The sequence below is a fragment of the Chenopodium album genome, chromosome 12 (assembly GCF_948465745.1).
Source record: "Chenopodium album chromosome 12, dcCheAlbu1.1, whole genome shotgun sequence".
Classification (NCBI taxonomy): domain Eukaryota; kingdom Viridiplantae; phylum Streptophyta; class Magnoliopsida; order Caryophyllales; family Amaranthaceae; genus Chenopodium; species Chenopodium album.
In genome coordinates, this window is record NC_137845.1 from 4,185,125 (window position 1) to 4,249,155 (window position 64,031).

The following is a 64,031-nucleotide window of genomic DNA, read 5'->3' on the forward strand; positions in this document are numbered from 1 at the left end:
TCGAGTCATTGCAAGTAATATAAATTTAACAAGTTTTTTCTACAAGTGAGTACTTAGTTGGGGATGATATAGTTTGGACAAGAGGCGACAACATATTTTTTTTGGGATTGGTAAGGAAAATGACCTTATTAAGTTGGAACTTCTCACAGGTTCTTCGTCCTGGCCCGATTTAGCGAGGTAGGCACTTCGAGAGTAAGGAAAAGGATAAGAGAATTCCCACCCTAAAGTGCCTTTAGTGGATTTTGATCTCACGACCTCTTGATTGTGATGAGATGCACAGTTTTCCATTAGACTAAATTTTACTTAAGAGACGACATCATATGGTGGGGTATAGTAGCATATGGAATAGATAAACTAGGTAAACAACCCAATCTAAAAAATGAAAGAGGAAGTATCTACGTAGAAGTGAAACAGATGAGTGATTAGTTAAAAGCAATAATAATCAACTCTTGTTTGTAAACATTATTCTAAGTAAAGGCGGTGTGCATGCTTCAACTTGATTTGGACTTGAGATAATTAGTGCAATTAAACTAATCAAACACAAACTAGACATTTACAAATGGGGTTGTTATCGTTTCATTCGTATTTTGGAATTAATCACCAGTTCACCATCCACTTTTTTAATTCTTTCTATATATTGTTTTTATTAATTATTAATTTGGATATATTTATGTAATTTCAGATAAATTTAAACTAGATGAAAACCCATACAATACACGGGTTTTTAATACATTATGATTAAGCTATTACATTTACGTAAATGAAACATGTCCTTAATCCAAATGTATTAAGAAATTTTATCATTTTGAAATTAAGTCTAAAACTATGAAAATTTCTTTATTAATATACTCGTATGATGATAATTAATATTCAAACATACCAAAACATATAAGTAGATTCGTATTTAATTAATAACAAACAAATCCTAACATAAGTTCTATATAATCCATTACATAAAATGATAAGATGGAATGGCTTGTTTGTGGTTGTTAATTTTGACTAAGTTTATTCATTATTCATTTAATTTGCTGTCAATTCATCTAAATTTATTTTATTAATTAATCTTTCATTCTCACACGAGGAGGATTTTAGAGGAGAATTTATTCAATTCATATATAGAAGGGTTTTTGTATTCTAGAGAATTTTTGGACAACATGACCCACCCCTCTCTGCATTGATGTTAATGTTTTTTCCGTGGCGCATGTCCATCGTTCCCTATCAATATCTACGAGAGCTTTACAAGTGGTTCCCCCACCTCCACTTTTTATTAATCAAATTATTTTCTCCATTCAAAAATAATAATCACATATAAATATATATATTATTATCGAAATTTTCTAAAATATAAATATATCATGATTAGATTTCCATTCTTATCGTTCTATTAGATGGAATATTGTACGTAAAAAGAGATAAGAGGATGATAATGAAACAACTTTTATGAAGGGTATTGTTTTGAAAACTTGATAAATAATACTGTAGTATTTAATTGTCAAAGGACAAGGACAACGTGAGTATGTGTCAACTAATTCCGAACTTAGAAATTAGGAAATTTAATGAGCTTTGAGTACAAAAGTGTTTAGTGTGCTTATTGTCTATTTAATTATAAGATAGTGTTTCTTTTTTCTTGAAAATCAATTATTATTTGACATTATCAAGTTTTCAATGAGTAGAACTAAGCTATAAATATAAGGTCAGAAAATACTCGAATATGTTTGTAGACCTGAAGTCCTTAACCCTCCAATCTCAGAACAATGTTTACATTGATATTATTAACGGTCATATGAAGCATGAAAGATACCATGTAATGACACAAATGTAATTGACTAATTTTAGAAAATAAAAACAAAATATAGATATTTTGTAACATTACTCCATATAATAATTTCTCATGGCACATATTTAAAATTTTGTAATTCTTGTAATCTTGTATACATATAATAATAATAATAATAATAATAATAATAATAATAATAATAATAAGATAAATGTTACAAGAAAACAAATTTTTTGATACGTCTTCCACTATATGACACTATTTTTTTTAGGAAAAAGATGGGTGAAGGGTTTTATCATTGCAATCCCAACACCAATTTTCTTTTATTGAAAAGGTCAAATTTAATCATTATCCTACCATAAAATTATTGCAATATAGGCCATGTACAAATTAATCAATGATAATATGAAGTTCTAAGGGTGTGTAAAGTGTGTTAGTGTGTCTCAAATAAAAGTCAGGAGATCTACTAGCAATTTACTTGAGTTTAATTCAATCAAAATGCAAATTGAGTGAGTTAGATGTTATTTGGTTAAGCTCATACATAGCCCGAAATGTATATAATAAGTCACATTTTAGAATACATAGGTTTTTATATTAGAATTTTTAATTTCAATTAGACTAGAGATGAGTTAGATTGAATTTCCTATTTTATTTAAGGTTTATTTTCTCTCGTAAAAAAAAAAAAAAAAAAAAAAAAAAAAAAAAAAAAAAACCGGGGCTCAAATATAAGTGATCAGACCGAGCCACCCCAAGGTACAAGAAGCAAGTGTTAAAATAAACCCATCCGTTACTGTTATATGCAGTACTTTCATAAGCTAATTTATCCATGAACACGCATATGTCATTATAGCTATGTTTGGTGCAAATGGAATGTTATTATTTTACTTTGTATATCTCATGAATACAAATAATCTGTAGATGGTGAGATTTATGAATGAGTTTGAATTTCATCATCTACTCGTGTTTGTGGGATTATACCTCAAGTGACTTATGAGAGGCTCGGAATTTTTTAACTATTCCCTTCCTCCAATTTTAAAGGAATTTTGCTCGTTAACTCAGCCTAGTATATACCCTTATTGAACTAATTGGGGGCTTTGCACAACCTTAGCTAAGAAATTCCTAATTGGCAGGATTAAAATTTAAAAACCGAGGACAAAATCAACCGTACATCCATCAATTACCATTTGATTGCACATACAATTTGATCACAACCGTTGATTAACTGATAAATCTTGATACCCTTTACTCCGTATTAAAATTAACCCAACTAAAGCTAGACGGTTAATATTTATCCACGTCATCACGCAAATTCACCGGAAATGCCAAAATGAGAAAAAGCATGATAGTGAGAGAATCCAAAAGCCGGAGACTTTATTAAAAAACTAACTGACACGTGTCTGTTTTTCACTTGTACAAACTTAGATATTCATTCACCTTATGGGTCCCATCTCGAATTTCCCTTTTTTCCTCTCAAAATTAAATTCCAATTCCAATTTCCATTTACATTTACATTTCATTTGCATTTCAATTTCAATTTCACTTACAATTTCATTTGCATTTCCACAACGTACTAATGGGAAAAAATAATTAAAATTTTAAAAAATAAAAAATACTACGTTTAAAAAAACTAATCTTTTTTGACATAGCAAAAGGAGGGAAGAAATTTAACAAAGAAAAACAAATTAAAGAAAGAAAAGTCTTCCTTTTTTCTCTCTCTCTCTCTCTCTCTTTTTTTTTTCTTTCAGAAATAAAATAAAATTGAATTATAAAATTTTAAAAATATAATTGGCGTTTATCTTTTCACTTTACCGTCGCTTTCAAATGTGGGTTTGGTCTTCGTCGTTGGGCGGACATAAAAGGGAGAGAGGGGTACTAATCTTTGAGATGGTGTATTTGTTATAAAGGTTTTTCTTTTTGCCCATTTATTTCATTTGCTCAAACTCTCCTAACTAAGTTAACCAACTTTAATTCCTTCCCATTTAACAATTTCTTGAGGTATGTTTCTCATTTTTCTGTAATTTTTGTTTCTTGTTGCCTTTTTAGTGTTTAATTCTTTGATGGGTTGTTGTGAATTTCATTCAAGTTTTAATCTTTATGCTTGTTTGTTCATAAAATCCTAAAAGTGGTAGTGATGTAGACGGGATTTAATCCGGGTTGGCGGGTCTTGGGTATAGCCCGAGACTTGCCAACAAAGCTAGCTGTTACTATATGGTACGGAATTTTAGGTTGTGAGTTTTTATGGGTGGTGTTTGTTTTCACAAGTTGTCAAGAATCTGAACATGATTTTAGAGTTGATGTTGATTATTAAGTAATGAATTTTTAAGTTTTTGAAGTAATTGAATAATTGCTAACTTTGATTAGTTATTGTTGCTGTTGCTGCTGTTTATATTGCAATTTGGTTGTTGAGAATGAATGATATGAGCAATAATTTAGTTACTTTTTTGCTGGATTTTGAGTACAATGAATGTTAATTTTCTTGCTGACAAGGTGGTGTTGTCAGAAATGCTGTATATGATTACATGTTTATAATATTTGGAAGAGAATCTGAAAAAGGGTTTTTGTCAAATTTTTTTTTAGGATAAAGAGAACTTTCCATGTGCAGTGGCTCAAAGAGTAAAGTTTTAACTGCTAAGGAGGTGATGGAAAGTGAGGATTATAAGAAAGATTCAATCGAGGATGAACAGAAATCTGTACTGTTGCTTGAATTATCAGCAACAAATGATCTAACTAGTTTTAAGGATGCTGTGGAGAAAGAGGGTTATGATGTGGATGAAGCTCGTCTTTGGTATGGGAGGAGAGTTGGGTCTAAGAAGATGGGTTTCGAGGAGAGGACACCGTTGATGGTTGCTGCCATGTTTGGGAGCAAGGATATCTTAAACTATATCCTTCAGACTGGTGGTGTCGATGTCAATCGAGCTAGTGGGTCTGATGGTGCCACCGCCCTTCACTGTGCAGCGGCTGGTGGGTCCCTATATTCACATGAGGTGATCAAGCTCTTGGTTGAATCTTGTGCTGATGTTGACCGAGTTGATATTAATGGAAATCGACCTTGTGATGTGATTGCTCCTTGCTTCAGTTTCTCCTCGAAACTGAAGAGGAGAACCCTTGATATTTTGTTGAATAAAGGTGATCAGGGTGAAGATGCTTGTGGTGATCAAATAGAAGAGGGGCAACAACAGCAACAGCTAGAGGGTTTGTCACCCAAATCCTCGAGTGATGGGAGTGGATCAGAGAGGAAAGAATATCCTATTGATCCTTCTCTCCCTGACATAAAGAATGGAATTTATGGAACAGATGAGTTCAGGATGTACACCTTCAAGGTGAAGCCTTGCTCAAGGGCTTACTCTCATGATTGGACGGAGTGCCCTTTTGTACATCCCGGGGAGAACGCAAGGAGGAGGGATCCTCGGAAGTACCATTACAGCTGTGTCCCATGCCCTGAATTCCGTAAAGGCTCATGTCCTAAGGGGGATGCTTGTGAGTATGCACATGGCATCTTTGAGTGTTGGTTACATCCAGCCCAATATCGAACCCGTCTTTGCAAAGATGAGACTAGTTGTGCACGGCGTGTGTGCTTCTTTGCACACAAACCAGAGGAGCTCCGCCCCCTGTATGCTTCTACTGGCTCAGCTGTTCCTTCTCCGAGGTCATATTCATCGAGTGGCCCTTCGTTTGATATGGGCTCACTGAGCCCCCTTGCCCTTGGTTCCCCTCCTGTGATGATGCCATCTACTTCCACTCCACCAATGACTCCAACCGGCGCTTCTTCTCCCATTGGAGGGGCTGCTGCTTGGCAGAATCACCTTAATATCACACCTCCTCCTGCCTTGCAGCTTCCTGGTAGCAGGTTAAAGGCTGCCCTGAGTGTGAGGGATATGGACATGGAGTCTGGTTTGCGCCGGCAGCAGTTGCTGGATGAGCTTTCTGGCCTTTCTCTATCCTCTCCGACCAGCTGGAATGGGGAGATGGGAAGGCTTGGTGGTTTCTCCCTCTCCTCACCAACTGGGGTGCAGATGCGCCAGAATATGAACCAGCAGCTCCTTTCAAGCTATTCTTCTGGCATGCCTTCCTCTCCTGTGAGGGTTTCATCTTTTGGGATCGAACCCAGTGGCTCACCTGTTTCAAACCCAAGATTGGCTGCTTTTGCTAAGAGGAGTCAGAGCTTTGTTGAAAGGAATGCTGTCAATCGGCTGTCATCTCCTGCTTCTAATGCTAGTGTGATGCCTTCTCATCTCTCAGATTGGGGTTCCCCTGACGGTAAAGTGGACTGGGGTGTTCAAGGGGACGAGCTCAATAAGCTGAGAAAATCTGCTTCTTTTGCTTACAGAAGCAATGGCAGTAATACAGCTGGTAATCCCAATTCAATGCGAGCTCCTGGCGATGAGCCTGATGTTTCTTGGGTTCACTCTCTTGTAAAGGATGCTTCTCCTGGGAGCTCAAATCAGCTTGGATTTGAAGAGCAGCTGAGAGATCAGTATCATCTTAACAGTGGTATGTCGGAGAGGTTCCCGCCTTGGGTGGAGCAATTGTACATGGAGCAGGAACCAATGGCTGCTTAAATACCTGATCTTAACATTCAATTTTAGTATTAAAATTACTGAAGATTTTAGTGCTCATCTCACCAATTAGTAGGTTCAAGAAATCGAAGAATGCACCCGAAGGGGAAGTATAAGCTGAAGCTCAAGCAGAGAATAAAAAGAATTCTGCTGATACATTCAATAGGAATTCCAGGATAATTACAAGTAAAAGTATTCTTTTTTCTACATTAATTTTATTGAAGTTATTTATTATTATTTTCTTCTTTTGATATATTGGGAGTCTTGGAGATGGATTATTATCAGAAAAGGTTTTGTGCTGAAGGTAGTGATCACTATCTGCATCCCTATCTCCCTATGAAGATGGTTGCTAAGAAAACAAAAACAGAGATGTACTGATAAATCAATTGATTCTTATAATTGTATTATTATTTCTTATTTGTATTATACACAATATATGTATCCTTTCAAGTTAAATTCTAATGAATAAATAAATTAAGTTAAGTATTGTCTTCTTTCATGTTTCTTCACTTAGTATTACTGCTAATCTTTTCCATTGCTTATGTTTTATTTGATGCTTTATATACTCATGCTGTATTATTCATCATTACAATTATCAGTCAGTAATTATCAGTCAGTATTATGCAAACAGTGTTGATCACAAGGCAGATTCTTGCGCGTTACTCATCCGTTGTCCACAGGAAACACCACTTCCCGTTCATTAAAAGCATGTCAAGTCGGAAGCGTTCATCATGAACCAGAATCGAATTTTCGAGCTGGAAAAGTAACACTCTTTAATCTATACAGTCTGTTGCTCAAAAAAAATGTTGTTTCAGACAGTAAATGCCTGTTTCCTAACTTATAAGTATGCCAGTACATGTTACTTGTTCCATTTGTCTTTCTTGAGTAGTAGTTGTTTTTGTTTGATCACTTTATTTATGCAAGTGTCATTAAACATTCCTTATGACAACCAAAAAAGTTCTAACTTTGATGTGTAACTTTGTTGTTAAAGGTAAAACATTAGATCATTTAGCACCTAAGGAGAACTTATAGACTTTAACTTCACATGCCCAATTTTTCCTTATAGTGGGATGATCACTAATTGCACAAATGTTTGGTTGAGATTTTTTTTTTTTTCCCTTTTTTTTTTTGGGTGATGATGTAGTTATGTGGACCAGTAGTTATCACATAAAAAAAATGAAAAATATTTTAGTGTAGACAAGTTGGACAAAATTCCTTGGCTAATGGTCATGGTTTTATGTGGATATATTCAAAGTTGTGATTTGTGACTTATAAAGCATAAAGCAATGCTTGGTATTTTATACTTTTTCCTTTGATAATTGGATTAACAATTCTACCCCTCCTTTAGATCTTACAAGTTATAGCAACTCAAAATTGAGTTCAATGGTACTTTGATGTGTATTTCGTACTTGATTTATTACTCCGAAGCTCAATTAGGTAATACTCTAACCATGCTTGATTTTAAGGAAGTGTGTGTACTCAAGTATTATGCTATAAGTGTTTTTAACAAAGTGTGCATACTTAAACATTGGGAGAATTGTGAGATTAACCATAATTTATGCTCTTACTCATAAGTTTTAACAATCTTGTTAGAATTCGTAAATCATTACTCGAAACAAAATATAAACATGGAGTATTTACTATTGAACATAATCACGCATGCAAACCTTAATGAACCATCATCACTGAGTAGCTATAAGTTTGATAGAAATGACGTACAAGAAATTAGGAATTAGATATTGAATGAATAGCACAGACAACTTTTAGTGCTTGTAATTTGATGCATCACCATCACAATAAATACTTGTTACAAATTGTGTTAGTCATAACCTAGATTTTCTACCATGATGTTGTCTCAATGTTAGTTTGTTCAAATTCTTTTTTGAAAAATACATTTTCTACCTAATTTTGAACAATGATTTATTCATATTTGATAACAACATAGATAATAATGTTGATAACTAACCTGTAACTAAATTTTTTTTGTGATTGGTGACTTAGATTTATAAGAAGAGGTTGATTTCATTTTTCATATCATTTTCAATAATCCAATTAATTATGAATTCTTGGTGATTTTGACGGGATATTATTTGAATGAAATACTTTGATTTAAATATTCAACGTTTAATTATCATATGTGAAGTCCATTCATATGATAATTAATACTTAAAAACCCGTATTTTGATTGTTTTAGGGCCTGTTTACTTCAACTTAATTTCAGTTCAGTTCAGTTCAGCTCCTAATTTCCTTCTCTCATGAAATATTTATTTTAGCTCTATTCAGTTCAGTTCAGCTCCAATCAATTTAGTTCAATTCAGTTCCGCTCCAATTAATTCAGTTCATTTCAGTTCAACTTAGTTCAATAAATGTGAACAGACCCTTAGTTCATGAAAATTGAAAACAACACATATGACTAACTTATAATTCAAAATTGGTATCTACAAAGTACAATATTAACAAATCAAATAATTTGAAGTTAATCAAACAACGATAAATTCAACATTTTCCTTCATCAATTTAACTATAACTAATTCTATAATATATTTATATACACGCGATAGTGAAGGAGCATTAGGGTGGGGGAGTAACGGGATGCTCCCCACCTTGAACCCTCGAGTTAGAGATCACTAGTACAACAACGAATTTCCCTTACAAATTCGTTCACCTAATTAAAAGCAAAAAAAAAAAAAAAAAAAAAAAAAAACAACAACGTATACAAGAGTCAAAATAGTTTAAAAAAAAAAAAATAAGAAAATCAAATGGCTTGGCATTCAATTTATATAAGTTGATCTATTAATTCACTAACCAACTCGTCAAAAATTCTTTGACTAAAGTCTAATTCAGTATCTTCCAACTCATCAGCCTTCAGTAATATCCTGTACTTCCAATTTGAATTATTTACCTCAGCTTCAGCTAACGTGCATATTCTTTTCAACATTTCTACATTTTCATGTTTCTTGTAATCTCTTCTTTTTAACCCAACATTTCTCTCTGCAAAATTTTCATTACTTTGAGATGAATTGTTTCCCCTAACAGATTCAGACTCTCCCAATTTTGCATCTTCTTCTATCAGAAAATGAAAAAGGAAAATAATTAGAAAAAATTGCTCAAAATATGAAATATTAAAATTAGAATGCAAATTATATAAATATAAAAATTAATACCTGATGTTGTAAATTCAGGATCACTGATGAAGTCAGAAATATGATCAAGAACAGAAACTGGGCTAGAATTATCTGAATCACACTCTACTTCATCTTTACTTTGTCCCAAAAAGGTTTCTTTCTTTTTCTTTTTTCTTGATTTTTTTCCATCCAGTTCCTCTTTTTTGCTACTATTCGTATCTCTAATAGGAGAAAGATGATAACTTTGCTTGTGATTGTCAAAAATGGCATCAATTTTGGGAGAATTTTGAGGTGACAATTTCAAAGTAAGCCTCTCTTCATTTGAAAATACTCTGTTTTTACTCTGTTCATCTCTGTTTCTTCTCTGTTTTTTCCCACATTTATCTCTTCTCCTTCTACGCTTGTGCCTTTTAACACCCTCTTCCGACACTTCAACATTGGGATCTTTCTTTTTAAATTTACCCCTTTTATCAAAATTCAAGATGAAGAAATCATCGTCTTCGAGCTCGAAGAAATCGGGCGTTTCCCTAAATGAAACACAAGTCTTATTTCTCCTGTGCTGCCCCTGCATCTTCTCTGTTTCTCCTCTGAAATTTTCTGAATCCATTGATTTACTTCTCGGAATCGAGTCCGTAAACTTCTGATGAAATTTTGAACTAAATTCTAATTCCGGCATCGAATCCAAACCCATTAGCCTTGCTACTACATTAGGAGTGACTGCACCATCTACAACGAGCGTCTCAATCGTCGAGTAATGTTGTTTCTTGTTAATCTCAATTGGGTCAGATGGATGAGTTGGGAGACTCTTGGAACATAGAATTCTGCTTAAAACACCTGAAAAACATCCAAAGACATTGCCTTTACTTTTGCAGAGGTTTTCATTGAAAGAAGAAGAAGAAACAGAGGAAGATGAAACAGAGGAAGAAGAAACAGAGGTTAAAGGAGTGAGCTTCATTTTCTAGGGAGAGAAGATGATTAGAGAGAGAGAAGAAGAAGTTTTTGCTTAATTAAGGCTTTTGGTGTTGAAATTCAAGTAAAAGGAATGGGAACGTGCAGAAAAAAGAAAGATTAATGAGGGGAAAAGGAGAAATTTGAATGAAATTGTCATCATAAAAAAAAAAAAAAAAATAAAAATAAAGGAGGTAAGGGTGAAAAAAAGCAAAAAGATTATGTTGGTCTGTTGGATCAGTAAAAGAATGGTCAAAGTGAATTGGGAAATATTTTTTAATTTTTGTAAAGTTTTTTACTAGGGTTGGCAAAAGAATAGTGTGACTAGGCTACTATTCTTAATTTCTTATGGTATGTAGATGGTAATTTTATGATTAGTAGGTAATTACTCTATTACTGTCTCTATCTTATAAGACATTGTTCATTTTCTTTTTGATAATCAGGCCTAAATTATAAAAATATTATCATTTAATACATAAAATAATGTTTAATTGATCTTAATGTGTAATTTTATAATATCACTCGTAATTTTTTCTATAATTTTAGTTGATAAATAATTTAAGATGATGATTAAAGAACCCTCTTAAAGTTTGTTCAAATAATAATAGACATTGTATCAGGTTGTAGACTTGTAGAGGGATTAGTAAATAAATTAATTAAAGTTGATTAAAATGGGAAAGAGAGTTAGGAAGAAAATTTGAATGTTGTAATCTTACTTTTACATGTTTGATACAGTATGAAAAACAAAGATGGCGGGTTGATGATTTGAAAAAAGTGATGTGTATAAAATATTAAGATTCTAAAAATGCCCTTTGAAGTGTCATTTACTTTGTGGAGAGTTTGACTTTAATGGTGGAAAAATAGGGATAATTTAGTAATTCAAAGTTGAATTGTATAGTTTGTACTACCAATTAGGAAGTATTTTGCAACAGGAAGTTGTCTCCTTTGGCTTTATTATTGGTAGGACCTGGACCAATTATATTCTTGGAATTTCCAACAAGCTTTTAAATGGTTTTTGTCTATGTATGGTGAGATTAGATGAGGGTTAAGTACTTAAGTTTGTCCAATAGTAATTTGGCATGCTTGTTTAAGCTCTATTCTGATTGACTGAACTGAACTTAATTTAACTTATTGGAGCTGAACTAAACTTAGCTTATTGGAATTGAATTGAACTGAACTGAATATTTTATGAGAGAAGGAAATTAAGAACTGAACTGAACTTATAGAAGCTGAACTGAAAATAAGCTGACGAGAACAGATCCTTACTCATAAAGTCATAATCATAATGATTTGTCTAAGTTTATGTCATATTCAATGTTTTATATTTATATATTTGGATTTGGTATTAGGGTTGGAATTTGGTATAATGAATGAGATATCCAATTTAAGTTAGACTTAAATATTGAAATGTTGGCCAATTTTACAAATGATATGTTACATCTGTTCATATTTTTTGCAATGATTTGACATAAAATAGAGAGGAAAATTGTCTAGTCGTTGCAAATAATATGAAACGGAGGTAGTATGTAGGTTGGTTTGAAAAAGGATGAATATAAGTTGCAGTTTTATTAATACGAGTTATATTAGTGGTTAACACTCTCTTAATTCTTTCATTAATAAATTGTCAAGTTAGGCGCGCGAGCATATTTCAAAAAAAAGTCTTAAACCATTTTAGACTTGACTCCCATTTTAGACTTGACTCAATTGAGTCATGCTAAAGCACTACAAGTCTATAACTATACAGATCAATTCTAAGTTTCTGATTCATTATAGATTATCAAATCAACTATTTTGTTTTACAGAGTACTAGAAGATGTAAGGGTAAGAATTCAGCTGGTGCATGCCCTTCAATTGTTAAGCCTCCTTGCTAGCGCCCACCAAAGAGTGGGTGGATTAAGCTAAACACAGATGTTGCATGGATTTCCCCAGAGGAAGATTGGGGTGGAGGAGTTTTTAGAAATGATAAAGGAGAATGGTACTTTAGCTACTCACACAAGTACAATGCTCCAAATGCTTTGGGTGTGAGTTGTATGCTCTAAGGGAAGGACTTAACTTTGCACAAGCAATGCCTTTGTAATATATGGAAGTGGAAAGTGATGCTCAAGCCATAAGAGGACTGCTTAACAGAGAAGAAGATCATATACATCACGAGTTAGATGCAGTCATTATTGATGTACCATGACTCTTAACAACAACATGGTAATAGTTTTTAACACTATACCAAGAGAGCTCAATGCTTTGGCTCACTATTTGGCAAAATATGCTATGACTATGAGTATGGGTCATACTCCACACCATGTGGTTCCAACCAATGTTGTTGCTGCTTATGAGGAAGATATTAAGGCTTTTCAAGATTCCCCAGCGCCCTAGTCTTTTCATGCATGTCTGTATTTTGTCAACTTGGTTTGTAAACAATTTCTATGGTTATGTTTTAAGATACTTTGGTTATTATGAGTTTCGATGAGTGAATTTTGCTTTACGCATCTCTTTGAATGTTAAGATGTAATTAATAGGACTATGCCCAAGTAATATATGTTTCATTTTGTGTCAAAAAAATAAAAATCTAAGGGCTTGTTTGGCATCGTTTTTTGTTTTTAATTTTCTGTTTTTTTGAAAACTAAAAACTAAAAACAGGATACAAGAAAAAGGTGTTTCCACTTTTTGGTTGTCAGTTTTCAAAATTATCATAATTTTAATAAATTTGACTAAGTTTTTTATTCTTTATATGATATATATCATATGATTTTAAAAAGCAAAAGACCAAAAAACAGAAAACCATAGTGATGCCAAACGAACCCTAAGTTTCTGATGTGAGTATATTAAGGCACTTCAAATTTGATCAAATTGTATTCAGGTCGAGTCAAATTTTGACTATTGTCTTTCATTTAATCATTAGGCCTACTAATATCACCGTGGGCTTTGCGACATTGTTTATGGGCCGGGCCAGCCTTGTCAAAATACACCTCAATTAACAAAGCCCAATAATGGCACCCGATTACTCTGAATTTTCCTCCTCTTCATGGTTCTGATTCTGCTTCTGTTTCACTCTGTTAAACCCTAAATTTGAGGGTTTAAGCCTATTTTCCCCTCTTTTCCTTTGAACAGCTTTCAAAGTTCAAATCTTTCATACTTTCTTCCGTTTAATCTTCAAGGTATATTACCCAATTCAGCTCTTTGAAATTTGAATGTCAATTTTTTCGAATTTAATTCATACCAAAAAAATAAAAATAAAAATTGAATTTGGATTTTACCCAGAAATCAATAAGTTTCTAATTTGTGCTTGAAATTATTATTCTTTTTCTCTTGCAGCTTATTGATTCGAATATCATGGGTTCAAAGAAAAAGGGTAAGTTTATCAATTTGTTTTGTTTAATGCAAATTTTTATCTTCCCCATGTGTTAATTCAGCTAAATATGATGATTCTAAAGCTGGAATTTGTTGTTTGAATGTAAATTACAGCGAAAAAATCACAAAATGATGTATCAGATGAAGTGGAGGCTATAAAGGAAGCTAAAGAACATAAGAAACAGTTGGAAAAGCTTAAGGAAACGGTTAGAACTGTTCCTGATCTTTGTTTTTGTTCATGAAATTAGTTTAATTGAATAATTAGGAACTAATTGATCATTAGTTTTGCTGCAGCAACCTGAATTTTATGAGTATCTGAAAGAGGTGGACAAAGAGCTTCTAGAGTTTGATGCTGATGATGTGAGTTTTACTATATGCTGAATACATTACCTTGTAAATAATTATTGGTTGTGGTTTTTAAAGTAGTGTTATTTGGGCAGGATGATGTTAAAATCGGCGATGATGATGCTGAAACTGATCTTGATGATACCGGAATTGATGATGAGGGGGATTTGGATGATAGTGATGTTGAGAAGGCGGTTGTTGGGTCCAAAAAGGGAGAACAATCGGTTCGAGCTATTATCACAATGGAAATGGTTGAATCCTGGTGTAAGGGTATTCAGGAAAATGAGAAAATTGCTCCTGTTCGGTCTTTGCTTAAAGCCTTTAGGGTAGCTTGTCATCTTGCAGAAGAAAGTGATGAAAAATCTTCAGAAAGATTAACCACAATGTCTAAGGCTGTTATGAACAAAGTTATGGTAGAAACTTTGACTAATATGGACGGGATTCTTCGTAACTTGATGAATCTTCCTGCTTATGGAGGAAAGAAAGAGAAGTTGATTGAGGTAAAGAGCACAAAAAATTGGAAGAAATACCAACATTTGGTGAAGTCATATCTTGGAAATACACTGCATGCTTTGAACCAAATGACGGATGCAAAGGATATCTCATTTACTTTGAAGCATTTAACTAGATCATCATTGTTCTTTGCTGCTTTTCCAGCCTTTCTGAGGAAGTATGTTAAGGTATACCCTAACTCTTTCAGAATGTTTATTACGTTACAAGGAGTTTATTGTTCTTTAGCTTCCCTCCTTTTGGCTTAGATATTTAAAATGCAAATGCAAATTGCTATCTGTGATCTCTTTGTATAGAGAACTTCATTAAATGATGTGATCATTTCCCTTTACACTTGGGCGATCTGATTGAACCTTTTCTGTATTTTAATATAGGAAATTTCATATTCTTCTATTAATTGTTCATTGACTATGTATTTGTGAAATCAATCTTTGCAATTTTTGACAGGTTGCTCTGCATTTTTGGGGCACAGGAAGCCGAGAGCTTTCTTTTGCATCCTTTTGGTTCCTTAGAACTCTATGTGTCCAGCTTGGGTCTGATTGTTTGGATGAGTGCTTTAAAGGGTTATACAAAGCTTATGTCATGAACTGCCAGTTTGTAAATGCAACGAAGTTGCAGCACATCCAATTTTTGAGGCAATTGTTTGTTGAATTTATGTTGGTGGACCTTCCTACAGCATACCAGCATGCTTTTATCTTCATTCGACAATTAGCGATGATTTTACGAGAGGCATTGAACATGAAGACAAAGGTTAGTCTTTTTGCCCAAATTACTCTTGATTCAGAAGTATTTTCAATTTTTCTTTGATGCTACATGCCTCATTGTTTGTGAATTTTAAACCGCTCTTCTTGAACTAATTTGAAAGATTTATTCTTGAGATGGATGCTTACACTTGTGTTACTTCTGCTGTTATTTTTTTTTTGTAGGAATCTTTCAGGAAGGTTTATGAGTGGAAGTATATCAATTGTCTTGAGCTCTGGACTGTAGCAATCCGCAAATATGGCCTGGAACCTGACTTCAAACCCCTTGCTTATCCATTGACTCAAATAATTTCTGGAGTGGCCCGTTTAGTTCCAACTGCCCGGTACTTCCCTCTTCGCATGCGTTGTGTTAAAATGCTCAACTGTATTGCTGCTGCAACTGACACTTTCATACCAGTTTCCATGCTACTCTTGGATATGTTAGAGATGAAAGAATTGAACTGTCCACCTACTGGAGGTGTTGGCAAACCTGCTGACTTGCGGACAGTACTTAAGGTACAGTATTCTTTTCTTGGGTGCTCCACACTGTGTCATGCAATTTTTTGGGTCTGTTTTAAATTGTAGATTCCGTTTTCATAGGTCAGCAAACAAGCGCTCAAGACTCGGTCATTTCAGGAGGCATGTGTGTCTTCTGTGATTGACGAATTGGGTGAACATTTGGCTCAATGGAGCTATTCTGTAGCTTTCTTTGAATTATCTTTTATACCAGCAGTTAGATTGCGTAATTTTTGCAAAGGCACCAAAGTTGAGAGGTTCCGCAAAGACATGAAAGAGCTTATTCGACAGGTATGTAGTCTGTGAAAAATAATAGTAGTTTGGAAGAGTTGGAACACGGCATATGGCTCATAAAACAGTGATATATGGAGTAGCATGTATTAGTTTCTTATTAATTTCTGTTTCTTGATTTTCCTTTTTTCCCTCTCATGCTTACACTGACGATGTGCTAACTGTATATGGTTTCACTTTATGCTGCAGATTGAGGCAAACTCAGAATTTACAAACAAAAAACGAGCAACAATCACTTTCTTGCCAAGTGATCTAGCTACATCATCTTTCCTCGACGTAAGCTATTGTGTATTCTTTATTTGCATGCAGCCGAATTCATGAATACATTAAATGTAACATATATCAAAGAGTAGACATTCCTATATGTTAATATATTTCACCCTTGGGTTGGCTCAAAGATTATGAATAGGGCACTGGGTTATTTATTTGTCTATTGTGTCACTTCATTTTCTACCATGAGCTTCCCATGTAATATATGTGGCTTTCTTGGTTCTTTTAGGAGGAGAAGCAGTCTGGTGCTAGCCCCTTGTCGAAATATGTTGCTACATTACGCCAAAAAGCTCAACAGAGGAATGTCTCTCTAACAGAATCCAGGTTCACCACTCTGCTTGTTAAATATGCTTCGTATATTTCTTCCATGAGAAAAACACTAATTTTATCGTATCATCCAGTGTCCTTTATGGTGCCGAGCCATCCTTATCTGATAAAATGCTAGCAGAAAGTGATGAAGAAGATGAAGGAGATGAAGGTGGAGCAGTCTTTAATTCCTTCTATTTACAACAGAAAGAAACAAGGTATGACCTTTTTTTTTCTTAAGTATGAGTATGACCTTGTATGAGCTTATTATTACATGACACATTCTCCAGGACTGTAGTGTTTTTTTTTTTTCACCATTCATGGTTTGTTTGCATTGACAGGGAGAAGCCTCCTGAGGTAGAGAAAAAGCAGAAAAACAAGAAGAAACCGAAGAGCTTGCAACAAGAAGCAATTGAGGAGGACATTGTGGAGGATTTGGTGCTAAGTTCAGATGAAGAAGATGAACCCGTGGATGACTCTCCTCTTCCTGAAGAAACTGATGAAATAGAAATGGAGACCCCGAAAAAGAAAAATAAGCAAAAAACTGCCGCTGATGGTTCAGTGAAGAAAGTACGAGTAAGCAAGAAGGGGGGAAAGAAGAGAAAGCGAGGTCATTAGTCATAATACTGAGGCAGAGCATATAACATCACTCAGGTTTTTGTCACTGGTTCTCTTTTTTTTTTTTTTTCTCCCTGGATGTTTAGCTGGTTGTTCTTCTGTCATTTATCATCTACCTAGCTTGATTTAATTGTGTAATAAAACATCTTTTAATTTCAACTGGTCCGGAGTAAGACTATATTTGGGCTTACTTTTTTAGATTCTATCGATGGCGCTAAAATTCATACTAGGCTGTCGTGGTGGTGGTTCTTGCGGTTTTAGTCAGCAACATTCATTTGAGTATTTTCCTAGGTGAAGGCTACGGCATGCACCATTATTATGGTAGATGGCTGACAATTTGACATGTTTTTGGTGCTTTTGTGCTGGGAGGATCACTTCCTTTTGGAAAGCAAGCCAATTTTTTTACTCTTCGACTAGACTTAGATGATTTTTTTTTTCTTTATTTGCAGAAGTTGGCATTTTTGTCAAGAGAAGAGAGGAAAGCTGACAGTGGATTACTGAGAAAGACATTGTTGAGGACCTGTTCCGAATTTGTGTGAAATCATAAGCCGAATTAAAAAACTCCGGACAACTGATCGAGGATGCTGCAGTCTGAATTTGGTCTTGGGGATTGGTAAAACAAGAACACGTGCTACAACTTTTTTAACAAGTAAACCAAACACCGGGCATAACAATTGCCTGCAGTACACTGGATATCTACACCTTTAGCCAAGTACCGGCTTTGAGTTTTAATGAACTAGTAAAGAGGGAAATTTGAACAGAAGTGATATTTAATGAAGTTCTGACTTCAAATTTTTGCTGGAAAACTATCTGGCTATGGTTTCATTGCATCAATGTTTCAATCTTTTTTTTTTTTTTTTTTTTTTTTTTTTTTTTTTTTTTTTTTTTTTTTTTTTTTTTTCCTGAAGGACGTTTTTAGGCAATTAGATTTGGCTCAAAAACAGGGGCCGTATAAGAGAACGAAAGCCACATTGATGTAAGAAGGAAACTACAACAAATTAACTGATTTCTAGTAATACAATTTACATTGTGTATAGACAACAATTAATTATACAAAGCTGTGGGCTTCACTAAAAAAACACCCACTAACTAATGTAAAAATACAACAGGAGACTACCTCCATGGACGCAAGGGTCCGGAAATCTTGCCACTTGCACCAGATAACTGTTTTAAGTTAGTAAGAGCGTCTTGAGCAATTTTTCGTGTGTTAGCATTTCCATGCTTTAAGGCTTCCCCTAATGCCCCGACTAAAGTCTGGTTAAGAGCAAATCTCTGGCTTGTGCTTTCCCCTCTTAAGAGCCTCTCAACCATTGATATTGCCTTTTCTTGAAGTTCTCCAGGCCGAACTTCAATGAAAAGAGCAACTACAGCATCTGCAACACCCACGCGATCAAGCTCATCAGCAGCACGCCTAAAACTATAAAATGTATCCGGGATGAGAGAGGAAAGGGCCTCTACAGACGCAATCTGGACATCTGTGTGCTCATCGATGAGGAGGTCAACCAAGGGCTTGATGCAGTTGCTCTTGAGCAAACACAGCTCACTGTCTTCTTCACAAGGTGCATTGTGTATTGGACATGAGGAGAGTTCGGGTGATAATCTCCTGCACATGAATACCATGAAAGAGCAGAATCCTTGTGGAGGTAGTGGGTCTGATTCTCCATCAGAAACAAGAACTTTGCCAGATTCTGACAGGTATTTTAATCCAAGAACTGCCAGATGTTTGCATCTTGGGTGTGAAAGGTAACTCAATTGCTCACGAAAGATCGCAATGAGGTGATGCTCCTTAACCCAAGCCAATGTCTGTGCGTTAATATTCTTGGCAAAGTGGAGTAAAAGACCAAGAAGCCCTTCTAGCATACTTGATGATGACCGTGAAGTTCTTCCATTGGGAGTGTGCTGAATTTCTTTAAGGGTTGTAACTGTCCACCTCAGGAAAGCAGCTCCTAAAACTGTCCTCACTTCATCACGTGACAGGGTAAAATTTGCAAGTATACAAGCAGCATCAGATCGCTCACTATTTGTTGACTGATTGTCTAGCACTTTCTCTTTTAAAAGGACGACTTTATTCAGAAGTCTGAGCTGATCAAAAAAGTCCCCACCAGAACTTTCAGATAGAATCCTCATAAGTTTGAGAGCATAGATTCTGTGTTGCATTTCAGGATGTTCAAGATATTCCATAATGCTTTTGATTCCATCCCCAGATTTTATCTCAGTTGCAACCTGGTCTGATACATGAATACAAAAATGTAAGTGTGTTTGTCCCTATCAAAAGTACAGGCACAATAACATTCAAAACTACGTCCAGGAAATAACTGTCCATGGAATGACTATCTATAATCAACAATCAAAGCAATGAGCCAACGATCAGGCAAATACATAGCCACCATGACCTGAACTTTAAGACCTTTAGTGCTTCTTAGGTAGGCGGTAATATAATGCAAGAACAACCCCATGCCTTACCCATGGTAAGGGAGCTACATCCCAAGCATGCAGTTATATTCATAATTTTTCATTGCTCTGAAGTGGTAATGGAAATTTAGGAAGAAATAGAGGTAATTGAGTGGACAAGGATAATCATGGGCATTGGTATGAAGCTCTTCTAATTGAATAACTCCCTCCGTCTCATGTTAGTTGTCAAGATTTCCCTAATTATATATCCCAAATCAGTTGTCAAGTTTCCAATAGTAATGTAAATCAATTAAAAGCCACAAAACTAAATGGCTATAAGGTCATAACCAATATAAACAGGGGAAACATTACAATAACGATGTTCCCTGATTTTTTTTCATTCCCTAGATAACTAATATGGGGCAGAGAGAGTATTATAAATCCATTACCAGTAACCACCTAAAAGGACATCACAAATGTATTTTTGGAGCACAACATGGCAGAACAAAGTGCATAAGACTTGAGAATTCTTGAAAAGTTCTAGAAGTAGCAATAATGCCAAGAATGGGAGCACATTATGAGCAGTACATGAACACAATTAATTTTACTAACAGAAGACATAATAACAAAACACCATAGCACTTAGCAACCACGCCAACCAGAGTTGCAATTCTCAATTTTGAGGGAAATATTAAACAAAGCAAGTCAGAAAGAACATACCACATGCCTTGGGGGAAGAAGCGATTCCACAGAGGATACGAAGAATGGACACTTGGCATTGAGGGGTTACTTGAGGTAAAAGTAGCATCAGGTGAGAAACAACGAAGGACGAAAGCATTAAATGTCCGTCCTTGTTTACCTCTGCCAATTCCCAGTGCCCCGGATTTGTCACAATATTGGCAATTATTGCTGCAGCCAGCTCCTTCTGCTCTGAAAGGATATTCTGGGATTCAAGGATAAAGTCTGTGACAGCTGGAAGTACAGAAGCTTCAACAAGAATAGTGGCATTGTCATCCAAAGATGAAAGGTTGCACAGTGCATGAAGACTTGCTGTTCGAGTTTCTGGTTTATGCAGCATTTCAACAAGAACTTTTGCACTTCGATTTGCAATTTGTTCTTTACTGCAATTTGTCAAAGTCATTTTTCCCAACAATGATGCCATCTCTATTTGAATGTCACGAGAACCTGCTTATCACGGGAACAAGATTTGATATCAAGAACAGGAGAGCATAATACATCTGATAAAGAATAGGCAATACTGGAAATTAACATGTTGAGCAAAGATATACTTTATCTAATACAATGAAGTGATTTAAGCAAATTTTCAAAGAAACAGGAAATGCAAGGGGTGAATTGATTACAATAATCATACCCACCTTCACATAGTCGACTTAGTAGAGGCTCAAATCTTCCTGCTGCAGCCGAATGTTCAACATTCTCATCAATTACTTCTAGACGTTTTAGCACGTCCTCTGCTATGTTGGACAAAGTGGGACACTCCAAGTTCTCTGCCATGCTTGAAAGAAGCAGAAATGCACCTTTCTCAGATGCAATTTTAGCACAATAAGCCTCATTGTCTGTAAATTCAATCAGCAACCTCAGGGCATTTACTTTTTCTTTCTCTTTCTCTGTGCTCCCAGCAAGGCTTTTTATTGCCAATTTTGTTATGCCTTCCCCTATCATAATTGTCTAGAATTATACAAAAATTAGTTAAATATCAGAGAGACATGTCACAGAGGCTTTTCAAATGTAAGGAAGTGAAAGCAGATAGTGAGAAATCTAGAGTAACATTGAATATTATGCCAGAATCTGAGTTCAAACTTACAACGAATACACACACAAGAAGCATCTACACTAGAAAAAGTGCAAGCACATCACACACGTGAATATAGCTTCGAGCATGAAGTTCCCATTCATTAAAATAATAACAAAAGTTGCTACAAAATCATAGATGGATTTATAAAATTTCTTTCAAATTCACAGTTGCCAAGAGTTCCCAGCCAATCCAAATCATCCAAACATATTTCCCTCTTCATGAAAATATTGTGACATCTATAATTGCAGTATGAAAAGATTTACGGAAGACATTATGCAAGGGAGGTTTTTAAAATAGAATATGTAGGACTCACCTTACTGTCTTCATCCTTTGCCATGCTAAGTAAAGCCATAAGAGCTTTGGATTTCAAAGGAGAACTGATGCTCTTGGAGCAATTTTTGAGAAGATTCATGATTAGAAGGACGACGCCAGCGTTTCTAATTTTATATCGGCTTGATGGATGCTCTTCTGATATCTTATAAATACTATCCAAAACCCGTTCAACAAAATCCATAGATGGTGGATCCTTGCTAAGATGTTTCACAGCTGACTTGATATGAATGTCAACATTTCTGTTCACCCATTCTTCAATCGCCCCAGCTAAGCCAATATTTGGTTTCTGCTCTAACGACCTAAGCACCTGACCCGTGACAGGGCAAGTGGGATCTCGGCCATCCTCCAAGCAACGCTGAAACCAGTATTCAATTGCAGTCCTCTCATAAGTCTGTGCTGACTCCAACACCACAGGATCCTTCATAACTTCCTTGGTTAACGGACATATGAAATTCTTGAAAGGCAAAATCTGAGATTCATCTTCTATATCAAAATCTAAGCTTAGAGCTGATATATTTGGCTCAGCAGACCAGCTGTCAATGATTCGCTGCAAAGACATAAGAATTCGCCTCTCAGACACTGAATTAGAGCGAGCAAGATCATTCTTCAAGAGCTTAACATGTTCCAATAACTCAGCATGATTAGTGGGGTCAATCCCAAGAGCTCGAGCCAAATCCATAATTATAGCACTCTGAACTGGTTTGGCTATTGGCCTCCCTTGCCCTTCATTTTGTAGTGTGCTGTACACTCTCATTTCATTCTCTGTCACCTAATACAAAAATTCATATCTCCAATATAAGTTTGAAACCCATCAAACAAAAATGATAACAATAAAAGCACAAGGGCAAAAAATTATATACTTATATATTTTATTGCATGGGAAAGACATGAACAAGCTTTCATTAAAAAAAACAAAAGAATCAATGTTCAAAGCTGAAGTCACACCCTTGACAACTTCTTCAACACCCACAATTCCTCATAACTACAACTAAGCTTTACTAACTTATGGTCAACCATATTCCCTCGACCCCCCCTTCTGTTTTATACAATAAAACGACCATGAGCTAATATTACTAAGATACTTGAAGATACTCTAGACGACGACACCAGAGGCTGAAGCTTGTTTTATATTTATCAGGTGGTAGGGGCAAAAAAAAAAAAAAAAAAAAAAAAACAATCATTCAGTTCAAATAATTTCCCATCTACGCAATTGGAACCAACTGTCAAGTAAAATGGCAAACTGTTTGACAATTACTCCCTCCATTTCAGTTTGTTAGTCCCATATACTATTTTGGACGTTTCAAAAAAATCTCCCCATATTAAATGTATTCCACTTTTAACTTAGTTTTTATTTCCTATTTTATTCATATCAAATTCTGATTGGTTAAATTAATTATTTGTGAATTGATGACATGACTGTAAGTAAAGAAATTATTCCCTTGAATTATACAATTATGGTTGACGGTTTTCTAAAAAAAATTTAAAAAATTTAAATAAGGCAAAAACTATTAATGAATTGTTTTTTACTTTAATATTAGATTCCAAATATTCTCCTTTCCTTATTTTACGTGATTGATTTCATATGTGACTATCATATTGAAATGGAGGGAGTATTAATTTATTATACACAATCGTGAAGTTCCGAACAAACATTTTGCAACAATTTTGGAATGACTAAATTGTGACATATTTCCACAAATATCTATATTAACAATAAAAAATACTCCGTATATTATATACAAAGTACAAAATATACAGCCAAAAGGAGTAAACAACTAAACATGTACTTACAAATCAAATCAAATAAAATTGACAGTTTTGAACCTAACATTTTCTAATTTCAGTATAATACATAACCTGTATATAGAAAGTTTAATAAAAGCAAGCTCATTAAATTCACATAATTAACAATTTCTAGTATAATTGATTAAATCACAAATAAAATCCAAGAAAAACCAAATAAATAAATAAATAAATAAATTGTAGAAAGCGAGAGAAATTACAGAGAATTGAGCTTGCTTCATATCTCTAGAAAGATCCGAAACCTTCTTCCGAACATCGGTAACATCTTTGAGGCCAGTCTCAAGCAACGCAAGCCATCCACCAATCGCAGCCGTTCGATCCTGAAGAGAAGAACACAACGAACGGCAATTGATGAGGACAAAAATCTTACTCCTCTCTCTATAAACCGACACCGTTTCAACAGCTTTAACAAGGTCACCGGAGATTCCTTTAAGAGCAGTATGAACAGTCGGAGAAGAGAGAATATCCGGCGAAAGACGAAGGAGGTTTCCGGTAATGCGGTGAAGGCGAGCGGCGTAGGAGGTGAAACGACGAGGAGTTTCCCATGGAATGGAGTCGTCGGAGTTACAGAGAGAATCGAGTTGCCGGTGGATTGATTCCGCCGGTGATGATGGTGGTTTAGCCGCCATTTTTACATTTGAGGGAGATTTTCTCTCTCCTAGGGTTTAGGCCGTGGTTGACGTGTTGAGCAATTTTTGTGTGGAAATGGAGTATTGATGTGAATGTAAGTGTGAATGTGAAAATGGCGTGTTTATGAGTTTGAGTCTGAGAAAATGGGAGGAGAGAGAAAGTGGAGGAAAGAGGAAGAAGAAGAGGAGAATGAGTCAAATGTTGACTTAGTAAGTCTTTTTAAGTTGCATATTCGCTGAAATTACGTGTCTTTTTTTAAAAAAAAAAAAATAAAGGGATATTATAAGTCAACCTCGATACTATTACGTATTTCATATTGTGGCCTCAAAAGTGTCACCATTGAATCCACAAATTTTGATGATTAATTTCTATTTGTAGAATCATGGGGGATGATACACGTAAAATTGTTGTATGTAGTCCCAACATACATCACCTATAAAAATTCGTCACATCAGCACTACCCAAAAAAATAAGAGGGAAAAATCGGGGGGAAACAATTCATCCACTATGGCGCCATATTGCAACTTGAGTGGGAATCTTTTTGGGTGAAATTGTTGGTGCCATGAGCATTAATTACAATAGTATTTTTTTTTTTCTGAAAATTTAACCCATAAATATAGGATAATATTTCAACATTTTTACAATTAAAAAAATGCCAGAGAAGATGAACAAACCACCGGAAAAGATGACAAAATCTACTAACGCCGACGAATTTTCCGGTTAAGTATCAAAATACTTGAATTTGCAAGCTTGTTCAATCCAAGTTAAAAAAAAATCGATTTTGTTCAACAATCAACCATGTCCTGCAAGTTTAATTTGTATTTAATTTTTCTTTCATCCACCATATATCTGGGTTTTTCAGATTAGGATCAAAATTCATGTACATAATATAGATTTAGTTAAAATATTTCAAATCAACAATTTTGTTTGGGCTTTAGTACACATTTGAGGCCGGTCTCCGTACTCTAATCGTGGAGTCAGATTACTCAAACCTCGTTGATCTTCTACAAGCAAAATCTATTTAATGTTGTGCTACTCAAGTGGTTTGAATGACATTGTAGCCTTGGCTAGGACTTTTAATTACTGTTGCTTTTATTTTGCTCATAGAACTTGTAATAAAGTGGCCCATTCTATGGCCACAAAGTAGCTTTATCTTTTGGGGAGGATTTGATCTGGATGGAGGATGGTCCTCAGGAAGTTGTAATGTCTGATTTGTCGGACAATGCTCTCTTTTAATAAATTTGGTTCGGTTTTTGTCAAAAAAAATTTAAAATATTGTTTTATATACAATTAATCTTATGTCATTTTTTTCATTTCATCAGTTTTTGACGAAATTCTAAACTTCTGTACAACTTGATTAATAAATCATATGTCAACAATTATATCTAATAATCTGATATACATGTCGTGATTTTAGTTCTTGTGATGTCCCTGTCTCATCCAATGTTTGTTATTTTTTAAGTAACAATAACATTTTCTTTAGTAACTAATAGCTAGATATCAAAATCAATAAAGAAATATCCCTAATTATTTCGTATAATTATATTTATTTGTAAAATAGTAGTGGAAAATTGTTCACCTAGTATATATCCGACTTTAATTGTTAACAAAGCTATGCTTTCGTTAGATATTGTGTTCGAACATTTCGCCAAACTTGAAACCATGTATGATTATTGGACATAGGCAAAATTATATGCTTAATGAAGGGATCGAACTTGAAACCTTGTATGATTGTACTTTTTGTCATCATTGTTAACCAAAATTACAGAATTATTAACAAATATTGCGAGATTCACCTTGTAACATTTTGCAAATTTATTGTATTGGCCTTTTGTGATATACTAATAAGATCAGTTGTTACAAATTAATATGGTTTTGTTACTAGAAAACACTCAAACATACTAAAATGTCCACATTGTAGTGTTATTTAATAGGTGCATAGTTACCAAATATTGATTTTAAAATTAAATAAAAATGTGTTAGATAGAATAGATGAAAAGAACTTTATGTATTATATTATAAATAAAAGGTTAGCATGGTAAAAATAAAAGATGTAATATACCTATGACCTTATGATATCATATTTTTGTGTCAAAAAAATATGATATCATATTTTTACGTTATGATCATCTATTATATTAAACCATATAGACATCCTCCTCCCTCTCCAAGTATTATTCTTGTTCTGAGTCTTCTTACCCATGATGCAATATTTATTTAAAATAAAAATTATTATTCTAACACACACACACACACACACATATATATATAAACACTTAGGAATTCAATTACACGATTTGTTCAAATTATAAACACTGTTCCATATTCATAGGGGAAATATAACCTTATTAGTTTAATTTATTAACTTAAGTCGTGAAATTTCATTTTGCAATAAGCAAAACGATTTTGTCAACTAATATTGTGCAATAGTAAAACATTGTCGGAATTTAATCAAATTTAATATAATTAATTGTTATCTAATTCGATGTTTATTATTAATGATGTGAAACAAGATTGCTATTAACTTGATTCACTTTCCTTATGTTACTAAATAATTTGTTTGTGTTACTGAATAATCTACTGCTCGTACTGTTACTAAATAAATGGCTTGTGTTAGTAAATAATGTGCTTGTGTTACTAAATAAATTAGTAAATTATATAATTAACAATTAGTAAGCTAGTAAAATAAAGTGAAATAAATAATAATAATAATAATAATAATAATAATAATAATAATAATAAAATAATAATTAATCGATTGTATCTAGAGGGGTGGGGGCCCAGATTGTATCTCGGCTCCCCACTAATTTCTTCTAAATCGATTGACTTTGTAAGTTTTTGATGATAATAATAATAATAATAATGATGATGATGATGATGATGATGATGATGATAATAATAATTTTAATAATAATAATAATAATAATAATAATAATATTGTAATACCTTCGACTTCGGTTTGAGAAATTGCGCCTATATCCATCCAATCATTTTCAAGAATAAATAGTTTACCTAATTCAATTACACGATTTGTTCAAATTATAAACATCGTTCCAATGTTCATAAGTGAAAGATAACCTTAGTCAAATTATAAAGGGTAAATTGGTAACTTTGAAATTAAGTTACAATTACGTACAATATTCAAAGTTTGCTAAATTATTGAGAAATACATTCATTATATCAATTTATTACTAATAATTACTGTTGACATCGAAATTTTGTTAATTATTAGGTGTCAGATATATGTAAATAAAGAGATAATATCAAAAAATATAAGATATTTATCTTTAGGATTTCGTAGAATATATGATTATTATCTTGTAAACTACTCTACGACTCTCTATATAAAGAGGGTCAAATATAGGGTTTAATTAGGCTCAGATGGAATATGTCACAAAGACTCCATCTCCTCCCTACCAAACATTGTAGGTACATAGTATGGATTAAGCCGACAAGGCCCCGTACTATAAACAATATCAAAACCCTAGCCCTTTGGAGAGAGGAATCAAGAGATAATTGTTCCCTTATATTTTTCTACCTCTTTAATTATATATTGCAGGTTTGAATTTTTATGGTTTACAATTACATGTTTACAATTTTTTTGGGGTTTTCTTGTTACTACAAAAGTTTATTTATAAATTATAACTTACTCATCACAAATTTTAAATTAACGTACACTCGTTGTATGACAGAAGACTTTTGTCTATATTTGTTACTAACTTTGCAAATATCAATTTGAGGGTAAGGAATTTTTATTTTTAAAAAGTAACCTTTGTTCTTGCGTGCAATCGAACTCGGAGACAATATTTCATTATTGCAAATTTATGTTCAGCGCTATATTAGTAACCAAGATTGCGGGATAAACACCATATCAACATTTGTAGAAAATTCTTTTTATAATAAGTATTGCTACGTCGCTTTAAGATATTTAGTTACTAAGCATAACTGATTGTGTTACTAAATAATTTGCTTGTGTTACTAAATAAATTAGTAAGCTAAAGTGTTTGATATTATTGGGGGTTTTCTGCCATTTTCGCCGACCTTATACATTTTTCAGCCATTGTTGAGGTCCTTCGACTCTCCATTTTTTTTACCAACGAATATGACTGTCACTACTCTTGTAACTTAAAAAATTATTGTAATTCTACACGAATTCCAAATTCAATAGAGAATGGGAAGAAGAAGTAGATGACCAATTTCAAAAGTTCAAACACCAATTTCAATTGTGGTAGACGATTAAATGACGAAGATTATCTCTATTGAACCACAAACTATATTACACTTTATCTTTTACAAATAATCACACAACGATTATTTATTTAATTGGAATATACTTTGTTTGAAATGGGAAAATTTGAAAAATAAAAGCTATGTGTATGACTTAAATTCAAGCTTTGAAGACGAAAACCACATAAAGTAATTTCATGGCGAAATGGCCGATGAAACCAAGGGAAGAGGATGACATTCCATGGATGAAAAAATGAACAATTTTTTTTAAAAAAAAATAAAAAAAAAATAAAATAAAAATAGTATTGGAAATGACACAAATTTTAAAATTCAAAGTTTAGGTTAAATCTGAAATGAATTTGAAATTCAAATGAATTTTCAAATTTAGTGGATTTTGGGGCCCATTTCACTAACCAATTAAAGGTTGCCATGTCACATTGTATGTGGGCACCACATACAATGGTTGTATGTGTAGTTTTTTCCGTAGAATCATACTTCATACGACATGGTTTAAAAGTGTAAATTTGAAATTTATACTTAAAAGTTTGTAAAAATTGACCATCAAAGCCAAAATGGTACAAATACAAAGAAGGGGAAGAGTAATACTTTCATCTCTCGAAATAAAAAAGCCAAAGTTAATACTCTATATAAACATGGGCAACGGGTCGTGCCGTGCCGTGCCTAATTTTGGCACACCCCAGCCCACGTGCCTGGCGGGCCGTGCCGTGCCGGGCCGCGGGCCAAACCGTGCCATTTTTTTTTAATTATAATAAATGTAAATAAAAAACGATATATATATATATATATATATATATATATATATATATATATATATTAGTACAACTTAATTTTATATAAATAATGTGATTAATTTATGTTTATGTTAATGTTAATATATTTTGTTTTGAACAACTTTATTTTAATTAAGGTTATATAAATTATTTATCTAATTATGTTTAAGTTTAAATAAACAAATAAAAACAATTTTATTAATTTAGCAAAAAACAACAATGCATATAATAAAAAAAAATTACGAGTGCGATATATCGAAAACACAAAAAATTGAAGAATAACTTAGTTTATTATATGCCGGTAGCTGGTACGATAAATCGATAATACAAATAATTAATGATAATTAAAAATCGTACAATATTTGGTGAATAACTTCATTTATTATACGGAATATGAAGTTCGATAATACAAAAATTGTACAATAGTGTATAATGTAAATATGTAATAATGTAATTATTATTGTTCGTCTTCGTCTTCGTCTTCGTCTTCTTGTGGTTCAAGGTCATCGGCCAATTGAGTTGATTGAGAAGTATGAGAACTAAAAGAAGTCGACGTTCCTTCATCGTCGTCGTTTTGTGCATAAGTACGATCTTGAGAACGAGTTTCGGCATCCAACCAATCCTTGAAGCAAACACACATTTCAAGTGTTTCGGGGTTTAGTCTTGTTCTTCTATCGTTTAAAACCCATCTTGACGCACTAAAAGCTCTTTCGGAGGCAACGGAGGAGACTTGGATAGCAAAAATATCACGAGCCATTGCCGACTAAATTGGATGTTTCATGGTTTGTGATTTCCACCAATCAAGGATGTCGAGGCCAAACTTCTCTTCATCGTCCATGCCTTTCATAAAGTCGTAACTTAGGTACATTTGCAACTCCGAAACATCGCTTTGTGTTCTCCTAGTTGATGATGATTCCGTACCTGAAAACTTGGACATCATGTTAGCAGCTTGTGCAAATAAACCTTTGGCCCGTTTACTTACGTTTTTGGATGTTTGAGAAGGGGAAAATCGAGACACGGTTCCATATTTAGTATCATAAACTCTATATAAAGAGAAAAACTCATTAGTCACCTTATTTTTAAAAGTTTCAACATCATCTTCCAAATTCATGTTACTATAATAAATATCAATTAATAAAAAAGTGCCATCATATTTTTTCCTAGGATCTAAAATAGAAGCAAAAATATAAATCATAGGAATATCAGTGCAATATTTACGCTATTTTTCCTCCATAGATGGAAGATATCCATGATATTCATATTGTGATCGATGTTCGGCAAAAAGTTGTGCAAGTAAACATGCATTGCTAAGAAAAGAATGGGAACAAGGATTATATACAGAAGAAAAACAATGTGTCATACTATATAGTAATTGTAAAAACTGCATATATTTTTCACAATTAGCCCAATCATCTTCTAGTAAAGCACATTGTGGAAATTTCATATTATAAAAAAGTGTTAAATCAACCTTGTACTCGATTGCCCGACTCAACATTTCATAGGTGGAGTTCCACCTAGTTGGACAATCCGTTGCTATTTTTATAGCCTTTCTCCTTTGTTTCCTGCAAAAACCTTTCCATTCTTGATATCTCAAGTTAGAGCTATTAATAGACATAATAGCATTCCTTATTTTGTGATAAAATGGACCAATTGCTTGCGTTCCATCCTTCACACACAAGTTAAGAACATGACAAATGCATCTAATATGAAGTGCTTCTCCATCTAATACTAAATCGGTCAATTGGGGTTTAACCAAATTCGCGCTATATGTCATAGAAGTTGCATTATCGAAAGTCATAGACGTGATTTTATCCCTAAGATTATATGCATCAATGACTTCCATTAAATGATGACAAATGTTAAGACCGGTATGAGGGTATTCAAGTATTTTAAAATGAATGATGCATTTTTGTAACAACCAATCATTATCCAACCAATGACAAGTAACACATAAATAGTGAAGTCCGTATCCACTATCCCATGCATCGGCAGTTAAAGAAACTCTACTAGGAAGATTAGCCAATTCATTTACTAATTTCAATTTATACTCTTGATAATTCTTCATGGCAGCAGATCAAACGGTTTTTCGGGAGATTTTTTTGTGTTTGGGTTGTAGTGCTCGGTTAATGTAGTTGTTAAAGGCATCATTTTCGGCGAAAAGAAAAGGTTGTTCGGCATGTACAATCATTCTCCCAAGTTCATCCCTATCTTTCTCATAACTATAAATGAAGCCTTGTGGATGGAAATGAGAAATTTTGGGTTGGGTTGGATCATTAGATGGTCCACCACATCTTTTTGAATGTCTACTAAGGTGTCCCGTCCCTCCCTTGGTATCGGCCGAGAAAATTTTACTACAAGTCTGACACCGGGCTTTGGTTCCATTTTTACTCAATTGATAATGTGCCCAAACTTCACTCTTTCGGTTGGTTTGAGCAAATTCCTCTTCGGTACACCACTCTAATATGTTAGGATTTTGGGTGTTAGGCATTTGGGTGGATTGTTCACTCGACCCGGAGGCTTGTGTTTGGCTACCTTGGTTACTAGGAATAGAAAATTCATGTTGTGATCCGTATAAATGAGGTGAGAAATGGGTTTGTTGAAATCCCGAACTAGGCATAGTCCAAGGAGCCATATCATCCATTTGTTCGTGCCCTCCCGTGGTTTGGGGATGAAAGAAAGGGGTGGAAGTGTTTGGAAATGGCATGTTAGGGGAGTGAAAGGGCATGTTAGGGGAGGGAAAGGTGTTAGGGGAGGGAAAGATGTTAGGGGGTGGGGGGGCATTGAAGTGTTTGAGTTTGGTGATTCCCTACGTTTTGACTTGGCTTTTCTAGAGGAGGAGGAAGTGTTCGGGTTTGATGCCATGATATTTAATAATAATAACAACAACAATAATAATACAAATAACAAATTAACAATAACAATAATAATAACAATTGACAACAATAATAATAACGATAGCAATAAGAATTAGTAAGTAGTTTTTATATAAATTAAGTTTTCAAAAATAATCATAATAATAGTAGATTACTTAGGTCAATGAGATCCCAGGTAGGAGAGGTTAGGAACGACGTTGTCCAGAGCCCAAGTCCCGCCTTAGACAGATTTCACTAACAATCTAAATTATCCACAATAAAAATAGAAAGTAGTTTTTATATAATTGAGTTGTTCCAACTTCCAAGAAAACAATAACAACAATAATAATAACAACAACAACAACAACAACAACAACAACAACAACAACAACAACAACAACAACAACAACAACAACAACAACAACAACAACAACAACAACAACAACAACAACAACAACAACAACAACAACAATAATAACAACAACAACAACAACAATAATAATAATAATAATAATAATAACAAATTAAAATAAAGTTGAGTTAGATCTTACAATGACGCTTCAATTGCTTTCCCAAATTTATAATTTCCCGATCCCGAATTTATAATTTCCCGAGTGTAAATATAAGAATTTTTTTTTATTTTTTTATTTTTTATTTTTTTTATATTTTTTTTATTTTGATAGTAGACTAATAAAAGTAAAAATGTAAAATTTATAAGAGAGTAGGAATTTTTTTTTTCTTTGCACAAAAGAGAAAGAGAGTAAGATTGTAGGAATTAGAGAATAAGAAAATTAGAGAATAAGATAGAAGAGATGAGTTGATGAATTGTGAAAATTTTGGAGGAAGAAATGAGGTATTTATAGGGATTTTGGATGGGAAAAATGGCCGTTTTATAGCCGTTTTTGAGCCATTTTTTGAGCACCAGTGGGCCGGGTACCGTGCCGCCCGCCGTGCCATTTTTCGAACTTTGTGTTCACGGCCCACGGCCCACTGGTGGGCCGCCGTGCCGTGCCGTGCCGGCGTCGTGCCGGGCCCGAGCCGCCCGCGTGCCGGCACGGCCCGTGCCCACCTTTAACTCTATATATGAATATAACATAAAAGTCAAACTGATACACTTATTCATATACGGAAGTTAACCATGCTCATGAAACCAAAGTAACATTTGGCAACATATGGTGATGATTGAAAACTTTAAGACAATGATATAGATAATCCCTGTGACAACAACTAAACATTTAATAACCTTCTTATTGATTGTATTAATTTAAGAGAATACATGACAAAAATAAATTGATCATTGATGTAGTTACTTTGTTTATTTCATTTTTTTTTTTTTTTTTTTACTATTAGCTCCTTATTATATGTAACCTTTAGTATACCTAGCCATTAACCATTTAAGATTGTTATTAGGAGAGAGAGTGTAAATATATTATAAACAATTATAGAAAGAGACAAAGGAGGAGTGTCAAAACAATAACCTAGTTAAAGTTATAACCGGTTATTGTAACATGGTTATTAAATATAATGTACTTCTCACTTTTGCAAGATTTTCTAACCATTTAATAGCCGGTGACGTGAGTCACGTGACAATGTGAGGAGTTCATACGCATCAATGGTCAAAATACATTTATAATTTATAACCATTGGAATACATGGGTTATAAGAATGGTTATAAATGGGTGGAAAAGAGAGAAATAATAACCACAATGATTATGGTTAACCAAAGAGTGAAAAATAGCTGAAGTGGTTAGAGCTCTCCTCCAAGTTTCAAGAGATCTTGGAATCAATTTTCTTCACCCGCCCGTGTGGTTTTCTAAGCACCAAAAAAAAAACATGATTATGGCTAACCATTGGCTATACTCTTTAAGGGTTTGTACATTGTTTTGCTTAAAACAAAGGTGAAGCAAATACATTCAATCATTAAACTTTGAACAAACCCCCATTAATCTCCTAGATAAACAAAAAAAAGTATATCCATAATAAACCTTCAAAAAGTAAATATATGTGGGGTCCTATCCATCAGACTATCAATAACAGATGTCTTTGACGACGTTTGGTGAACTAACATAAGTTAACATTTTTTTTCCTTTTTTTTTTCTTAATTTTCCAATCGTGTTCCATCACCTTCAGTAAAGTACTGAATTTTTCTTTTTGCTTCTGAAACAGTGGAGAGGAAAAAATTGAGAAACTCATCAGCAATGGCGATTCTTCTTCAAACCACGACAACCATCGCCATCACCATCTTCCTCCTTAACTCCTTCAATCCACAACCGAAATTCAACCACCATCTTCATCTTCTTCTCGCATACATTTAAGTAAAAAAATTCTTGTTGCACTGAACACAAAAGTAAAACTTTGAAAAACAAAGGCTGCTAATTTAAGCTTGAAACTTTCAGCAGGACAAAGTTCAGCTTTCCAGTTTGATTGGAAAAAAATAAGAACCTTCTACGAAATCAGGCAACAGTTTGCAAAGAAAAGAAAAGAAAAAATGATAAGAAATTTACAATTATACTAAGAATCATTTCCATACATTGATACATATAGCATCTCTATCCTTAGTTTCATTTTCATTAGTCATGTCAGTCTATAAATGGACTGCTGAAAAATAACAGATACTGCAAAAGAAGAGAGTGGTAGTAATTTTCAGTAAGTATATCTTTGGTCTTTCTATGCTGTATTTCCTGCAGACTGCTGAAACCCGCGAGCAGGAGGATGAACCTGAGATCAATATACGTTGGTAATAGAAATTAGACAAATAATGCAGCTCACAACATCAAGAGACAAATGCATTGCAATTTAAGAGCTGTAATAATATAATATCCAAGAGTTGTTAAATATGACTTCCAATGTCCGAAATTAGTACTAGACTACTAGTCACGTTGTCTCAACCTCTCATGATTAAGGAATGTTCATAACTTTTTATCATTTTAATGAATATTGCATTTATAATCTCCAATAACTCAGACTAAGAGCATGTCAAACAAACCTGTTCATCCAGACATGTAAATATGTAGGTGATAAAATTGCATTATGTGAATGTATGCAGGCATATTCCGGTCACAAATCCCAGCAATTCAGAACATCCCCCCCACCCTCTCCTTCACCTCCCCACCTCAAACTTAAAGAAAAAAAGCCCCCACAAGAAGAAAGCTGTTGGGTGTTCGTGACCCACAACGAAAATTTATCCATGTACAAGCCCATACTAGCTGGGTGACGGATGTTATCATACATGGACATATGGTGGCTTAGCTCAAGTTAAAGAGACTCACTTGTTGTGGGGTTAACACATAGTTTGATAGGTCAAAGGGTTGAGGCAACTGAGGCAAACAGAGGCAATAGAATCTCAGCACTTGGGCAAAAGACAAATGCCAAACGTGTATCAGTTGTTTTCCAAAGAAAGGGGACCGCTTAATTACCCGCTAAGTCGAGACTCAAGATGTATTATTATTACGATATTATGATCAATCACCATCAAAAATGAGGAATCGTTTTAGTTATTCTGGGCCAGTAGGGCCTTCAAGTCCCCAAAATATGGCGAAATTGTAAGTGGCAGCTTGTTTGAAAGAAATAATGATACATTGAAAACAAAATCAAGTGATTCATTCGAGTGCTTTTTCTAGTGCTTTGACAAAACAAGACACATGATATTGTTTATAATTAAAGGTAGCATTATTACGAATAACAAATTACAAAATTAAGCTATAAACCCTCTGAATTTTTCATAACAGGCACCTCTTATATTAATTTTCATTATTCCACAACTCGTCCAACTCATCCGTCACTCGCTTTATAGGCAGTAATGAAACATGATTATCTTAAGAAAGGTGACAATATTTCTGAGCTTCCTAATATAATTAAAAGCATATAAAAAGAAAAATAAAACTTAACATGAAATTAATATAACGTTTAAAGAGGAGCACCTTCAATTTCAAAAGACGCTCAAGATGCCCTAGAGGCAACCAGGCAATCATGCTTAAAGCCTTATGAAACACTTGCAAACATATAGATAAATCTTTTAAAACATCAAAAGCACATCAGGTTAACCACCTAAAGTGATGTTCTATATAGAGTTATGTTCAGGAGCAGATTAGCTATTGGATTTATGTATGAGCCTGAATGCCTGATGCTTTCCTGAATTAAGGCATAAGATCTAGGTTATGCTTGCTGTAATTAACGAGGTTAGTCCTAATATGTATCAGCTGCTAACAGTTAGCAAAAATATAAGAAAATAATTTTTTAAAAAATCAAAAATCACAATAATTTGGAAAAAAAAAAATAATAAAAAAAAGAGAGGCTCTTACAGTGGCAGAAGCCTGCTATGGCAGTGTCTATATTCGGCTTATATCACGGCCAAAAAGAAGAGTAGTCAACCAGTTAATGGCAACATAGAGCCGATTCCTCCAACTAATAACACGAGTAAGATATGCAGATCGCCAGATAAACCAACTAGGGAAACCTTTCAATGATAAGCCCTTTGCCTCCTGTAGAAAATGAGCTAATATGTGAATAATGTGTTTGTAGCTCATAAAAAAAAACCCTATTTTTTTTTATACATCAATAGTATCACCTTGCTCTGCCTAAGGTCCACAAGTGCCTTGTATCTACCGATAGTTGCCATTGACCCTAGATGTCTGTATACAAAAGGATCTCCCATATCAACATTTTCAGCATTATTTGCATGACCTCCACCAGCTTTTCCAATCCTGTTCAAAAACTTAGCTAAATATTTCCCTTGGCGCTCGGCTACCTGTTGCAACAAGTTATCATCACATACTTTATAAGGTAAAACATCATGACCAGAAGCTGAAGGAGAAAGCTGGATAAACAATCCTTCTTAAGATCAAGTCAAGCTACAGAAGCAAAGCAAGAAAACAGTTTGACTTAAAGATGCAATACCTCTACTTGGTAAAAAAAAAAAAATTACTGTTATCAGGAGAGAATTTTCTTCTATTGGGACTTCTTTTACTCCCTTCTAAACACAAGTTTTTTGGGATTTAGTTTCTGGATTGACTTCATTGGATATGGTTTTCTATGATAGATAGTGAATCTCTTTGACAAGAAGCTACTTCATACTCGTATAAGATCAATGGATTTTTTAAAAAATAATAAATTATAAAAATCTACTACTTGAAGAGTGGAGGAGCATTACACATGGAATCGATTAATTATTTGGAACAAAGAAACCATTTCTTATATTAGATATGAAATTTAATCATCATTATAGATGACTTTACTTGTGATAAATTTGGTTCTGATTCACAAGTTCAAACATAAAGATTCATGAGATGACACAAGCTACAGTTTGAAATGTGAAGCCTCACTGTTTCTTAGGTTGCCTACAAATATGGTCTAGTGACTTGTAGAGCAGCCTGGCGTAGACTCTCGATTCACATTATCTACCTGCATAAGATGCTCGTAATATTGAGAAGGCATGGACACTCGGCATTTTAATCTGGACTAAGCAGACAAAAAAAGGTAGCCGATTTAATCATACTCATAGTATTAACACGCTCATGTTGATCATTTGTTGACTGTACATAAAGCTAAGTCTATGGAATTTCTAAACCAATATGCAATTAAGATACAGCGTAAGCCATCATCATCCTTCAGCTTATCTATTGCATAACTCCTCTTCTCAAAGTTCTTGATACCCAGATAGTAAAAAAAAAAGGATAAACAAAAGTTTTCTTTTTCGCACATAAATTTAACTTGTGTACATTACCTGCGCCAAAGCAGGAAGAACTGGTTTGCCTGTGCTTTTAAGAAAGCCTGCACAATCACCAATTGCATACGTATCTTGAACAGAGGGAACACGTAGCCATTCATCGATACCAATCCTGTAAAAATAAACAAATATAATTAGAATACTGAGTAAAAGCATTAGTAAAATATGAAATCCAACACTAAACAACATGAAATTTCAAACCATTTAAAGGACCAACTCAACCAAAAGCTTAATGAATTCCCAACACCTTACAGGAATTCCGAGATGTTTATTAGGGGATTGAAACCATCTCTTATAGCATTTGATTACTACTACAACAAATTTCCAAAACATCCATATTATTGAATCAAATTTATTCTTAGAACTTTATATATCTAGTCTTAGGTATGTTAAGGTTCTAACCCAACTTTTATGACCCCAGAAGACATTCAAGACACCCTCCACATCCACTTCAATTTTGGATAAAAAATCCCAAATTTGATCTAAAAAGCATGGATTAACCTTCAAGCATACAGAATTATAGACTTTTTGGACCTAAAAAGGATACAAGAAAAAGTGTTTCCCATGGACCCCATGATACCATGGGAGACCAATTGAGTGTTCTGAACTATCCTCTTAACTATCAATATAGCTGGTATGGATACGCCTCCCATTAATGACTCAAGGCCACCAAAGGCTTTTATGTGACCGAATAGCGGACGAATATGGATCCAAACAACTTTTATGGTTCTGGTTTGCACCCCTACAAGCCTACAATTACTTAGTACATGACACTGGGTCCCAAAATTCTCCGGAAATGGTTTGATTTCATGTATTATAGCCTTAATGTAGTCTTTGCACAACATTTTTGGACCAGACAAGGTTAGCATCAAGATGCTTCCCAAGGGACTGTGGGAGGCCTATTTGGTGCCCCAAGCCATCATAATCATGTAAGTGTTAGCTCATGACTTTATCCCCCTTCAAGATCATGTTTGGACGTTTGGTCCCCTACTTTGGCCATGTCAAGCCTTGCCTCTCCTAAAAATGCCCCTAAGACGAGGACGCTACCTTCTATTGCCATATGCAAGTGTTTTGAAAGTATGAGGTAATTTATGCCTTATCCTTGGCTCATGACTTTTGGCATCCCTTGTGCCTTGGGCATCTTTGACAATCAAAGAGTAACTTCTTAGGTCTTTATACATTCAACTGCAACACTAAAATATACAAAAGACCTAGTAATAAATATTTGAGGTACATCAAACGAAATACAAGAGGAATATGACTGACCTTCCACCAGGCGATTTTTCTACTTCAAGTTTTTTGACAAATGGTGAAGGGCCAACACCTGTAGACCATACTAAAAGACCATATGGAACCTCTGTGTCATCGCTAAGAATTATCTTATCAGATTGTACATCTTTGACGATTCCACGGACTAGTCGAACTCCTGACTGAGAAATAATTCAATTAAAACCAGACAGTGATAAAGTAAAATTGCTTCAGTAACATCTATGCTCTAGCACTTATGCATCTGAATTACTCTGTTTTTAACCCTTAATTTACTAAATATAAAGTTGAGACAGTAAAATTCAGGAATATATGCCCTAACAAGTAAACATTAATAATCATATTTTTGGGACAACCAAGAGAAAACAAGATGCAAAAGTTATACAGACTGTTGCTCAAAGTTCAGAAAATAGTCTTGGTGCATTATAGAAACAAATTTATTCAAAGTGAACAGTTTAAGCATTAACTAGTGCCTCCACAATTGCTATCTCCATTTTACTAGAGCTTGGTCAGGAATTCTGTCGGAGTGTACAAGAATTGATTAATTAATGAAAATACCTAACAGATGGTGGGTTAATTAGGTTTAACTAAGCATGTGCTGATATAACCACTGGTATTCTGAGCATGAACACATGATTAACATCTTTCATACACATATGTACAAAAGGAAGCAAGCACTTGGGCTTGGAGCAGGACCTGAATATTATTTCATCAGATAATTTCTCACCTTAGTCAGCTGTTTTGCAGCATAGTGTCTGAGGCGGTCATCAAAGGAAGATAGAATTTCGTTTGCCTGCAAAGAAAGGGCAATTCTGCTACTCAGTAAATCATCATATATGGAATGACACCAAGTTAAATTGCAAGATTGTTAAAAGGATATAAGTAGACCCTTCCACCAGCAATTTGAGCAGATCTAGCTTAAACTATAGCTTTAACCAAACACATATAGGAAGCCACTCCATGACAATCAAGAAATTTTAAAATTAATACTCATTAGAAATGTAAACTTCAAACCTCAATCAAGGTGACGTGGATGTAATCTTTGACATGTGCATATCTTTGACGGACATCCTTCATTATGAAATCACTAAGCTCACCACTAAACTCAACACCAGTAGGACCACCGCCCACAACAACACAGTGCAAGAGCCGTTTTTTTTCCTCCTCGGGAACACCTAGCAGCACAAGAATAACCAGCCAAATAGGTCAGAAATCCCATGAAGAGCTTAAAACAGCTTACATAAGTCTGAAAAGAAATTTAACAATCTTGTATTCCATACCAGGTATATCAGACAACATCAGATTTAAGAGTAATTTTCTACGGATCTCCTGAGCATGATGAACTTCACGAAGAAAAATTGCATGCTCATGCACCCCTTGGATTCCAAATGTTGATGCTTCAGCCCCAGATGCAACAACCAATTTGTCATATGCAATTTTGAATTTCCTTGGTTCCAATGCCTGTGCCCCGTCAGTGACAGTCTCACAATGTACCTAACATACACCAACCCCAAATTAACCAACGATAAGCTCTTCTGACCGCTGAGAATATCATATCAGCATAGAATAAACAAGAATACCTTGATTAGGCACCTAAGCCAATATGCAATCAATTCAAAGCATGTACAAGTTCATAGCTACAAATGCGTGTAATTGACAAGCTATCTCATTCTCTTACTATTCAACTAAAATTTCACCGTCCAAAATCATCTAAATTAACTACAGTTTCAACAATGATCATAAAATTTCCAACTTTCACACACTTAGCCACAGCACTAAAAAATTACTCACAAATGAAGAAATTCTCTCCTCGAGTCCTTGTTTCAATCTCAAATTTTGTTTAACAAAATGGTAACAACCCAATAGAATGTTCCCAATTTTTCAAAAAAACTGTACTCCATATAATCACATAGTCCATAGTCTATACTTTTGAAAATTGAAATATAAAATGATCCAAAATTCCAAACTAGCATAGCAAATGGGAAATTAAGAGCTAAAAGGTTTAACATTTTCTATCAATTAAAGCCCAATCACATACTCTTCATACTACTAAAAAAAATCAAGAAACTACATGCTAATAACTCTTAATCAGAAAATTTAAGAACTAAATGTTTTAACATTTGCGAATCTATGAACGTTCCAATCTAATACTTTCACATCATATAGGACACTAGCTACACTCATGGAGGGTGGTACTTTCCCATTAACCAAGACCTCGGATCAAATCCCGTCTACATTATGACTACTTTTCTCATGCCAACATATACATCATTAATCATTCACTTCACTTAACAATTAACATAAATACCCATGATCCAAAAACAAAAAAATCCAAAATTTCATATGCTTAAGATTAAACAAGAACAAAAATAGAATTCATACCACATGATCTTTGGTATCAACAGAAGAACAATTAGCAAGAAAGTAATAAGAACCCGGTTCACTAGAAATAGCAGGTTGAATCCTCCCAATTGGTTCAGCAACCGACCTAAACTCAAGAGTTCCAACACAAGTTGAAGCTAACAATGGAGTAAACACCATATGATTCCTAGGTGACACACAAACGATGTCGTATATCTTGGTATCAATCTCCTTGATGAGCCTACACCCGGCCCATCCTGAGCCCAATACAACCAATCTGGGCTTTTCATTGGGCTTAGTGGGCTCAAGCCCACCATACATTTTCCCATTTGTAGTGGAGGTTGAGTAGTAAGAAGAAGAGAAGAGGGAAGTGTAGAGTGTTGAAGATGATGAAATTGGGAAGTGGGGTTTTGTTGATTTTAGAATTGAGGGTTTTAGAATGTTTCTTAAGATTGATGACATGATTTTGGTTTCTATTTTTAGAAATTATGTTGTTGTTGAAGATGAAATGCAGGTTTTAATGTAGTTGTTGTAGTTGTTGAGAACTTGGAGCGAAAGAAATGGAAGAATGGTGAGTTTCCATGAAAGTAGGAAGATGCCTGGTAAACCTTGAATATTCTTAGAGCAGGTTGAAATTGTTTAATAAAATTCAGTCAAAAAATGAAATTTATAAATGAATATTTATTCAAACAAAAAGGAAATCACAAAGTTTTATATGGTTGGTCACCCCATGTAATCAATATGGATCAGTGTAATAAGTGGTTACTCGACTAATTTATAGGGAACAAGAAAATAACAACGTTTTATAAACCCGTGTATACTGTATACTAACAAATTAGACAATGCACGGTTTAACAATTAGCCTCAAACATCAATATTTATTGTAATTACATCAATTTGTACATCTAGCTTATCTCCAAATTATCCTCTAATAAAGAACTAAAGAAGTCTATCTGGTTAAATGAACCATAATAAGTGCATAAGGATGGCAAGCGTAGATTATCACTTTATTCTTAACTAATTACGATCACAAGACAATAATCCGTCGCAATTATATAAGTTTGTACATTTAAATCATCTCTAACCCACACTCTAATAGAGAAGTCTAACAGGTTAAGAAAGGTAGGGCTTAACAATTATAGAATAGTTCCCCATATCATAAAAATTAATACATTTAAGAAAAATGGAATTTTAGATTGAATTTTCTAAATTTTCCCCATATTATGGAATGACTTAACGGGTGATGTAATAGGTGGCGGCTGTCTAGATGTACCAGCAGCTAGCCTTAGCCATTCATTGGTTTAATTTTTTTTTTTTTTTAATTATTATTATTATTATTATTTTTATAATAATTATTATTATTATTATTATTTTATTATTATTATTATTATTATTTTATTATTATTATTATTATTATTTTTATTTTTTTTTTTTTTTTTTTTTTTTTTTTTTTTTTTTTTTTTAATATTTTGCACTGTGATTTTGATATTTTGGTCTTTTTGGATTGTCTAGAGAATCTAGGTAAGCTCCAAGATCATGGATTGTTTTGGTTCATTCACATACTATCCGGAACTTTTACAATTGATAATTAGTTATAGATGTAAGTGATATACTTAGGATCAAATATCTTATTACAACCATCAAATTTTCTATTACGTTATACATATAATATATATTACAACAAAGAAAAACTAGAGGGAACGAAATTATCGAAAAAGGTCTCCACATAGACAATAGAAAGGACTGATTTCCTTGTATATATAACACAAAAAAGGATCCATTTCATCTTGTTTATTACATTAGACTATACGAGTAACATAGTAGTAATACATTATCAAATCCAAAATCCATGCATGCTGCAAGAGCAAGCTAAGTTTGATCAGTGTATATTTTATTTGTAATTTTGTAAATAAAATTTGTTAAATTCTATGCAACATCACTGTCACGTACTGCTCACTGGTAAATCACGTCATGCATGTACAATTATGAGATTACAATTATTTAGTCCACGAGATACGTACGTGCATACATATACTTAATTAAGCAAACATTAAACAAAACAAAATTAACAGGCTTAATTAATTAATTAAGATGAAAAGGAATCAAATTAATGAGTCAAAAGTTTAATTAGTGTCGTCGGCCACCCCCGTGACCGCCCATACGGTTGCCTGGATCATGCATACGGTTGGCCGATGGCTTATCATAATCATTTAGGAAAAATGTCCTCAACATTCTTGGCTTCGCTTCTATCCCTTCTTCATCTGTTCATTCAACATTAAGATAGAGTTAATTTAAATGTTTTTTCTTAAACACAACATTTATAAAGATGTTATGTATGGGTTGCTTATTACGGAGTAATTCATATACAATATTTGAAATCTTAAAATATCCTATTATATCTTGTTTCAAAAAAAAATAAAAAATAAAATTGAATTCAATCTGATGTAACCCAAATTTCATATTTTATAATAATATTACGTTTTACACTATTTTGATAGTTTCTAAGCACAACTCGAAATCAACCTAAAATCTGACCCGAACCTAACCTGTTAACCTAAATTGCCACCCTAAATAAAATGGAATTAAATTGAAATATTACCTTGAATATATCAGTTTAAGTATTTCAATTTAAGGACTTTTGAACACTTATTTTAATGATTTTAATCTATCTCTGCCATTTTTTTTTATTTTTTTTTTAAATTAGTCATAAAAATTATTTGAAAATTCTCAACTCCTCAAACAATTAATTATAATACCAAACAACTAATTGAAACCTTATCTTCTTATCGAGTTCAAGTACGTGTTCAACTAACATATGTTTAGAAAAGGGCTAAAAAAAACATATGTTTAGAAAAAATAAGGCTTACTAACATACAAATTATTTAACTTGTTAGTTTCAACTTCACATAAGTTAGTTTTGACAAATACTTCGTATAACCTAAAAATCTTGTATAAAATCTTAAACAGTTAAGAGGTCTCTGAAAATTACACAGAAGTCAGGTACTCGGCTCGAAGTAGACATAACCAAACAATTTGACATATCTAACCTAATATAATGTAAAATTGTGCTAGAGATATGAGATATTAGAAAATATATAATATCTTAGCATAAATAAATCTAAATATATTATTCTTTTAATGATATTTATGAAAAAAATATATCACACATATATTTTCCAACATCTCATATCTCTAACAAATTGAGACACGAGAACGTCTAGAACAAAATTCCTACATGCTACATTGGAAATGTGAATTTGTTACGATGCATTATATTGCATTTGCATATGAACCAAACTTGTCTTTTAGCACCCTTAAATTTAGCTGGCCGCTTAATCAAAGTGGCGGTGTTTGTTTTTATACATCAAATATTATCATATTAATCTCACTTTTATATTTAAAAATACTCACTATATATATATATTAGAGATTTTTTTTATAGGGTAATATTACTAATATGCCTGTGATTAAGGTATGATTGTATAATTAGCGATGAATATAATGAATATACTAGGATGTTGAATTTTTCTATACATTTAATGCACCTTCAATAATACTCTCGTGATCATAATGTAGATTATAGATCAACATCTTGGAATTAAATTAAATTAAGTTAATAAGCCTCAATTAACTTCTTCTCTTTTACAGGCTACTCCGTAATATTTATGCTCATGCATTTATATAAATTATTTATAAATTCCTGTCAAAAAAAATTATTTATAAATTAAGAAAGAGACCTAAATTTACAGTATTTGATATTTCGGCCTTACAAAAACTTGCTACTCGTATCATTTATAAAGATTATATAATAAGGAAAGTGAAGAGTTGGAATTTGAAAATTATAGCAACTACGGTAATTAGCTTATATGATATGTCAACTAAGCTACAATGTCTTCTCTTGCTATAAATTTGCCAAAAGATAAAATTGAGATGAAATAATAAACTGCTTCCTCTCGTAAAAGAAATTCAGCTTGCTAAATTTGTCGTTAATTTGTTATACAAGTATCTAACTTTGCTCACACCTAAAATCAGCAATTTTTATCATTTTATTTTACGAAAAATGATATGTATAACCCTTTGCTTGGGGTTATATATAAGGAGTAAAGATACAAAAATAGAGGTAAAAACAAATTCTACTAATACCAATCAACACATACACTAAGAATTTCACATACTTTGTGTATAAATGTATCATACCCTTTTAGCTTATTAGTAAAGATATTAGTTTATCGGACAAATTAATTACTAGTAATAATTTGACATATAATTACATTTAAAGGCACATACTCTATAAACAATCAGAGTTTTCAGCTATTTTACTTCAATAACTAATTTCATCAATTATTAAATGCATAATCAACTACAGATTTTACTGTACATAACTTCCTTTAACGGTTAATTTTTTTAATTTTTACATATATTTTAGCCAACCTTTAATCTAAATTTTCTGTAAATGAATTCCAAGTAATTACTTATAATGAATAAATTATATATAATGGGGGTATTACTTATATTTATATTAACATATACTACGTACATTATATGAAACTATCAAATAATTAAAAGATGGATGTATGGCATGCATGCAAAATTGCAAAGTAGCCAATGAGCGAGGCTAACAAAGAAACCACTAAGAAAATAGGGCTCACTATAAGGTTGTTTGCAACGATGAATTTGAATATCTTTCAATTTTACTCCATCGATCCTATATATGTATATTTTTTGGAACGGGATCCTATATATGTATATGAACCATCTAGATACTAAAGATAATCCCGATCCCATCTATATATTCGATAGATTAGTTTTATAACCCGAAAAGGAAAAACTAAGCTAGTAAGAATATGAAACACATTAATTACCTGAGAGGAAGGAGGAGGGACGAGCAGAAGCACAAAGAACGGTAGAAACCAAGAACAATAGAAACAACAACTTTGTTGCAAATTCAACCTTCATTTTTTTTGTGTTATTAGTTATAATTATTTGTCGAAAATAATTTAGTGAATAAATCAGACAACGGCAGTAGAGGTATAAGTAGTAGAGGTTTACGTTGACGTTTAGCTCAAGTTGTTAATTTTTTAAATGGATGACACGTTTGGGATCCGAGCTTACGGTGATCAATCTCAGCCGTTGGATCTCTTTTCTTTCACATTAGTCAACGCTTTTTTTGCCCTTTTTTCTTCTTATTTTGTTTTTACTCTCTTTTTTCCTTTTTTAGATTTTTAGCTTTTAGTAGTTGGTACTCTGTTGAAGCTTCAAAGTCAACGCCTCAATAGGTTGCTCCCATTTCCTTTTCCTTCAAGAGGATATTTTTCTTTATGTTATCATTAACTATACTCCTACACTAATAAAAAATAGTACGTGAAACACAAAGAGAAATCAGATTGAATATATATACATAATATTATCGTAAAATTATGGTCATTTTAGTCGAACATATCCATGTATTAATTATTAATAGTATGTACTCGTACATTCTTGGTCTAACAAAGTAAAATGTGTAATTCATGATTCCAAATTGAAAAAAATGAGGGATCAATCCCGTTAAGTGCATAAGTTTGACCTATAAACTTGGTTTCGATGATACACTTTTCTTAGCTTATTAATGCCAACTAGCTAGAATAAAAATAGCGAAATGTAAGGGCCTGTTCTCTTCAAATTATTTTCAATTCAGTTCAGTTCCAATAAGTTCACTCTAGTTCAATTCTTAATTTTCTTCTCTTATAAAATGTTCAGTTCAGCTCAGTCAATCACAACAGGCCATAAGTGATGCAATTTTTCAAATTGGTTTGATGATCTTAAGTGTGATAAATGTTTATTTGTCTAGACTCCGTGAGGAAAAACATGTTTCTGTTTTTATTTTGAAGTAAATAACCTATATTATTAGGACTCGGAGTGGAATATAAATGATCTTCAATTATTAGTTTGATAATTTCCAATTTTGAATGTTAATTATAACATGCCCAACATATTACATATATCTGTCCACATTTTTTGCTACACCCTTGGGACCTGACACAGAGAATTAAAAAATAAACTCATATCTCATATATGATTGCATTAGTTACATGAACATAGACATAATCTTCTCTTGATTAAACATTTTAAAGTCATATAATGCACTTTAGGACCTTAAGTCCAACAAAAGATCAAGAAAAAGCAATGTTATTATGAAGATTTTAGCTAATAATTATCAATGAATTACACATTTATTATTTTATGAGATGAAGTATTTATCAGAAATATGTTGAAAGTATTACCTTTATTTTTAGAAAAAGGCCACTTTGGAATAATTATTAAATTAGATTATTTATTATTAATTTTGAAGTTGACTACTTTCAAAAATATACTTAATTTTTCTTAAAAAAAAAAAAAAAACAAAAAAAAAAAAAAACTACTAAAACTTATTTCAATTTTATCCTTATCCTCTCCGCTTATTATTTTTGTAATTTTATATGATCATGATGTATGCAACCTTATGATTGCATTTATGCATACAAAATATTTCATGTACTATGTATGTATATAAAATACTTTATAGTAATATAAAAATATATGACAAAATTACACATTGAATTAAATCATATTTGTTTTATGCTGAACATATTCGCTTTCAACTCATTATATGCAACCTTAGGGAAATTAAGAGCTATATTTATTATTTTTCCATTTATATACGACAAAATAGACGAAATGCATGCATTTTAGTCTAGCTACTATTGTTTACCTAAGCTTAATTATGATATTTTTAGTGCTTCTCATCTACTTAGCACAAATTAAACCTGTTTAGCTAGCTAATATATGCTCTCTACATATACACCATAATACCATATAATTAATTAATCAATATAATGTTCCATCGTTTACATGTATTATCAATTATGTTATGTATAACATTAGGCAGCGCAAACTGTTTGACGTCAAATTAAAGAGAGTATTAAGGCAAATAATAGACCACTAGGTTTAATTGCTAATTTACAGTTAGCCACAATAAATTTCCGATCTTAATTAAACCATGAAAACAGATGGTGTTCTCCATTAAGATCATTAACTAGTTGACTATTAATATAAATTAATCAAATTAAAGTCGGTCCAAATATTATTGAATTTGAGTTATAAGTTGAGGATCTTACTCTGAACATATCTTTTGCTATAGTTGTCACAATCTTTTTGTCTCCTTTCCAAGGAGATGCTTCTTCTAAAAACATTATACAACCTTATTCTTTAGGCGTCAAACCTTAATTATTTCGATTTAGTGAATATTCTAGGGAGTGTACTCAAGAAAATACTCCGTAAATAAGTATAAATCATTTCGAATAACGTAATTCAAGAGTAGTATAAACAAATGAACGAATGATACTCCGTAAATAAGTATAAATCATTTCAATTTAGTGAATATTAATTAATTAATTAATTAATTATCACTAAAGAATACTAGTGAGAAGCTTAATATAGATAGAACAATTGTGATTAAAGCGTTAGCACATGAAATAATATTCTAATAAAATCAAAAGTTGACTTTATTCTATACGGGATGAAATTGTAATCAATGAAGAGTAGTATGCGTATGTTAAGTACGTAGGTCGTTAACAATGTGAACTATTTAACATTCATTTTTGAGTTCTTTGGTTTTTGCTTGCAATGTTTTTTTCAGTTTTAATTCCCACTTGTACAAAGGTTTCAAATGGGGGTACAACAAAGTCATGATACTTTTTAATTAAATTTGATTTTGACTTTGTTAACATGCATGTTTTAGTTCAAATGATAATAGGTTAATGCATGCCATATCACTGATTTCACATTATTCTCACTTATATGTTGACATAACATGTTAATTAGTCCAAAATAAGGATTATTGATACTCGATTCTTTGTTTGTGTTCAAATTGGTTAAGGTTTGAATTTTATTTTATTTTTCATCCTCTTTAGTAACTACTCTTATATTTTGTTATATTATTGGCAATACTTCGTACATTTGAAAGATAAATATTTTATACTAAACAGAATGAAAAACAAAATTAGAATGTTGGGTGTATATATGTAACACCCTTTATTAAAGTTTCATCATTGATTGTTTAACCAGATTCACAACATGTTCGTTAAATCAATTTTGTAGAACAATAATACCTACTTATGTTCAATTTCACTAATAAATTCCTTCGATTTCCTCTAGTTGATAAAAGGAAAAATTGGTAAAAATAATCCAAACTTTAACTCATTCGCTTTTAATAACCCCAACTTTGGATTATTATTGAATAATCCCAACTTTAGGGGGTATTCGCTTTTATTGATCCCGAGTGACCGGTAACCGGTTAAATAAGTTTTTTTTTTTTAATTCACTTGACATGTGGAAGCACCTAAATGGTCCAAAAATCAAAATTTAAAAAAAAGGAAAAATAATAATAAAAAAAAGGCACCACCTCCTCTCCTCCCCACCTACGGTAGCTCCACCTTCCCCACCCCCTCCCCTACCTCGACCCGGCCCGAAATTGCTCGGAAATCGCCCCTCCTCCCCAACCCACCACGTATCAACCCAATTCCCACCCCCAACCACTAAAAATCACCCCTCCTCCCTTTTCCCCCACCACAAAAACCACCATTGTCCCCATTTCAGGCCCCAAAACTCCTCTTTAGGAGGGTTTCGGGGCTAGAGAAGGGGATGAGATGGGGTTTCGAGGCTAGGGAAGGGGAGATGGTCGGATTTGCGGTGGTGGGTAGGGGTGATTTCGGGGTGGTTGGATGAGTAGAGTAGTGGTTTTGAGGGGGTTAGGGGGTGTCGGAGAAGGTGGGGCTGGGGAAAGTGGGCTGCCGACAGTGGGGTTGGGGGTTAAGGGGTGCCGGAGAAAGTGAGGACCGGGGAAAAGGGGTTGCTCAATGCTGGCAGTGGCAGGGGCTGGGTGTTGGGATTGGTTTTTTTTGTAATTTCTTTTTATTATTTATTTGATTTTTTTTTGGACCACTTAGGTAATGACACGTGCCCAACAACTTATTATAATAGGTTATGTGACCGGTTGGGATCAATAAAAGCGAATACCCCCTAAAGTTGGGATTATTCAATAATAATCCAAAATTGGGATTATTAAAAGCGAATGGATTAAAGTTAGGATTATTTTTATCAATTTTTCCTTGATAAAAATATTTGGACAACATGCAAGTACACCTTGTACAAGAGTACAACATACATTTACTACAATCGATGTCACTATTTATACGTACATGTAACATTCTGTTGCAATTAAGTTTTAGTCATAACTCCACGTTAAGCCACCCTTGGCATGAAATTAATTAATGTAATTAATGTATAATTGTATAAAATTGATGCTATATAGACAAATAGTATATACGTAGTATATAGTCGTCTACCACCGACCTCTTCTGAACTTTTGATTAGTAGACCGTTATATATGAGTTACAGTATACTTCATAGTTCATACTCGTACTAATGTATTTGTGTTAATTACGTAATCGTGATATAATATAAGTTCAAGTAAAGTTTAAGTAGAACAAATTATCTTTCCTTTAAAAAGTAAAAAGGTTGAGCAAATACAGTCAAAACGTATAATTATATAAATAATCAGAATCTTCATTAAGTTGAAGACGTACAAAAACCAATTAAATTTGAAGTGCATGCAGCTTTTGCGGCTTTCATACATACATACAGATTTTGAAACATAATTAAAACAAGTTTATTTGCAAAGTTTAGTCAGCTAATTTTATGGGTAAGTCAAAGTTTTTTCCTAATTTTTTACTCAATACTATGCTCACTTAAGTAACCAGATGATACAAACATACGAGATACAATTAAATACAATCATTTTTGGCTATATCCGCTCCATAGTTTATAAAAAGTTCATACTTTATTTTGAACGTAGATTTAGAATAAAACCAACCTAGGATTTGGCTATTCAATCATATCAATGTTTATTAATTTATCCGTATACCTAATCTAATAATTAGTAATTAACACTACCAATTCCCGATGAGGTTAAAAGGTTTGGCAATGGAACGGGATCAATGATCACTTATCAACACAAATATATAATGTATGTCGGTAACCAAATTGGCAGAGTAGACGAATTCGAACTCCATAACTGAGCAAAATTTGCGGCTTAATCAACCAAGCTTTTCTAGCAGCATATAAAACAGCATTATATCTAGCACTCATACAAATCGTAAGTTTTGTCAGCTAATTTGATGGGTAAGGCATAGTAACATAGTGACTACAACTTATACCACAAGTATCAGAAGTAAACTGATTATACAAACTTGCAAGTCCAATCTTAAATGACAGTTTGATAGAAGCAAAGTGATTCATCTTCTTATCATCTTTTCTTGAAACCATATTTCTTCCGTTCATAGAACAGATCTGTTTTGGCACTTCCTAGATTGACAATTTTAGGACACCCATCTCTATCCTTCTCCTGCTGAGTACATTCCTTGCAGTAATAGGCATCTGAAATGCCGACACCTCCACAGATCACACATCTACCCTGAAACGATCCGTAATTGCACTCATCGCAGACTCGCACAAGAGTGCATGGACGAACATATGAATCACAAATCACACATTTTCCATCACACTTCTCACAAAGCCGTCCAATAGCTATGCCTGGCTGCTTCCGGCACATGATAAGATCAGGATGATGCTTCGCCATGGCTTCTGCAAAGAACTTAGTACCTCAAAAAGCTCTGCCAAACCAGACCCACTGTCAAAACTAGAATTGAAAACTGAAGCTAATAATCATAGAAAGATAGAGAATTGGGGATGCTGTAGGAAACAGTCAATGTAATATCTTAATGGTACTCCAAGCACTTGTTATAAACTCTAATATGACAGATTATATGAAACAGATCAACCATTGGGCCTCAGGCCAAATATTAATTGCCTCTTATTTATAAAGTGCATTCTAACAAGAAGAGCAAAACCAAACATTTAACTATTGGTTTAGAATACTGAAATAATGGAAGCTAAAACTTAATGTGTTCAGGGCCTCTCAACAACAAAGGTATAGGTCTCCAATTTTAAGAGTTAAATACTCTTTTAGAAAACTTTATTCTAGCATCACTTCTAATAGTATACAGAGTAGATGTGAATTACAGAGTGATATATGAATGCTGAGTAAATATATGAAGCAACAAATATAAATGCGGGCCTGCAGGGTAGCATCTTCAGAACTTAAAACACCACTCTGAGGGACAAGAACAAAATCACAGGAACCCACGTTTTTGAGACCACAGGTATCTCAGACAAACATCAGATACACTATATGTACTTATAGAAGAACATATGATACAATACAACGTATTCTAATCATAATATCACCCCAAATGAACAACAAAATAGATCCTTTCACATTATTTCCAGACCACCAGCATAAGCTTAAAGCCTTCAAAAACAGCAACATTTCAATATATTGATGAGTGAAGGTTCATGATTTACAAGTCGGACAACCAAAACACATTAGACGTTCAGCACAACTACGAAAGACTTGCAAATTTTCTCCACAAGAAATGATCACTTAAACCAAAAACACAAAGCAAATTCAGTCTGACGGCGAACTAAATTACTCTCATTACAAACCCGTCAAGATGTCCTCATCGGCTCTTGGAAAGCAGCCTTCTTCATCATAGGTACACGTTTTAATTGAGCCAGCTTGTAAATTAGCACTCCATAGTATAAAGTCTGAGAACATATCCATCTTACACCTGGGTGCACATACGTGTTGAATGGCGTAAACCCAAGGGTGAACATCTATGGATGCCTTTATTAAAAGGGGTTTCTAGCAGATGCATAAACTGGTTGCTTAATTAGAAGAAAAAGAATTCAGCACAACTACAAAAGACTTGCAATTTTTCTCCACAAGAAATGATCACTTAAACCAAAAATATAAAGCAAATTCAGTTTGACGGGGAACTAAATTACTCTCATCACAAACCTGTCAAGATGTCCTCAAGATTTACAACACTCCACAACACAACTTATCATTGCCGCTATTGAAACTTTAAAACACTAATTGAAAATATTGACTTCATTTCTATAAATTAAGCATTGTAACTCGCTCTTCAACACCCCACCCCCAAAGTAACAGACCCATCATGGTAACTCTCTTGCCTTAATGACTAATGATAGATTACTCCTCCAGTCCACAGGAAGACGACATCTATCTAAATTCTATAGGACATGAACACACCAATAAACTGTAACATACTTTGTATTTAGCTAAACTTGATATAGATATTATGAGGTATATCAAGTTTAGCAATTGAGCCTTGAGCATTCTACAATTGATTCGACTCTGACTTGAACCCAATGAATGAAAGGTTTAGGTCCGATCCGCCATTGTATAAGAGTAAAATGGTACAATGTTTGAACTTGATCTAGGTTGTTGATTGCTTATAGGTTACTTCCAGGAGTACCACGACCGTGTTGGTCTATTCTTCACCTACCTTGTAAAGTTTTATCTATATAATCCTGAACTCCTAACCCAACGCTATGAAGACTCAAATAAACTAAATATTCGAGACTCGAAACTTCTGGGCTAGTGAGCACATTACTGCCTGGCCTACCCTCTTCCATAGACTATAAATGCCTTTTTTAAAAGGGGTTTCTAGCAGATGCATAAACTGGTTGCTATTTCATGATTCTTCTCTCTGCCATCCTCTTGTAATAATAGTAAGATTTCTCTCCATAATTTCCAACAATATCTCAACATTGCAAGCCCTAAACCAATCTTCCAATCAATACCTAAAAATCCAAAAATTTGCTAAACTAACAAATGATAATGCTCAAATAAACAAAACCTCTATAAATAATCTATTCGAATTTCAAGAAATTCCCAGAAATTATAACCTAACGACGAACAAAATATGCCCAGAAATCAAACTCAACCCTAAGTTACTGCAAAAGTAATTGAGCAGAAATCAACATAACCCAACATAAATTTTGGAAGCAAATACTTGGAATAAAACACCACTATAAAGCTATAATTTGAAAGAAAAGCATGAATTAGCACACAATTATAGTACAAACGATGAAATGATAACAAACTTACAAAATAATGCTTAAAATATAATCAAAGAAAAGGGTTGTACCTCGAAAGATGAAACGGCGACGAAGATGGCCGGAAATCGATGTGAGGAGAGAGAAAATGAGGGTGTTTTCGGGCTTGGAAGCTTTAGTTGCAGAAACCAATTTGAACGAAGAAGGTACTGGAGAAAGAATGGAGATGGAATAGATTCTCTAAACCGACTTTCTAACCCGTATTTGATTTTTCACATCTTAAGCCCATTTTATTATTAATGTATTAAACCTATGTTATTATGTGGCCCTTTGATGTCAAATTTGATGAGTTTTACTAATCTAATTATGGATTAATTCCTCGTCAAACAAAAAAAAAATTATGGATTAATTCATTTATTTATCTATAATAATAATTAAAAGAATCTTGCAAACGAACGCTTCTAAAGTGTTTGATAACCCTTTTAAATAGTTTCTTAAATTGTATGAAGTATTAATTTGAGAATGCATCTCAAAATCACACATCGATCGGTGTAATTAATATTTATTTCAAGATAATAGTTTTACTTTTAGTTATCTTATTCAATCGTTAGCTTTTGTCTAATAATAATAACAATTAAAAAAAAAATTAAGCATATGTTCCTTATAACTTTATGTATCTACTATTCTAATTGTACCTACCCACAAAAAAAAAAAAAAAAAAAAAAAAAAAAAAAAAAAAAAAAACTACTTAGGTTAAGAATGTCTATAGTGCCTAAAAAAAATCTTTAGAGAATCGAAGAACTGGTTAACAATCAACGTCATTGCATGTGTTTGTCATTGTTATGACATGATTTTCACAACAGCGCTGAAAATCATAACTTGAGTTGGATAGCGTAAAATCAATATGTAGTTTATCGTATATATCTTCAAGAGATCAAGAGATCAATAGATTTGTGTTTGCATGAAGAAACAATAATTTTGAATAAGAAATAATCTAAGCTAGAATGACTAATAAAAACATTTTGTTGTTTTTATTCGCGTCATGAATGTTTTAACATATTTATAGTAACAAAAGTGTTGTTTAGATGATTAATACTTCTAATATTTGCATATAACAGAGATTATCCAGTGTATTAACTGGTTTTATCTTTATAAGTTAGAATCTAAAATTCAATAGGCATAAATTTGGTTTATTATAATTACACCGCCTAATAAGATACAATATGTACATAAAGCGCCTAATAAGATTATCATAGTTACATAATACTTTAGAGAGCACATAAGTCTACACACATGATTCAACTCCATTACTTAATTTGTGAACCAAACTACTTATAAAAAACCAGGTGATGTATTGAAACATTGAATTCATGTAAATCTCATCTCAAAAGATCAACATAACATTGTTAGGTTCCAAAAACCTTATAAAGGGGCCCACCTTAATCTCATGTCTCTATCTCACTAGTCCATGGACCCAAACATTATTGCTGCCTCTTCAACCTCAGATATTCAATCCCTCTCAAAACAAAACACATTATTACTTTGACATTATTTTCCAACTTGTTTATAAAGTCTGTCAAATAATAACCAACACTTTACACCATCACCATAGCAACAAACAGTGAAATCCCTCAGCAATCAAACCCAAACTTCTTCATAATAATATTCCCTCAAAATTAGTCATGTCAGAATCCAATATTATTGGATCCTACCCACCAATATTCCGCTCATCATCCAATGACACGACTCGAAAACTCGACCTGAAAGAAGGACAGGTAGTAGTAGAGGCAGGGATATTGGACCCCCTACATCCGTCCCTGCCCCTTCCCTTACCCCTGCCCTTAATCGATGTGCAGTGTTTGGATTTTGAAAAACTCGACATGGCATGTAGGGAATGGGGAATATTTAGATTGGAAAATCATGGGGTTCCAAGTAATCTTCTAAGGCAACTACAGGAGCATGCCAAAACATTATTTGAGCTACCCTTTGAAACCAAACAAGACCTTGATAAAAACTGCCCTATAAAATACTTTTGGGGTACTCCTGCCCTTGCTTCTTCAGGAGTTGCCCTTCCAAGAACAACTGATGCCCTTAATATGGATTGGGTTGAAGGTCTTAATTTTCCTGTTAATCAACTTCATCAACATCAACACTTTCATCATAATCCTTTGATCAATCATTTCAGGTTCGTATATATTAGTAATATCTTAATCCTTTTTCTTTAATATTCTTTTACATATATCTCCCTTTTAATAAGGTTTGAATAAATTATATTTTAATAATAGATGAGGTTTGATTAGCATGTTTAATCATCTTATTATTATATCATGTTATGTTAATAATACGTTAATCTCCACCATATTTGCTTACAACTTTGTCACATACTACAATTTTTATTTCATTAGTCATTTGTTTTAAGTAGCTATTATTAAGTATATTATATAGTCAATTAGCTAACACATTAGGTAGAATCTTACATCCTTATTAGTGTTATTAATTACTACATATTATTCATCTATTACATATATCATAATTTTAATAATACTCAATGTGTTGTGGTTCAAACTTAGTATTTTGGAAGGAATGTATGTAGTCATAAAGATGTTATCTGAGATGATGCTTACATTGGATCTGATCAGATTAATGTAAATTGATACTAGTATAAATTATTGGACAGTATATGACACCAATAAGTTATGAGGTTCTGAATCATATTTGTCATCACAGTCCATTATGAAAAGCTAATTAAGGTTTAAGTTTGGTGATATGGAAATATCTCGATTATTATATAATAGAGACCAGGTTTTGATCACAATCCATACAAAACTAAGTGATTTTTATGTCTTCACATATAACAGACGAGGGTGATGGAACTTCATAAATGATTATGATTGATAAGATATAACACAAAATGTGAATCGTGAAACCACTAACTCTATTAGCGATAATGTAAATCGGAGAAATGATGGGTAAGATCGAACACATCGTAAGATTAGAGCATTGGTAAAACAATAGAACCAAGTAGGCTAGCTTGGCTTAAATTTAGTTACTTAACATGAGTCTATTGGACCATGTCGGTAACTACATTTGCGGTGGGGCCTAGAAATTTTTAACTATGAATATGGAAGTTAACTAAATCTTACGAGTAGTAGACATTAAAAGCTAATTATTACAAATTGCAAGTGGACACTTGCAAAGTTACAAATAGACTAGACTTGTAGTACTGTACTGTCTAGGGCTCTAGGCCTCGTGTCGAAAGAAGGTTTGAGGCCTTGATAATTAAACCTGTCAAATCCTGATCGACGCGGTAATCCGACCCACTCGATTTTAAAACGCTTTATAAAGATAGAATCCGAACTTAAATCGATCGACCTAAATGATCCGAAATAGACTCAATTTGACCCATTTATCATAATTATAATGATTCAAGCAATCTGAACCACTCGAATTGTACCAAACGACCCAAACAACCCGAAATTTGACCTGACCTGAACTGTTAACCCGAATTGACAGGTCTACTTGACATTCAATCTTGAATTATATTAGATGCATCAATTTGATTAAAACGCGCTAGTAATGATAAGTGATTGTCTTGAAAAGTTGCTTTTAGGCAGAATGTTTAAAACGCTAGTAATGTTATTAGATGCATCAATTTGACTTAAACGAGCTAGTAATGATAAGTGATTGTCTTGAAAAGTTGCTCTTAGACAGAATGCTATTAGATGCATCAATATGACTAAAACACGCTAGTAATGATGTATGTATAGCTTGTTCCAAAGCATGTAAAAATATGCGAGTAAAATTGAATGGTATTAGGTAGAATTCAAGTAAAGTTGAGTTTAGTTTGATACAGAGTACTTATTAAATTAGGTCATTTATTTTTTGTCATAAGTAGCCAAGTAGGATCATTAGATGACTTACCATATACTAGAATGAAGTCTTATTAATTTGTTATACATGCATATCAATTTTCTAATTGTACAAATTCAATTTATTTATCATGTAGCGTTGCAAATGTACATGACTTGACATCATACAATTAATCATGTCGTACCCTTGTCTAAACAACTCTTAATTTACCAATGCTTGTATTATTGCACCAGGAAATTATTGGAGGACTATATAGAACATCTAACAAGAATCGCCTCGACAATGTTTGAAGCCATGATAGAAAACCTTAAACTCGATTTACAAGTATTTAAACCATGTTTAGATGAATCAACGGGGATAATTCGAGTTTATCGTTACCCTCGACGTACCATTGAAGAGCATGTTAGGGGCTTGCATGAGCACACAGACAGTTCAATTATCTCAATATTGAGCGAAGATCAAGTGGGTGGCCTTCAATTTCTCAAGGATGACCAGTGGTTCAAACTTCAAAGTGACGCCTATCCCTAGCACATTGGTTGTTAATCTCGGAGATATGATGCAGGTACAATAACTTCATTTTACATCTTTTCTTATTTTACTATTATATCCCTTTGGTATGTTAATTTAAGGATGTTCCTTTGTCCTACGAGTAGTAGATTCTTTAAAGACATTGCTACAGAGTATCAATGTAAAGATATAAAAAAGGGAGCCGACCCGACTAGACTTGCCTAATTAAAAAATGATTCAATATATGTAGTACGGATTAGTATAATTCATGGCCTAGGCACATTTAACATCAATCCCATCTATATAGGGCCTGTTCCGATTTATTGAAAATAACTGAATTGAACTGAACTAATTGGAGTTGAAATAAACTGAACTGAACAAAGCTGAAATGAATTGTTTATGAGAGAAAGGAAATTAGGAATTGAACTGAACTGAAATTAAGCTGAACAAAACAGGCCCTTAGTGTCACGTATGAAATACTCTTGTTTTTATTTATTTATTTATTTTGTGCGTAAAAGTAAGATAAAAAACATTAGGATGCCCTTTATACGAGGGGTGGAAGTACTCCAAACTAGAGCAGTAGAGTTGATAAAGTTTAATGTATCATGGGTTTTGGGCTATCATTTTCATTCTTTGGGATGCGACTTTGGCTAAATATTGTAAGGTCTTGTTTAGTTCATCTTATTTTTACAATTTATTTCAGAAAAAATAAGTTCAAATCAGATCAGAAAAAATAAGTTCAGATCAGATCATCGTTTTATGTACAGTTTTTTATCGCTAAATATCTTTAATTTCGTAATGATTTTTTTTTTAAAATCACATATTAATAAAATACACGTTAGTATGATTCTATCAAGACCCCACTTGATATATTTTTTCCGTATAGGTAATCGTATATTTAAGGTTAAAGTTTGGTCAAATCTGACATTCAAATCAGACCAGATTAGATTATATCAGACCAGATAAGCAAATATAAGGCAAATTAACCAGGGCCTAATAGCATCATGTGACAATTTTGGTACGATTACATAGAAAATGTCAAAATGAGGCCCAACTCCAAAAATATAGTACACCTTTATTTTTTATTTTTTTATTTTTTCTCTTTTTTACTAGTAGTGCACCTTTAACTATCTATAGCCAATAGGCAATAATTTTAAAATTTTAAATTATCAATAGTATATTGAGATGAATTTAACAAAGTTTTATGAAAAAACTTTTTTCATTAAGCATGGATGATGGATCACAATATTAAGCCAAATTACACATCTTTTATGAAATATAAATAATATTAAAGTCAAAATATTAACTATTACAAGTACTTGTAATAATTTCGTAAATAAACAAAGGAAACACACAATTTGCCAATTGAGCCTTTTTTTTTTTTTTATGAATTTTAAAGGAATTTTTTTAAGTGTTTTTTCCAAGTATGATTAATTAGGTAAATATAATTTTCCCTCTTGTCAAAAAATATACAGTATATATATATATACTCCATATATAATTTTCTCTATTACGATTTTTTTTTTTTTTTTTTTTTTTTTTTTTTTTTTTTTTTTTTTGGTGTTTTCTATTACGAAAATTTGGCTATATGGAATCTTGAAAAATAAGGAAGAACTTTGCTAGTGTGATAAAATGTACAGTAAATATTATGTCACTGAGTTGACATATTTTTGATTAATCCCCCTAATTTTCCTATATCAACACAACTGTCAAATATTCTAAAAGAATGGCGGTGAACCAAATATGGTAAATTCAATAATTCAGCCTTTTTAATCGAGATTCGAGTAATTGATTTTACTTTTACCAATCAAATCAAACTGAATCTTTGAGATTAAACATACTCCAATTGCTTAAATTTTGTTTCTTTTACCATTTTACCCTTGATATTTGAAGGATGTATTAAAAACCGAAATCTCTATTATGCACTCGAATTTAAGTACTGGTACTTTAGTGGATGTAGTTACACACCTAGCAATAAATTTTTACATAATTGATACTCTGTATTATGTTCATTTAAAGATTTTATACTCCGTACTACGTACTTCCTCCGTCCCTTATCGATAGTCTCTTATGGACAATTTTCACGGGAATTAATAAATATAAATAAGAAGTGGTAAAAGTACATTGAAAAGGTAAATTTACATAAGGTATGCAAAAAAGTATAGAGAGAAAGTAATAATAATACATGGAAAAATAAAATTTACATGGGAAAGTTAAATTTGCAAAAATATTATTGCAAATTGAAGGAATTTTGGTAAAAAATTAATATAAATGGTACTTGAAAAAAGTAAATAGTACTATCATTTTGGGACTTAAAATTAATCATAAGGGACTATCAATAAGGAATGAAAGGAGTATTTGGAATAGCCACGTCTAACCAAATGACCACTAAATTCGACAATCATCAATCGATGAATACAATATTTTTATGAATTTGATTTGATGTTATAATATGTAGGTTTTGAGTAATGACGGATACAAGAGCGTGAAGCACAAGGTGGAGCTAAACAAGAACAAGGAAAGAGTGTCAATATGCTATTTTGTGTTTCCAGAGAATAACACTTTGATTAATAGCTCAAATTACAAGCCTTTCACTTACAATGAATTTCGAGCTCAAGTTCAGCAAGATTTAAAATTACATGGTTGGAAAATTGGTCTCCAAAACTTCAAGCTTCAACAACTTTCTTAGTGCGTTAGTTTAGATATTAAAATCAGTGTACTATTTTAAGCAATACCACATACTTAGCTTTAGTCAAGAAAACAATGTCTTGTACTCTTATAAGTAGTATTCGTCTTTACTTCCATCATTAGTGTTGGTATATCCAGGCGAAAATAATGCAAGTCATTACTTATTTACTTCGGTTATAATAAATAAATATAAATAATACTTGCGTTGTGTCATAAATACATGAAACGTCTTGATTTTTGCACTATTCACATAATTTGATCGATTTGATTATTATTTTGTAATTTACTTCCATCAATGCATATTTTTCATAAATGAATGCATATTTTTCAAAATATTAAATTTTTAAAACTTTTACAGTTATAAGAATAAAATTAATTAAATGACCTACGTAAAAGTCAAAGTGTTACAAGCTAAGTACTCTGTATTATATAACATAAAAAGTATATGAGACAATATTAATGGAAGAGGGGATATTAAAAGTGATAATGAAATTAATGATTACATTGACGAATTGAAGGTACTAAGGCCTTGTTATTAGGGATGGCAACGGGTCGGATTCGGATCGGGTGGAGCTTCACCCGCATCCATCCGCTACCTCCATCCACTCCACCCGATCCACCCACCACCCGCTAACCCCATCATCCACATCCGATCCACCCATCATCCGCGGGTGAAACGGGTGGATCGGATGATAAACGGGTGAAGATTAAACTTGTGTTATGAAATTAAACAAAAAAAAAATGATGCTAAGTAATTCCTACTGTGCCATCTAAATCGGCATTGCAAAAATTAAAAAAAAATATAGTACTAGCAATTTAGCATTACAAGATCAATTACTAGTACCACCAACTATGAAATACATGAACTATTGATATGATTAAGTTAAATAAGTGATCTGTGATGCCATTTTCCCTTCAAAAATTCATGAAATTAATGAACTTAATCGCGTAAGAGGAGTCGCCGCCTCGCCCAAGAGGAGTGTGAGACGTTCTGGTGAGAAGTTGCCGGTAAAAATGGAATATTTGGTGATGAGTAGAGAGTGTGAGGAACTAAAGAAGGAGAGAGACTGTTAGGAGGACTTGAGAGTTGAGAATGAATATGTGCGGCTAGCTGTATGTAGTATGTACATTAGATTAGGGTTTTTTTTAAAAGTTTTGTATTTTTTTTTTATATATAAAAATAAATGGGTGGATGATAAGCGGGTGATGGATCGGGTGACGGATGACTTAAAGCTCCACCCGAATCCGATCCGATCCGTCACCCGTTTCATCCACCACCCGCCTTCCATCCATTTAAGTCGGGTTTTCATCCATTTAATTTAAGCGGGTGGAGCGGGTTAATGGATATCCATATAAAATTGCCATCCTTACTTGTTATGTTCAACTTAATTTCAGTTCATTTCACAATTTCCTTATCTCATAAACAATTTATTTCAGTTCGGCCCCAATCAGTCCAGTTGGTTTCAGTAAATCAGAACAGACCTTAAAACATTAAATTGATTAATATTTGTAAACGACTTCAACTATCATACCAATCACACTATTTTTTTTTATTATTATTATTTACTCGTATTATTTAAACTAATATACTCCGTATTATCTTATTTAATCTTATCTGAACAACTGAACTACCTGATTGCCTTAATTTTATGTGGATCGTGAATGTAATAAGAAATATAGTGTAAAAATGTGGGTCATTTTAATGAATTAAATATGCGTGAGAGGATAAGTTGATAGGGGTGTCCGTTCGGTTTTCGGTTTGGATTTAGTCCAAATCCGATCCAATCCGAATATAATTCGGTTTTCAATTTTTCAATCCGATCCGATCCGAATTTCTCTCTTGATCCAATCCAATCCAATCCGAATTAAAATTCGGTTATTTGGATCCGATCCGAAAATCCGAATTATAATGCATTATTTTTTACCTCCTAATATAATTATAAAAATAAAGCTTTAATACAAATAAAAGTCTTTAAAATAATGAGTAAAATAAATAGTTCAACGTCAAGTCATTAATTAATTAATACAAAGTCTCCCTAATTTATTTTTTGTAGTAGTTAGTATTTGAGCTAAACTTCAAAAAATAAAGAAATCCATATTTATACAAGCTTAATTTTACAATTCGGTTTTCGGTTTGGATTGGATCCAATTAGGGTAAATCCGATCCAATCCGAAAATCCGAATTTCCAAAAAATCTCAATCCGATCCAATCCGATTTAAAGTTCGGATCCGATCCGAATTGATAATTCGGTTTGGATTGGATTGGATTTCGGTTTTTATCCGAATTATGGACACCCCTATAAGTTGAAGCATAGTACTCCCTCTGTTTTCTTTTATTTGCATCAGTTTGACCGGCACATTTGCTGAAATGTAACTTTGACCATTAATATCTTTAATTGTTAATTAGTAAAAATTATAACAAAAT

The 64,031-nt window shown here is 33.1% G+C and overlaps 5 protein-coding genes and 2 pseudogenes across 7 annotated transcripts; 3 read left to right on the forward strand and 4 right to left on the reverse strand.

Annotated features, from left to right (window-relative positions):
* The first annotated feature begins 3,620 nt into the window (after positions 1–3,620).
* On the forward strand, positions 3,621–6,814 carry LOC145570095 (zinc finger CCCH domain-containing protein 66 pseudogene; annotated as a pseudogene). The gene is made up of 2 exons (XR_014096393.1): positions 3,621–3,772; positions 4,355–6,814. The product of XR_014096393.1 is annotated as a zinc finger CCCH domain-containing protein 66 pseudogene (transcript).
* A 2,009-nt stretch (positions 6,815–8,823) lies between these two features.
* On the reverse strand, positions 8,824–10,566 carry LOC145570099 (uncharacterized). The gene is made up of 2 exons (XM_081629090.1): positions 9,498–10,566; positions 8,824–9,399 (listed from the first exon to the last, which is right to left on the reverse strand). The coding sequence occupies exons 1-2, from the start codon at positions 10,411–10,413 to the stop codon at positions 9,110–9,112; spliced, it is 1,206 nt and encodes a 401-aa protein (XP_081485216.1). The 5' UTR covers positions 10,414–10,566; the 3' UTR covers positions 8,824–9,109.
* Positions 10,567–13,459: 2,893 nt separating this feature from the next.
* On the forward strand, positions 13,460–18,078 carry LOC145570098 (nucleolar complex-associated protein 2-like). The gene is made up of 13 exons (XM_081629089.1): positions 13,460–13,558; positions 13,716–13,752; positions 13,866–13,957; positions 14,046–14,111; positions 14,192–14,776; positions 15,054–15,356; positions 15,533–15,862; positions 15,947–16,153; positions 16,343–16,429; positions 16,653–16,747; positions 16,825–16,947; positions 17,071–17,383; positions 17,797–18,078. The coding sequence occupies exons 2-12, from the start codon at positions 13,734–13,736 to the stop codon at positions 17,345–17,347; spliced, it is 2,184 nt and encodes a 727-aa protein (XP_081485215.1). The 5' UTR covers positions 13,460–13,558; positions 13,716–13,733; the 3' UTR covers positions 17,348–17,383; positions 17,797–18,078.
* A 169-nt stretch (positions 18,079–18,247) lies between these two features.
* LOC145570097 (U-box domain-containing protein 44-like) lies at positions 18,248–24,508 on the reverse strand. Its single transcript, XM_081629088.1, has 5 exons — positions 23,891–24,508; positions 21,868–22,656; positions 21,115–21,427; positions 20,459–20,923; positions 18,248–19,575 (listed from the first exon to the last, which is right to left on the reverse strand). The coding sequence occupies exons 1-5, from the start codon at positions 24,317–24,319 to the stop codon at positions 18,461–18,463; spliced, it is 3,111 nt and encodes a 1,036-aa protein (XP_081485214.1). The 5' UTR covers positions 24,320–24,508; the 3' UTR covers positions 18,248–18,460.
* Positions 24,509–34,679: 10,171 nt separating this feature from the next.
* On the reverse strand, positions 34,680–42,235 carry LOC145571687 (internal alternative NAD(P)H-ubiquinone oxidoreductase A1, mitochondrial-like). The gene is made up of 9 exons (XM_081630717.1): positions 41,564–42,235; positions 40,462–40,675; positions 40,196–40,356; positions 39,909–39,974; positions 39,182–39,345; positions 37,913–38,027; positions 36,758–36,937; positions 36,492–36,671; positions 34,680–34,908 (listed from the first exon to the last, which is right to left on the reverse strand). Exons 1-8 carry the CDS (start codon positions 42,002–42,004, stop codon positions 36,519–36,521), a joined length of 1,494 nt encoding a protein of 497 aa, XP_081486843.1. The 5' UTR covers positions 42,005–42,235; the 3' UTR covers positions 34,680–34,908; positions 36,492–36,518.
* Positions 42,236–51,863: 9,628 nt separating this feature from the next.
* On the reverse strand, positions 51,864–52,196 carry LOC145570695 (PHD finger-like domain-containing protein 5A). Its single transcript, XM_081629853.1, has one exon. The coding sequence runs from the start codon at positions 52,194–52,196 to the stop codon at positions 51,864–51,866; it is 333 nt and encodes a 110-aa protein (XP_081485979.1).
* A 3,939-nt stretch (positions 52,197–56,135) lies between these two features.
* LOC145571688 (gibberellin 2-beta-dioxygenase 8-like) lies at positions 56,136–61,740 on the forward strand (annotated as a pseudogene). The gene is made up of 3 exons (XR_014096611.1): positions 56,136–56,726; positions 58,645–58,973; positions 61,377–61,740. The product of XR_014096611.1 is annotated as a gibberellin 2-beta-dioxygenase 8-like (transcript).
* The last annotated feature ends 2,291 nt before the right edge of the window (positions 61,741–64,031 follow it).

What these genes read in the sequence shown, in the direction of transcription:
- LOC145571687 (XM_081630717.1), bottom strand. Translation starts at nt 42,004, where the DNA reads ATGTCATCAATCTTAAGAAACATTCTAAAACCCTCAATTCTAAAATCA. An exon ending in GATGTTGTCTGATATACCTG is followed by an intron (nt 40,357 to 40,461) that starts GTATGGAATACA and finishes TTGTGCTGCTAG; the next exon opens with GTGTTCCCGAGGAGGAAAAA. An exon ending in TGGACCTTAGGCAGAGCAAG is followed by an intron (nt 36,672 to 36,757) that starts GTGATACTATTG and finishes CATTTTCTACAG; the next exon opens with GAGGCAAAGGGCTTATCATT.
- LOC145570099 (XM_081629090.1), bottom strand. Translation starts at nt 10,413, where the DNA reads ATGAAGCTCACTCCTTTAACCTCTGTTTCTTCTTCCTCTGTTTCATCT. An exon ending in TCCTGAATTTACAACATCAG is followed by an intron (nt 9,400 to 9,497) that starts GTATTAATTTTT and finishes ATTTTCTGATAG; the next exon opens with AAGAAGATGCAAAATTGGGA.
- LOC145570098 (XM_081629089.1), top strand. An exon ending in GTCTCTCTAACAGAATCCAG is followed by an intron (nt 16,748 to 16,824) that starts GTTCACCACTCT and finishes CGTATCATCCAG; the next exon opens with TGTCCTTTATGGTGCCGAGC. An exon ending in TTACAACAGAAAGAAACAAG is followed by an intron (nt 16,948 to 17,070) that starts GTATGACCTTTT and finishes TTGCATTGACAG; the next exon opens with GGAGAAGCCTCCTGAGGTAG.
- LOC145570695 (XM_081629853.1), bottom strand. Translation starts at nt 52,196, where the DNA reads ATGGCGAAGCATCATCCTGATCTTATCATGTGCCGGAAGCAGCCAGGC.
- LOC145570097 (XM_081629088.1), bottom strand. Translation starts at nt 24,319, where the DNA reads ATGGCGGCTAAACCACCATCATCACCGGCGGAATCAATCCACCGGCAA. An exon ending in CAAAGGATGAAGACAGTAAG is followed by an intron (nt 21,428 to 21,867) that starts GTGAGTCCTACA and finishes GTATAATTCTAG; the next exon opens with ACAATTATGATAGGGGAAGG. An exon ending in ACTAAGTCGACTATGTGAAG is followed by an intron (nt 20,924 to 21,114) that starts GTGGGTATGATT and finishes CGTGATAAGCAG; the next exon opens with GTTCTCGTGACATTCAAATA.